At 47.0% G+C, this 72,089-nt stretch overlaps 4 protein-coding genes across 6 annotated transcripts in view; 3 read left to right on the top strand and 1 right to left on the bottom strand.

Annotated features, from left to right (window-relative positions):
• LOC135528668 (lactase-like protein) overlaps positions 1-3,138 on the top strand; it is a 7,906-nt gene extending 4,768 nt beyond the window's left edge. The window contains exon 8 of the mRNA XM_064957781.1: positions 3,023-3,138. Coding sequence (XP_064813853.1) covers positions 3,023-3,138 — 116 coding nt within the window. The remainder of the gene's footprint in view (positions 1-3,022) is intronic.
• A 3,280-nt stretch (positions 3,139-6,418) lies between these two features.
• LOC135528672 (TIMELESS-interacting protein-like) lies at positions 6,419-23,560 on the top strand. 2 transcript variants are annotated; one of them, XM_064957785.1, is made up of 8 exons: positions 6,419-6,489; positions 8,564-8,705; positions 9,633-9,726; positions 13,341-13,416; positions 13,585-13,707; positions 14,200-14,263; positions 18,113-18,379; positions 23,121-23,560. In XM_064957785.1, the coding sequence occupies exons 2-8, from the start codon at positions 8,585-8,587 to the stop codon at positions 23,558-23,560; spliced, it is 1,185 nt and encodes a 394-aa protein (XP_064813857.1). In that variant the 5' UTR covers positions 6,419-6,489; positions 8,564-8,584. The 2 variants fall into 2 exon arrangements, with proteins under 2 accessions (XP_064813857.1, XP_064813858.1); XM_064957786.1 differs by lacking the exon at positions 6,419-6,489 and adding an exon at positions 8,309-8,372.
• A 24-nt stretch (positions 23,561-23,584) lies between these two features.
• On the top strand, positions 23,585-25,058 carry LOC135528670 (proline-rich protein HaeIII subfamily 1-like). Its single transcript, XM_064957784.1, has 2 exons — positions 23,585-24,823; positions 24,912-25,058. The coding sequence occupies exons 1-2, from the start codon at positions 23,585-23,587 to the stop codon at positions 24,960-24,962; spliced, it is 1,290 nt and encodes a 429-aa protein (XP_064813856.1). The 3' UTR covers positions 24,963-25,058.
• A 4,336-nt stretch (positions 25,059-29,394) lies between these two features.
• LOC135528669 (DIS3-like exonuclease 1) lies at positions 29,395-70,769 on the bottom strand. 2 transcript variants are annotated; one of them, XM_064957782.1, is made up of 20 exons: positions 70,535-70,769; positions 69,878-70,034; positions 60,502-60,630; positions 59,415-59,550; positions 55,895-56,062; positions 55,402-55,480; positions 53,116-53,292; positions 52,002-52,171; positions 51,731-51,892; positions 49,337-49,596; positions 47,634-47,726; positions 46,346-46,500; positions 44,512-44,590; positions 43,633-43,762; positions 42,887-43,047; positions 41,927-42,081; positions 41,158-41,336; positions 40,751-40,896; positions 31,566-31,737; positions 29,395-31,338 (listed from the first exon to the last, which is right to left on the bottom strand). In XM_064957782.1, exons 1-20 carry the CDS (start codon positions 70,662-70,664, stop codon positions 30,970-30,972), a joined length of 3,207 nt encoding a protein of 1,068 aa, XP_064813854.1. In that variant the 5' UTR covers positions 70,665-70,769; the 3' UTR covers positions 29,395-30,969. The 2 variants fall into 2 exon arrangements, with proteins under 2 accessions (XP_064813854.1, XP_064813855.1); XM_064957783.1 differs by having other exon boundaries at positions 69,878-70,031.
• Between the last annotated feature and the right edge of the window lie 1,320 nt (positions 70,770-72,089).

The raw sequence follows: 72,089 nt of genomic DNA, 5'->3' as shown, positions 1-72,089 counted from the left end.
AACACCACCAGACCCCAACACCACCAAACCCCAACACCACCAGACCCCAACACAGACAGACCCCAACACCACCAGACCGTAACACCACCAGACCCCAACACCACCAAACCCCAACACCACCAGACCGTAACACCACCAGACCCCCAACACCACCAAACCCCAACACCACCAGACCCCAACACCACCAGACCGTAACACCACCAGACCCCAACACCACCAGACCGTAACACCACCAGACCCCAACACCACCAGACCGTAACACCACTAGACCCCAACACCACTAGACCCCAACACCACCAGACCCCCAACACCACCAGACCGTAACACCACCAGACCGTAACACCACCAGACCCCAACACCACCAGACCCCAACACCACCAGACCGTAACACCACCAGACCCCCAACACCACCAGACCGTAACACCACCAGACCCCAACACCACCAAACCCCAACACCACCAGACCCCAACACAGACAGACCCCAACAGCACCAGACCCCAACACCACCAGACCCCGACACCACCAAACCCCAACACCACCAGACCCCAACACCACCAGACCCCAACACAGACAGACCCCAACAGCACCAGACCCCAACACCACCAGACCCCCACACCACCAGACCGTAACACCACCAGACCCCAACACCACCAGACCGTAACACCACCAGACCCCAACACCACCAAACCCCAACACCACCAGACCCCAACACAGACAGACCCCAACACCACCAGACCGTAACACCACCAGACCTCCAACACCACCAAACCCCAACACCACCAGACCGTAACACCACCAGACCCCAACACCACCAAACCCAAACCACAACACCACCAGACCCCGACACCACCAGACCCCCAACACCACCAGACCCCCAACACCACCAAACCCCAACACCACCAGACCCCAACACCACCAGACCCCAACACCACCAGACCGTAACACCACCAGACCCCAACACCACCAGACCCCAACACCACCAGACTGTAACACCACCAAACCGTAACACCACCAGACCCCAACACCACCAAACCCCAACACCACCAGACCCCAACACAGACAGACCCCAACAGCACCAGACCCCAACACTGACAGACCCCAACACCACCAGACCCCAACACCACCAGACCCCAACACCACCAGACCCCAACACCACTAGACCCCAACACCACCAGACCCCAACACCACCAGACCCCAACACCACCAGACCCCGACACCACCAGACCCCAACACCACTAGACCCCAACACCACCAGACCCCGACACCACCAAACCCCAACACCACCAGACCCCGACACCACTAGACCCCAACACCACCAAACCCCAACACCACCAGACCCCGACACCACTAGACCCCAACACCACCAGACCGTAACACCGCTAGACTCCAACACCACCAGACCCCAACACCACCAGACCCCAACACCACTAGACCCCAACACCACCAGAACCCAACACCACCAGACCCCAACACCACCAGACCGTAACACCGCTAGACCCCAACACTGACAGACCCCAACACTGACAGACCCCAACACCACTACACCCCAACACCACCAGACCGTAACACCACCAGACCCCAACACCACCAAACCCCAACACCACCAAACCCCAACAACACCAAACCCCAACACAACCAGACCCCAACACCACCAAACCCCAACACCACCAGACCCCAACACCACTAGACCCCAACACCACCAGACCCCAACACCACCAGACCCCAACACCACCAGACCCCAACACCACCAGACCGTAACACCACCAGACCGTAACACCACCAGACCGTAACACCACTAGACCCCAACACCACCAGACCCCAACACCACCAAACCCCAACACCACCAGACCCCAACACCACCAAACCCCAACACTGACAGACCCAAACACCACCAAACCCCAACACCACCAGACCCCAACAGCACCAGACCCCAACACTGACAGACCCCAACACCACCAGACCCCAACACCACCAGACCCCAACACAGACAGACCCCAACACCACAAGACCCCAACACCACCAGACCCCAACACAGACAGACCCCAACACCACCGAACCCCAACACCACCAGACACCTGGCTCAAAGACATCATGGCAAAGACTTTCCAATACTTGAGCTGCGATTGACTTGATTTAGTAAGCCCCAGTACAACGGACTCAATAGAATAGTCCCAAAAATGCAAACTCCAACCTAAATCAAGCACATACTTTAAAACTTTAAATATATATTTTTTAATATTTTACACAATGTATGTCAGTCAGCTCCAACAACTTCAGAGTGCAGGGACATCGGGCTGAATCTGGCTGCCAGGGCAAACAAAGGAACATTCTGGCTCTAATTGGCACTTTTCAACAAATAGTTGAACTACAAATAGTTGAACTACAAATAGTTGAACTACAAATAGTTCAGCTACAAATAGTTGAACTACAATTAGTTGAACTACAAATAGTTGAGCTACAAATAGTTGAACTACAAATAGTTGAGCTACAAATAGTTGAACTACAAATAGTTGAACTACAAATAGTTGAACTACAAATAGTTGAACTACAAACAGTTGAACTACAAATAGTTGAACTACAAAACTACATGGGAAGACATTCTCTAACAGGACTCTTCTTTGTTTGCTCCTCCAGCTAGAAGAAAGTCCCAGCAGGACAGTAAGGAACAGGCAGGGATGCCAAAGGTTTGGCCAGTGCATGATGAAGTTTAGGTAGGCCTACGTAGGACTTCCTCACTTCTTTTGTTGACTGACTGGTGTGTAGCAGACCTGGGTAGGAAATACATTCACCAAATACTTTTCAAATCATGTAAAGTGTTGAATTTGAGTTGTGTTTCATTTAGCACTATTCGCTATTTGCCGCTGAGTACATTTCTGCTAGTAGTGCAAAGTGGTGTAGTCATCTATGTGTTATTATAAAAAAAAAATGGAGCCTCTGTTTGCTGTTTAGGGTGTAGACCGGGTTACTGTAAGGGTTTTATAAAAACATTTAATTTATTTATTGTGTTCAATGATTATTTCAGATCCGTTGACCAGCCACATGGAGATGGTAACAGAGATCGTGGTTCCGACAGTGTGTACTCTCTGTATTCTCCTGGCCGCTGTCTTCCTCATGTTCCTGCTGCGTGGACGCTTCTAGAACACCGCTGTCTTCCTCATGTTCCTGCTGCCTGGACGCTTCTAGAACACCGCTGTCTTCCTCATGTTCCTGCTGCGTGGACGCTTCTAGAACACCACTGCCTTCCTCATGTTCCTGCTGCGTGGACGCTTCTAGAACACCACTGCCTTCCTCATGTTCCTGCTGTGTGGACGCTTCTAGAACACTGCTGTCTTCCTCATGTTCCTGCTGCGTAGACGCTTCTAGAACACTGCTGTCTTCCTCATGTTCCTGCTGCGTGGACGCTTCTAGAACACTGCTGTCTTCCTCATGTTCCTGCTGCCTGGACGCTTCTAGAAAACTGCTGTCTTCCTTATGTTACTGCTGCGTGGACGCTTCTAGAACACTGCTGTCTTCCTCATGTTCCTGCTGCCTGGACGCTTCTAGAACACTGCTGTCTTCCTCATGTTCCTGCTGCCTGGACGCTTCTAGAACACTGCTGTCTTCCTCATGTTACTGCTGCGTGGACGCTTCTAGAACACTGCTGTCTTCCTCAGGTTCCTGCTGCGTGGATGCTTCTAGAACACTGCTGTCTTCCTCATGTTACTGCTGCGTGGACGCTTCTAGAACACTGCTGTCTTCCTCAGGTTCCTGCTGCGTGGATGCTTCTAGAACACTGCTGTCTTCCTCATGTTCCTGCTGCATGGACGCTTCTAGAACACTGCTGTCTTCCTTATGTTACTGCTGCCTGGATGCTTCTAGAACACTGCTGTCTTCCTCATGTTCCTGCTGCGTGGATGCTTCTAGAACACTGCTGTCTTCCTCATGTTACTGCTGCGTGGACGCTTCTAGAACACTGCTGTCTTCCTCAGGTTCCTGCTGCGTGGATGCTTCTAGAACACTGCTGTCTTCCTCATGTTCCTGCTGCATGGACGCTTCTAGAACACTGCTGTCTTCCTTATGTTACTGCTGCCTGGATGCTTCTAGAACACTGCTGTCTTCCTCATGTTCCTGCTGCGTGGATGCTTCTAGAACACTGCTGTCTTCCTCATGTTCCTGCTGCGTGGACAATGATAGCTGTATTTTTTATTACACACAGTTCACCTATTTTATATACATATTGCAACAGATACAAACCTGGACACCGGACACATTTTAAAATGGAACGATAGCTATTCCATGTTAATAAAGTGTTAGCATGCATTATTATGTGTATCTTGAAAATCTAATTAAATTGCAATGAAGATTGTACAACCTGTGTTGGAACTGTTTGACTGCTTAAAGGCTGTAGGTGTTGTAGAGAGAATTCAGTAGAAGAGAGTCTTATATAATAGGCTATACAGTATCTACACTATAGTTTGGATTGAAACCTTAAGACGAGGCGTTTTGCTCAGCAGGATAACATAGTCTTCCAGCATAATAATATAAAAGATCTTATTGTAATCTGATTTCCAGATTTCATTAAGCAAGTACATGTGTAAACCTGTAAACAGACAGTATTGATCTGAATTCATTTGCCCACATAACGTTTATGAGGGGACAAAGTTTCAAAACCCCTGTTTTATCGGAAAACATTCATAGTGAAAGTTAGAAAAGAACAAGGCATGGAAAGCAAGAGCAGGTGACACATTTCTGTCGGGTAAAATTGGTCGGCTTCTCTCAGGTATGTTAACTTAACACAAAAAGAAACGTCCCTTTTTCAGGACCCTGTCTTTCAAAGATAATTTGTAAAAATCCAAATAACTTCACAGATGGTCATTGTAAAGGGTTTATGAATTCACCAATTTGTAAGTCGCTCTGGATAAGAGCGTCTGCTAAATGACTTAAATGTAAATGTAAATGTTTAAACACCGTTTCCCAGGCTTGTTCAACGAACCATAAACAATGAATGAACATGCACCTGTGGAACGGTCGTTAAGACACTAAAAGCATACAGACAGTAGGCAATTAAGGTCACAGTTATGAAATCTTAGGACACTAAAGAGGCCTTTCTACTGACTCTGAAAAACACCAAAAGAAAGATGCCCAGAGTCCCTGCTCATGTGTGTGAACGTGCCTTAAGCATGCTGCAAGGATGCATGAGGACTACAGATGTGGCCAGGGCAATAAATTGCAATGTCCGTACTGTGAGACGCCCAAGACAGCACTCTTCACTGACGAGGCGCGGTTTTGTCTCACCAGTGGTGGTAGGATTGGTGTTTATCGTCGAAGGAATGAGCGTTACACCGAGGCCTGTACTCTGGAGCGGGATCGATTTGGAGGTGGAGGGTCCATCATGGTCTGGGGCGGTGTCTCACAGCATCATTGGACTGAGCTTGTTGTCATTGCAGGCAATCTCAATGCTGTGCGTTACAGGGAAGACATCCTCCTCCCTCATGTGGTACCCTTCCTGCAGGCTCATCCTGACATGACCCTCTAGCATGACAATGCCACCAGCCATACAGCTTGTTCTGTGCGTGATTTCCTGCAAGACAGGAATGTCAGTGTTCTGCCATGGCTAGCGAAAATCCCAGATCTCAGTCCCATTGAGCATGCCTGGGACCTGTTGGACCAGAGGGTGAGGGCTAGGGCCATTCCCCCCAGAAATGTCTGGGAACTTGCAGGTGCCTTGGTGGGGTAACATCTCACATCAAAAACGGGTAAATCTGGTGCAGTCCACGAGGAGGAGATGCACAACAGTACTTAATGCGGCTGGTGGCCACACAAGATACCGACTGTTACTTTTGAATACGAAGGAGCGAGGAGGGTAACCTTTGACCATGTGTTATTTGATCTGACTTTATTAAACAACATCATTCACCAGAGTAGCCTGTAATTCTCTGTAGATCAGAGAAGGTGTGTAATGTAGATAATTCTGCACGGCAGAAGCTCAGATATGTTGCTATTGGGACGAGGGTTCCAGAGAATTCGGGAAATGCAGCTTCTCCGTAATTATTATTCTAATTAACAGAATTGAATATAATAGCGTAGTATACCGCTACTCCAAGACAAAAAAAACATCACGTAATTTCAGGTTGATTGTGCGAATGGTCGCATTTCTCTCATGTGGCACGCCACTAGGTAAAATGTATGCTTTGATTGAAACAAAACAGTTAGAATAGGCCAACAGTTTGTTAAAAGCAGTTACTTTGGTAGCTATGTCTAATAAGGTGGAAATCAACAAAACAGTCACTTACATAACATTCCAGACATTTACAGAAGAGGGCAGTGTAACCAAAAAAAAAACGTTTCTATTCCCAACACGAACGGATAGTTTTGACGACACATGATTGGCTCTTGGTACAAGGAAGCAAACAGTTGATTGGTTCATTGTAAAAAACCCGGCAGAAGACAAGAAGTGGACGAACGAAAATAACACAGGAGCCGCTGGAATAGCAACTGTTTATTTGCCAGGTAAAGTGCCCCGGCTACAGTTATTCTCCACATACTAACGACGACACTGTTTTATGATATATTTCCCGCATCACATTGATGGGATTTCGGTTAATTTGTTGAATCTTATCAGTTTCCCCGCAACAAACAACAACAACTAGCTAGCAGGTTAGCATAGCGCGGTAACGAACTACTACACTATATCTACAGTAGGTTACTCATGAAAGCTGGATAAATTAAGTTAGCTGCTAGCCAATCTATCTAGAAGTCTGGGTTTTTATTCGGGTTACGACTGTCTGTTTATATGCGTTGTCAACGTTGATTCCTCACACTTTGATGTGTGTAGCTAATATTGCACCTAGTTAGCTACCTTGGCTAAGTTAGGTCATATAATGTGAGCCAACCAGTCGGTAAGTTATTAGCTAACATTCGCTAGTAAAACTCAAGAATGACACTGGCTGTAAGTCCGGTGCAGAAGACAGTGTTACAACATGTATCTTAGTCCTGTTCCAATACATTACACATAAATCAAAATCAAATTTTATTTGTCACATACACATGGTTAGCAGATGTTAATGCGAGTGTAGCGAAATGCGAGTGTATCGAAATGCTTGTACATAAGTCATTGGACGAAGGCGTTTTCTACAAGGAGGGAGTTTTACGATCCCAACGCTCTGTCTGAACATTTAACACGCGTCGCTGTTTTGGAAGAATATAAAGGACCTTATCTGTCATATCAGCGATAAATATGTGTCACAATGTAGTTGATACGTGCCCTGTTAGTGTTCCCCACACGGCAATTTCTCCATGTTACAGCGCTTGTTTACGGAAGACGAGGCAACAACCTGTGCTAATTAGCCATATACCATGCTCCAACACCTGTGTGTAGGTTAATCGGATAGAGGCACCCATAGCTGTAGAGCTGTTCAAAACTGCTGCAGGAATCCCTGTTTGTTCTTCTATTTGTCCATTTTAAAGCTATGACTCTGGTAGGCAGAGGCTCTCCAGTACAGTAGGTGTCAGTAATACACCATAACGTTGGATGCCGATAAATCCCACAGAAGAAGGAAGCGACGGGGACAACGGTAGCTAACTACAGCTAGTACACACCTGTAGACAGAAGCCCAAAGACGTATCGCAAGTGACGATTATTCAATTTTCTAAACATTAAAACAACGTTGGGATTGTAGGGGGAGGCACAATGGCCGACGACTGTAGAGGGGAGCTACAATGGGCGACGACTGTAGAGGGGAGGCACAATGGGCGACGACTGTAGATGGGAGGCACAATGGGCGACGACTGTAGAGGGGAGGCACAATGGGCGACGACTGTAGAGGGGAGGCACAATGGGCGACGACTGTAGAGGGGAGGCACAATGGGCGACGACTGTAGAGGGGAGGCACGATGGCCTACGACTGTAGAGGGGAGGCACGATGGCCTACGACTGTAGAGGGGAGGCACGATGGCCTACGACTGTAGAGGGGAGGCACGATGGCCTACGACTGTAGAGGGGAGGCACGATGGCCGACGACTGTAGAGGGGAGGCACGATGGCCTACGACTGTAGAGGGGAGGCACGATGGCCTACGACTGTAGGGGGCGGCACGATGGCCGACGACTGTAGAGGGGAGGCACGATGGCCTACGACTGTAGAGGGGAGGCACGATGGCCGACGACTGTAGAGGGGAGGCACGATGGCCGACGACTGTAGAGGGGAGGCACGATGGCCGACGACTGTAGAGGGGAGGCACGATGGCCGACGACTGTAGAGGGGAGGCACGATGGCCGACGACTGTAGAGGGGAGGCACGATGGCCGACGACTGTAGAGGGGAGGCACGATGGCCGACGACTGTAGAGGGGAGCCACGATGGCCGACGACTGTAGAGGGGAGACAGGAGAGCGAGGTGAAGTTATGGTAGCTGTATATATAGCTTACCTTCTTTCCCGTCTTAAATCTTGTGTTTTTATATATTTTATAGTGCTATATATGTATTACTGCATTGTTGCGAAAAGAGTTTGTCAAGAAAGGCATTTCACTGTACTCGTGAAAATGACTATAAAACGTCAAATGTAATCCCACTCTTCTTCCTTGCAGGAGCCCAGTGATATAGAAACCATGGTTGATCCGATGGAGAATGGCTTGTTTGACATTCCTGACTATGACAACACAGATGACGAGACCTTTCCTCCTCTCCCCCCTCCCTTCTCACCAGGAGAGGGAGGAGATCCTTTTACAGGTGAGGACAATGACAACTGGAGCTCACCAGTACCTAGCCTGGTTTCAGATCTGGTTGTGCTATTTTGCCGACTGCCATGGTTGCTGTCATGCTTATGATGATCTGGGACCAGACTAGACACACAATACCCAACACAAACCTGTGTGTCTACAGGTAGACTGATATGACATCATCATCATTATTATTATTATATACACAGCTGGGAGACTTCCTGCTTACTGACATCACAGACAATATAATGGGTAGATATAGATAAGACATCATTATTGTTATTATAAACACAGCTGGGAGACTTCCTGCTTACTGACATCACAGACAATATAATGGGTAGATATTGATAAGACATTATTATTATTATTATTATTATTATTGTTATTATATACACAGCTGGGAGACTTCCTGCTTACTGACATCACAGACAATATAATGGGTAGATATAGATAAGACATCATTATTGTTATTATTATTGTTATTATATACACAGCTGGGAGACTTCCTGCTTATTGACATCAGACAATATAATGGGTAGATATAGATAAGACATCATTATTGTTATTATAATCACAGCTGGGAGACTTCCTGCTTATTGACATCAGACAATATAATGGGTAGATATAGATAAGACATCATTATTGTTATTATTATTGTTATTATATACACAGCTGGGAGACTTCCTGCTTACTGACATCACAGACAATATAATGGGTAGATATAGATAAGACATTATTATTATCATTATTAATATTATAATCACAGCTGGGAGACTTCCTGCTTATTGACATCAGACAATATAATGGGTAGATATAGATAAGACATCATTATTATTATTATTGTTATTATTATTATAATCACAGCTGGGAGACTTCCTGCTTACTGACATCACAGACAATATAATGGGTAGATATTGATGGCTGTTGATGTTGTCAGGGGAGGAGGGAGGAGAGATCTCCAAGCTGGCCGAAGTCCCTGCTGCCAAGAGGAGAGGCGTCAAGAGACCACAGCCCAAACTGGACTCTCAGAGGTACGTGTGTATTAGCCTGGAGACGGTCATAAATGAGCGTTTGGATCAGGAACCTCTACAGGCCAGAATGTTGAATACAGTTATATTGTCACGTACTTTACCGGTTGTCTGTGTGGCTGGTCGATTTGATGGTAGAAATGTGGGACAATATATTTCACAGGAAAGTTAATAATTACATCAACTGATCAAAGCGCTGGTAGTGTGTTCAGATTTCTATCACGTGAAGCATGTAGCAGAGCCATGTGAACAGGCTGGGCCAGTGTGCATGTAGCAGAACCATGTCAACAGGCTAGACCAGTGTGCATGTAGCAGAACCATGTCAACAGGCTGGACCAGTGTGCATGTAGCAGAGCCATGTGAACAGGCTGGGCCAGTGTGCCTGTAGCAGAACCATGTCAACAGGCTGGGCCAGTGTGCATGTAGCAGAACCATGTCAACAGGCTGGGCCAGTGTGCATGTAGCAGAACCATGTCAACAGGCTGGGCCAGTGTGCATGTAGCAGAACCATGTCAACAGGCTGGGCCAGTGTGCATGTAGCAGAACCATGTCAACAGGCTGGGCCAGTGTGCATGTAGCAGAACCATGTCAACAGGCTGGGCCAGTGTGCATGTAGCAGAACCATGTCAACAGGCTGGGCCAGTGTGCATGTAGCAGAACCATGTCAACAGGCTGGGCCAGTGTGCATGTAGCAGAACCATGTCAACAGGCTGGGCCAGTGTGCATGTAGCAGAACCATGTCAACAGGCTGGGCCAGTGTGCATGTAGCAGAACCATGTCAACAGGCTGGGCCAGTGTGCATGTAGCAGAACCATGTCAACAGGCTGGGCCAGTGTGCATGTAGCAGAACCATGTCAACAGGCTGGGCCAGTGTGCATGTAGCAGAACCATGTCAACAGGCTGGGCCAGTGTGCATGTAGCAGAACCATGTCAACAGGCTGGGCCAGTGTGCATGTAGCAGAACCATGTCAACAGGCTGGGCCAGTGTGCATGTAGCAGAATCATGTCAACAGGCTGGGCCAGTGTGCATGTAGCAGAACCATGTCAACGGGCTGGGCCAGTGTGCATGTAGCAGAACCATGTCAACGGGCTGGGCCAGTGTGCATGTAGCAGAACCATGTCAACGGGCTGGGCCAGTGTGCATGTAGCAGAACCATGTCAACGGGCTGGGCCAGTGTGCATGTAGCAGAACCATGTCAACGGGCTGGGCCAGTGTGCATGTAGCAGAACCATGTCAACGGGCTGGGCCAGTGTGCATGTAGCAGAACCATGTCAACGGGCTGGGCCAGTGTGCATGTAGCAGAACCATGTCAACGGGCTGGGCCAGTGTGCATGTAGCAGAACCATGTCAACGGGCTGGACCAGTGTGCATGTAGCAGAACCATGTCAACAGGCTGGACCAGTGTGCATGTAGCAGAACCATGTCAACAGGCTGGGCCAGTGTGCATGTAGCAGAACCATGTCAACAGGCTGGGCCAGTGTGCATGTAGCAGAACCATGTCAACAGGCTGGGCCAGTGTGCATGTAGCAGAACCATGTCAACGGGCTGGGCCAGTGTGCATGTAGCAGAACCATGTCAACGGGCTGGGCCAGTGTGCATGTAGCAGAACCATGTCAACGGGCTGGGCCAGTGTGCATGTAGCAGAACCATGTCAACGGGCTGGGCCAGTGTGCATGTAGCAGAACCATGTCAACGGGCTGGGCCAGTGTGCATGTAGCAGAACCATGTCAACGGGCTGGGCCAGTGTGCATGTAGCAGAACCATGTCAACGGGCTGGGCCAGTGTGCATGTAGCAGAACCATGTCAACGGGCTGGACCAGTGTGCATGTAGCAGAACCATGTCAACGGGCTGGACCAGTGTGCATGTAGCAGAACCATGTCAACGGGCTGGGCCAGTGTGCATGTAGCAGAACCATGTCAACGGGCTGGGCCAGTGTGCATGTAGCAGAACCATGTCAACAGGCTGGGCCAGTGTGCATGTAGCAGAACCATGTCAACAGGCTGGGCCAGTGTGCATGTAGCAGAACCATGTCAACGGGCTGGGCCAGTGTGCATGTAGCAGAACCATGTCAACAGGCTGGGCCAGTGTGCCTGTGTCTCCTGCATGCATCAGGTGAAATATGAACGGCACAACCAGCGATTTGAACAGTTGTGTAATTCTACTTTCTTGTGGATATACTGAGTACGGTTACATGCACACGATAATGTGATTTATTATGGATCGTCAAATTATAATGGTTCAATTTAAAAATGTTTACATGCTTTGTAAAAAAGATTTCTCCTAATAACCCCGTTTCCATGGAGACGTCTGTCAAAGGCTCCCTGACGTCTCTCTGATAAATGCAGAACAGCACCAGTCTAAATTAACATTATACCACAGCAAACATGTTATTTTTTTTGAGAAGCATATTTGATTCTGAGTTGGGACATTATAAAGTTTGTACGTGAGAACTATTTCTAAAAAACCCGTATATTCAGTTGTTCCTAACTCACTTCACTAAAGAGGGGGGCTCTCGGCTGGTGTCAGCACAGGTGCAGATCAAACACACCACTGGAACAAAAGGGAGGCTCTCGGCTGGTGTCAGCACAGGGGCAGATCAAACACACCACTGGAACAAGAGGGAGGCTCTCGGCTGGTGTCAGCACAGGTGCAGATCAAACACACCACTGGAACAAAAGGGAGGCTCTCGGCTGGTGTCAGCACAGGGGCAGATCAAACACACCACTGGAACAAGAGGGAGGCTCTCGGCTGGTGTCAGCACAGGTGCAGATCAAACACACCACTGGAACAAAAGGGAGGCTCTCGGCTGGTGTCAGCACAGGGGCAGATTAAACACACCACTGGAACAAGAGGGAGGCTCTCGGCTGGTGTCAGCACAGGGGCAGATCAAACACACCACTGGAACAAGAGGGAGGCTCTCGGCTGGTGTCAGCACAGGTGCAGATCAAACACACCACTGGGACGCCGGTTTCAGGTGTTTACACGTCCTAATCATTTGAAAGACGGCTCAGAAAGGCAGGTGTTTTAATTGGCATAGGTTTACTTCAATTATGACCTCACGCCGATTTAAGATAAGCGGAGTAAGGTGTTTACATGACTAATGCCGTACTCGACCTTCTGACACAATCAGTTTAATATCAATAAATAATATCAAATATAAAAATAAAAAAATATGACCAACCACACACAAAAAAAGGACCAACCGCACGCAAAAAAAGGACCAACCAAATGTAAAAAAAGGACCAACCGCACGCAAAAAAAGGACCAACCAAATGTAAAAAAATGACCAACCACACGCAAAAAAAGGACCAACCGCACGCAACCGGTAAAGTAAGTTCAAATATAATATTATTCAACATTATAGCTTGTACAGGTCATGAGAGAGAACTTTCCTAATCCAAACGCTCATTTATGCCCGACCATGAAAATCGATGTCTGGTTTTGGCATATTGTCCCAGTTCTGTTACAACCAAAGGACTTAAAAAATAAAACACACACAAAGGTTTTGATGATCAAATCATTGTTGATTCTCTTTGTCTTTGCAGCAACATTGCAGAGCTGTTTGATGTGTGGAAGTTCAATAGCCGGTGTTTTTGTTCACATGTTTTCCTCCAGGCTGACATCAGAAAGAGGACTTCCGGCTCTTCGCTCCCTGTTTGACAACGTTCATTTCAAAGGCAAAGGACACGAGGTAAAGGCTAACAGCAGATTCAAGTGTTGTGTCTCTGTTGGGCAGATGGGTCTGTTTTTGTCTGTTTTTTTTTCACTCAAAGTGAAAGGCATCGATGTTTGGCTAAAGGTTACCCAGTTGACTCCCACAGCAGCCAAAGGGTGTTGATGTGTGTGTGTTTTCCACCAGGCTGAGGACTTGCGGGGGCTGATGCAGAGGATGGAGAACTGGGCTCACAGGCTGTACCCCAAACTGCAGTTTGAAGACTTCATAGACAAACTGGAGACGCTGGGCAGCAAGAAAGAAGTCCAGGTCAGACTGGCAGGCCCTTGTTGTTCTAATCAACAGCCAGGTCAAACTGACAGGCCCTTGTTGTTATAATCAACACCCAGGTCAGACTGACAGGCCCTTGTTGTTCAAACCAACACCCAGGTCAGACTGACAGGCCCTTGTTGTTCAAACCAACACCCAGGTCAGACTGACAGGCCCTTGTTGTTCTAACCAACACCCAGGTCAGACTGACAGGCCCTTGTTGTTATAACCAACACGTAGGTCAGACTGACAGGCCCTTGTTGTTCTAAACAACACCCAGGTCAGACTGACAGGCCCTTGTTGTTATAACCAACATGCAGGTCAGACTGACAGGCCCTTGTTGTTATAACCAACATGCAGGTCAGACTGACAGGCCCTTGTTGTTCTAACCAACACCCAGGTCAGACTGACAGGCCCTTGTTGTTCTAACCAACATCTGGAGGTGTGGTGGTGTCAGTGGAAGCAGTAAGGTCTGAATGTTTTGTTTTCCAGACGTGTCTGAAGAGAATACGGTTGGACATGCCGCTGATACATGAAGACTTCGTAGGAGACGACGGTGAGAGGACAACGCCACCAACTACATTTAGTGTCAGAAAGGATTCAGTACGTGTCAAGTGACTCAGTGGGAGTGCTGATTTTAGGATCAGTTTTGCCTTGTACACAACCTGTGAATAAGATTATACCTACAGGGAGGACCTGATCCGAGATCAGAACTCCTACTCTGAGACACTTAACACACACAGTCCCCGATCAATAGTGGTGTCTAGGGGTAGATATGACACAGTCCCAGATCAATAGTAGTGTCTAGGGGTAGATATGACACAGTCCCAGATCAATAGTAGTGTCTAGAGGTAGATAGGACACAGTCCCAGATCAATAGTGGTGTCTAGAGGTAGATAGGACACAGTCCCAGATCAATAGTAGTGTCTAGGGGTAGATATGACACAGTCCCAGATCAATAGTAGTGTCTAGGGGTAGTTAGGACACAGTCCCAGATCAATAGTGGTGTCTAGAGGTAGTTATAACACAGTCCCAGATCAATAGTAGTGTCTAGAGGTAGATAGGACACAGTCCCAGATCAATAGTAGTGTCTAGGGGTAGATAGGACACAGTCCCAGATCAATAGTAGTGTCTAGAGGTAGATAGGACACAGTCCCAGATCAATAGTAGTGTCTAGAGGTAGATAGGACACAGTCCCAGATCAATAGTAGTGTCTAGGGGTAGATAGGACACAGTCCCAGATCAATAGTAGTGTCTAGAGGTAGATAGGACACAGTCCCAGATCAATAGTAGTGTCTAGAGGTAGATATGACACAGTCCCAGATCAATAGTAGTGTCTAGAGGTAGATATAACACAGTCCCAGATCAATAGTAGTGTCTAGGGGTAGATATAACACAGTCCCAGATCAATAGTAGTAGTAGTAGTGTCTAGAGGTAGATATGACACAGTCCCAGATCAATAGTAGTGTCTAGGGGTAGATAGGACACAGTCCCAGATCAATAGTAGTGTCTAGAGGTTGATAGGACACAGTCCCAGATCAATAGTAGTGTCTAGAGGTAGAGATAACACAGTCCCAGATCAATAGTAGTGTCTAGGGGTAGATATGACACAGTCCCAGATCAATAGTAGTGTCTAGAGGTAGAGATAACACAGTCCCAGATCAATAGTAGTGTCTAGGGGTAGATATGACACAGTCCCAGATCAATAGTAGTGTCTAGGGGTAGATATAACACAGTCCCAGATCAATAGTAGTGTCTAGAGGTAGATAGGACACAGTCCCAGATCAATAGTAGTGTCTAGGGGTAGATAGGACACAGTCCCAGATCAATAGTAGTGTCTAGGGGTAGATAGGACACAGTCCCCGATCAATAGTGGTGTCTAGGGGTAGATATGACACAGTCCCAGATCAATAGTAGTGTCTAGAGGTAGATAGGACACAGTCCCAGATCAATAGTAGTGTCTAGGGGTAGATATAACACAGTCCCAGATCAATAGTAGTAGTAGTGTCTAGAGGTAGATATGACACAGTCCCAGATCAATAGTAGTGTCTAGAGGTAGAGATAACACAGTCCCAGATCAATAGTAGTGTCTAGGGGTAGATATGACACAGTCCCAGATCAATAGTAGTGTCTAGGGGTAGATAGGACACAGTCCCAGATCAATAGTAGTGTCTAGGGGTAGATAGGACACAGTCCCAGATCAATAGTAGTGTCTAGGGGTAGATATGACACAGTCCCAGATCAATAGTAGTGTCTAGAGGTAGATATAACACAGTCCCAGATCAATAGTAGTGTCTAGAGGTAGATATGACACAGTCCCAGATCAATAGTAGTGTCTAGAGGTAGATAGGACACAGTCCCAGATCAATAGTAGTGTCTAGAGGTAGATATGACACAGTCCCAGATCAATAGTAGTAGTAGTGTCTAGGGGTAGATATGACACAGTCCCAGATCAATAGTAGTGTCTAGAGGTAGATAGGACACAGTCCCAGATCAATAGTAGTGTCTAGAGGTAGATAGGACACAGTCCCAGATCAATAGTAGTGTCTAGAGGTAGATATAACACAGTCCCAGATCAATAGTAGTAGTAGTGTCTAGGGGTAGATATGACACAGTCCCAGATCAATAGTAGTGTCTAGAGGTAGATAGGACACAGTCCCAGATCAATAGTAGTGTCTAGAGGTAGATAGGACACAGTCCCAGATCAATAGTAGTGTCTAGAGGTAGATATGACACAGTCCCAGATCAATCGTAGTAGTAATGTCTAGAGGTAGATATGACACAGTCCCAGATCAATAGTAGTGTCTAGAGGTAGATATGACACAGTCCCAGATCAATAGTAGTAGTAGTAGTGTCTAGAGGTAGATATGACACAGTCCCAGATCAATAGTAGTGTCTAGAGGTAGATATGACACAGTCCCAGATCAATAGTAGTGTCTAGAGGTAGATAGGACACAGTCCCAGATCAATAGTAGTGTCTAGGGGTAGATATGACACAGTCCCAGATCAATAGTAGTGTCTAGAGGTAGATAGGACACAGTCCCAGATCAATAGTAGTGTCTAGGGGTAGATATAACACAGTCCCAGATCAATAGTAGTGTCTAGAGGTAGATATGACACAGTCCCAGATCAATAGTAGTGTCTAGGGGTAGATATAACACAGTCCCAGATCAATAGTAGTGTCTAGAGGTAGATATGACACAGTCCCAGATCAATAGTAGTGTCTAGGGGTAGATATAACACAGTCCCAGATCAATAGTAGTGTCTAGAGGTAGATATGACACAGTCCCAGATCAATAGTAGTGTCTAGAGGTAGTTAGGACACAGTCCCAGATCAATAGTAGTGTCTAGAGGTAGTTAGGACACAGTCCCAGATCAATAGTAGTGTCTAGAGGTAGATATGACACAGTCCCAGATCAATAGTAGTGTCTAGGGGTAGATATAACACAGTCCCAGATCAATAGTAGTGTCTAGAGGTAGATATGACACAGTCCCAGATCAATAGTAGTGTCTAGGGGTAGATATAACACAGTCCCAGATCAATAGTAGTGTCTAGAGGTAGATATGACACAGTCCCAGATCAATAGTAGTGTCTAGAGGTAGATAGGACACAGTCCCAGATCAATAGTAGTGTCTAGGGGTAGATATGACACAGTCCCAGATCAATAGTAGTGTCTAGAGGTAGATAGGACACAGTCCCAGATCAATAGTAGTGTCTAGGGGTAGATATAACACAGTCCCAGATCAATAGTAGTGTCTAGAGGTAGATATGACACAGTCCCAGATCAATAGTAGTGTCTAGGGGTAGATATAACACAGTCCCAGATCAATAGTAGTGTCTAGAGGTAGATATGACACAGTCCCAGATCAATAGTAGTGTCTAGGGGTAGATATAACACAGTCCCAGATCAATAGTAGTGTCTAGAGGTAGATATGACACAGTCCCAGATCAATAGTAGTGTCTAGAGGTAGTTAGGACACAGTCCCAGATCAATAGTAGTGTCTAGAGGTAGTTAGGACACAGTCCCAGATCAATAGTAGTGTCTAGAGGTAGATATGACACAGTCCCAGATCAATAGTAGTGTCTAGAGGTAGTTAGGACACAGTCCCAGATCAATAGTAGTGTCTAGAGGTAGTTAGGACACAGTCCCAGATCAATAGTAGTGTCCAGAGGTAGATATGACACAGTCCCAGATCAATAGTAGTGTCTAGGGGTAGATATAACACAGTCCCAGATCAATAGTAGTGTCTAGAGGTAGATATGACACAGTCCCAGATCAATAGTAGTGTCTAGGGGTAGATTTGATGTAGTAGTAGATTTGTATTGGTTTATAGCAGTCATGAACTGATTTTACAAAATGAGATTCGGCATTCAGTATTTTATCTGGCACATCCATTGATCCAGGTGAGGACGACACCGCGGCGTCGAGAGACGGACGTGTCGTCAACCATGACGACCCAGACCCGTTTGGAGACGGAGGTTTCCCTGAAGACCCCCCAGGACGGGTCCCCTCTACCCCTGCCGCTGCTCCCTCCCTGTTCTCGTCCTCCCAGGCTGGCCCGGTCCACTCCACCCCAGCCCCCTCCCTGACAGAAGAGCAGCAGAGACGTATAGAACTCAACAAACGGCTTGCCTTGGAGAGGAGACTGGCCCGCATGCAGCAACACACAGGTCAGACACAACATCACACTCAGAGAGGAGACTGGCCCTCATGCAGCAACACACAGGTCAGACACATCACACTCAGAGAGGAGACTGGCCCTCATGCAGCAACACACAGGTCAGACACAACATCACACTCAGAGAGGAGACTGGCCTTCATGCAGCAACACACAGGTCAGACACAACATCACACTCAGAGAGGAGACTGGCCCTCATGCAGCAACACACAGGTCAGACACAACATCACACTCAGAGAGGAGACTGGCCCTCATGCAGCAACACACAGGTCAGACACATCACACTCAGAGAGGCGACTGGCCCTCATGCAGCAACACACAGGTCAGACACATCACACTCAGAGAGGAGACTGGCCCTCATGCAGCAACACACAGGTCAGACACATCACACTCAGAGAGGAGACTGGTCCTCATGCAGCAACACACAGGTCAGACACGACATCACACTCAGAGAGGAGACTGGTCCTCATGCAGCAACACACAGGTCAGACACGACATCACACTCAGAGAGGAGACTGGCCCTCATGCAGCAACACACAGGTCAGACACAACATCACACTCAGAGAGGAGACTGGCCCTCATGCAGCAACACACAGGTCAGACACATCACACTCAGAGAGGAGACTGGCCCTCATGCAGCAACACACAGGTCAGACACATCACACTCAGAGAGGAGACTGGCCCTCATGCAGCAACACACAGGTGAGACACATCACACTCAGAGAGGAGACTGGCCCTCATGCAGCAACACACAGGTCAGACACATCACACTCAGAGAGGAGACTGGTCCTCATGCAGCAACACACAGGTCAGACACAACATCACACTCAGAGAGGAGACTGGCCCTCATGCAGCAACACACAGGTCAGACACATCACACTCAGAGAGGAGACTGGCCCTCATGCAGCAACACACAGGTGAGACACATCACACTCAGAGAGGAGACTGGCCCTCATGCAGCAACACACAGGTCAGACACATCACACTCAGAGAGGAGACTGGCCCTCATGCAGCAACACACAGGTCAGACACATCACACTCAGAGAGGAGACTGGCCCTCATGCAGCAACACACAGGTGAGACACAACACACTCAGAGAGGAGACTGGCCCTCATGCAGCAACACACAGGTCAGACACAACATCACACTCAGAGAGGAGACTGGCCCTCATGCAGCAACACACAGGTCAGACACATCACACTCAGAGAGGAGACTGGCCCTCATGCAGCAACACACAGGTCAGACACAACATCACACTGAGAGGAGACTGGCCCTCATGCAGCAACACACAGGTCAGACACGACATCACACTCAGAGAGGAGACTGGTCCTCATGCAGCAACACACAGGTCAGACACAACATCACACTCAGAGAGGAGACTGGCCCTCATGCAGCAACACACAGGTCAGACACATCACACTCAGAGAGGAGACTGGTCCTCATGCAGCAACACACAGGTCAGACACGACATCACACTCAGAGAGGAGACTGGTCCTCATGCAGCAACACACAGGTCAGACACATCACACTCAGAGAGGAGACTGGTCCTCATGCAGCAACACACAGGTCAGACACAACATCACACTCAGAGAGGAGACTGGCCCTCATGCAGCAAAACACAGGTCAGACACATCACACTCAGAGAGGAGACTGGCCCTCATGCAGCAACACACAGGTCAGACACAACATCACACTCAGAGAGGAGACTGGCCCTCATGCAGCAACACACAGGTCAGACACATCACACTCAGAGAGGCGACTGGCCCTCATGCAGCAACACACAGGTCAGACACATCACACTCAGAGAGGAGACTGGCCCTCATGCAGCAACACACAGGTCAGACACATCACACTGAGAGGAGACTGGCCCTCATGCAGCAACACACAGGTCAGACACGACATCACACTCAGAGAGGAGACTGGTCCTCATGCAGCAACACACAGGTCAGACACAACATCACACTCAGAGAGGAGACTGGCCCTCATGCAGCAACACACAGGTCAGACACAACATCACACTGAGAGGAGACTGGCCCTCATGCAGCAACACACAGGTCAGACACGACATCACACTCAGAGAGGAGACTGGTCCTCATGCAGCAACACACAGGTCAGACACAACATCACACTCAGAGAGGAGACTGGCCCTCATGCAGCAACACACAGGTCAGACACATCACACTCAGAGAGGAGACTGGTCCTCATGCAGCAACACACAGGTCAGACACGACATCACACTCAGAGAGGAGACTGGTCCTCATGCAGCAACACACAGGTCAGACACATCACACTCAGAGAGGAGACTGGTCCTCATGCAGCAACACACAGGTCAGACACGACATCACACTCAGAGAGGAGACTGGCCCTCATGCAGCAACACACAGGTCAGACACAACATCACACTCAGAGAGGAGACTGGCCCTCATGCAGCAACACACAGGTCAGACACATCACACTCAGAGAGGAGACTGGCCCTCATGCAGCAACACACAGGTCAGACACATCACACTCAGAGAGGAGACTGGTCCTCATGCAGCAACACACAGGTCAGACACAACATCACACTCAGAGAGGAGACTGGCCCTCATGCAGCAACACACAGGTCAGACACATCACACTCAGAGAGGAGACTGGCCCTCATGCAGCAACACACAGGTCAGACACGACATCACACTCAGAGAGGAGACTGGCCCTCATGCAGCAACACACAGGTCAGACACAACATCACACTCAGAGAGGAGACTGGTCCTCATGCAGCAACACACAGGTCAGACACGACATCACACTCAGAGAGGAGACTGGTCCTCATGCAGCAACACACAGGTCAGACACAACATCACACTCAGAGAGGAGACTGGCCCTCATGCAGCAACACACAGGTCAGACACAACATCACACTCAGAGAGGAGACTGGTCCACATGCAGCAACACACAGGTCAGACACATCACACTCAGAGAGGAGACTGGCCCTCATGCAGCAACACACAGGTCAGACACAACATCACACTCAGAGAGGAGACTGGTCCTCATGCAGCAACACACAAGTCAGACACAACATCACACTCAGAGAGGAGACTGGCCCTCATGCAGCAACACACAGGTCAGACACAACATCACACTCAGAGAGGAGACTGGCCCTCATGCAGCAACACACAAGTCAGACACAACATCACACTCAGAGAGGAGACTGGCCCTCATGCAGCAACACACAGGTCAGACACATCACACTCAGAGAGGAGACTGGCCCTCATGCAGCAACACACAGGTCAGACACATCACACTCAGAGAGGAGACTGGCCCTCATGCAGCAACACACAGGTCAGACACAACATCACACTCAGAGAGGAGACTGGCCCTCATGCAGCAACACACAGGTCAGACACATCACACTCAGAGAGGAGACTGGCCCTCATGCAGCAACACACAGGTCAGACACAACATCACACTCAGAGAGGAGACTGGCCCTCATGCAGCAACACACAGGTCAGACACATCACACTCAGAGAGGAGACTGGCCCTCATGCAGCAACACACAGGTCAGACACATCACACTCAGAGAGGAGACTGGCCCTCATGCAGCAACACACAGGTCAGACACAACATCACACTCAGAGAGGAGACTGGCCCTCATGCAGCAACACACAGGTCAGACACGACATCACACTCAGAGAGGAGACTGGCCCACATGCAGCAACACACAGGTGAGACACGACATCACACTCAGAGAGGAGACTGGCCCTCATGCAGCAACACACAGGTGAGACACGACATCACACTCAGAGAGGAGACTGGCCCACATGCAGCAACACACAGGTCAGACACAACATCACACTCAGAGAGGAGACTGGCCCACATGCAGCAACACACAGGTGAGACACGACATCACACTCAGAGAGGAGACTGGCCCTCATGCAGCAACACACAGGTGAGACACGACATCACACTCAGAGAGGAGACTGGTCCTCATGCAGCAACACACAGGTCAGACACAACACACTCAGAGAGGAGACTGGCCCTCATGCAGCAACACACAGGTCAGACACCACATCACACTCAGAGAGGAGACTGGTCCTCATGCAGCAACACACAGGTCAGACACCACATCACACTCAGAGAGGAGACTGGCCCTCATGCAGCAACACACAGGTCAGACACGACATCACACTCAGAGAGGAGACTGGCCCTCATGCAGCAACACACAGGTCAGACACATCACACTCAGAGAGGAGACTGGCCCTCATGCAGCAACACACAGGTCAGACACATCACACTCAGAGGAGACTGGCCCTCATGCAGCAACACACAGGTCAGACACAACATCACACTCAGAGAGGAGACTGGCCCTCATGCAGCAACACACAGGTCAGACACATCACACTCAGAGAGGAGACTGGCCCTCATGCAGCAACACACAGGTCAGACACATCACACTCAGAGAGGAGACTGGCCCTCATGCAGCAACACACAGGTGAGACACGACATCACGCTCAGGCAGACATTTTGTACAGTGCAAAACATCTAAACTACCTGACATTGAGCTTGTTGGTGAGGATCGGCCTGATCAAGGCACAATCACTAATCTATTTGGGATGCGAGATGATTTGTAGATCAGTGATGCGCTGATCCTGTCAATCACACTGACTAACTTCATGTGCTGCATTGTTGACAATCCAATACATACATTTTAATTTTACCCTTGATGGAGGGCAATAAAGTGTCTCCCTCCCTCTCAGATGGCTCCAAGGAGATGGCCAACCAATCAGCACACGGACACTCTGCCTCCCAGTCCCAGGAGATGGCCACCCAATCAGCACACGGACCCTCTCCCTCCCAGTCCCAGGAGATGGCCACCCAGTCAGCAGACGGACCCTCTACCTCCCAGTCCCAGGAGATGGCCACCCAATCAGCAGACGGACCCTCTACCTCCCAGTCCCAGGAGATGGCCACCCAATCAGCAGACGGACCCTCTCCCTCCCAGTCCCAGGAGATGGCCACCCAGTCAGCACACGGACCCTCTCCCTCCCAGTCAGCACACGGACCCTCTCCCTCCCAGTCAGCACACGGACCCTCTCCCTCCCAGTCAGCACACGGACCCTCTCCCTCCCAGTCAGCACACGGACCCTCTCCCTCCCAGTCAGCACACGGACCCTCTCCCTCCCAGTCAGCAGACTGACCCTCTCCCTCCCAGTCCCAGGAGATGGCCAACCAATCAGCAGACGGACCCTCTACCTCCCAGTCCCAGGAGATGGCCACCCAGTCAGCACACGGACCCTCTCCCTCCCAGTCCCAGGAGATGGCCACCCAGTCAGCAGACGGACCCTCTACCTCCCAGTCCCAGGAGATGGCCAACCAATCAGCAGACGGACCCTCTCCCTCCCAGTCCCAGGAGATGGCCAACCAATCAGCAGACGGACCCTCTCCCTCCCAGTCCCAGGAGATGGCCACCCAGTCAGCAGACGGACCCTCTACCTCCCAGTCCCAGGAGATGGCCAGCCAGTCAGCAGACGGCCCCTCCACCAGGTCCTCCTCACACCCCTCCCCCAGCCAGTCAGCAGACGGCCCCTCCACCAGGTCCTCCTCACACCCCTTCCCCAGCCAGTCAGCAGACGGCCCCTCCACCAGGTCCTCCTCACACCCCTCCCCCAGCCAGTCAGCAGACGGCCCCTCCACCAGGTCCTCCTCACACCCCTTCCCCAGCCAGTCAGCAGACGGCCCCTCCACCAGGTCCTCCTCACACCCCTCCCCCAGCCAGTCAGCAGACGGCCCCTCCACCAGGTCCTCCTCACACCCCTTCCCCAGCCAGTCAGCAGACGGCCCCTCCACCAGGTCCTCCTCACACCCCTTCCCCAGCCAGTCAGCAGACTGCCCCTCCACCAGGTCCTCCTCACACCCCTTCCCCAGCCAGTCAGCAGACTGCCCCTCCACCAGGTCCTCCTCACACCCTTCCCCAGCCAGTCAGCAGACGGCCCCTCCACCAGGTCCTCCTCACACCCCTTCCCCAGCCAGTCAGCAGACGGCCCCTCCACCAGGTCCTCCTCACACCCCTCCCCCAGCCAGTCAGCAGACGGCCCCTCCACCAGGTCCTCCTCACACCCCTTCCCCAGCCAGTCAGCAGACGGCCCCTCCACCAGGTCCTCCTCACACCCCTCCCCCAGCCAGTCAGCAGACGGCCCCTCCACCAGGTCCTCCTCACACCCCTCCCCAGCCAGTCAGCAGACTGCCCCTCCACCAGGTCCTCCTCACACCCCTTCCCCAGCCAGTCAGCAGACGGCCCCTCCACCAGGTCCTCCTCACACCCCTTCCCCAGCCAGTCAGCAGACGGCCCCTCCACCAGGTCCTCCTCACACCCCTCCCCCAGCCAGTCAGCAGACGGCCCCTCCACCAGGTCCTCCTCACACCCCTTCCCCAGCCAGTCAGCAGACGGCCCCTCCACCAGGTCCTCCTCACACCCCTCCCCCAGCCAGTCAGCCCCTCCACCAGGTCCTCCTCACACCCCTCCCCCAGCCAGTCAGCCCCTCCACCAGGTCCTCCTCACACCCCTCCCCCAGCCAGCAGCAGCAGGATGGGGACGATGAAGACCCGGACCAGGGAGACCCAGAGGACAAGGGCCAGAGCAGGCCAGACCGCTCCAGGGACAGAGCTCTAAACATGGCTTCCCCTGCTGAGGCTTGACTCCCTGGTGTGTGAGGGAGCTGTAGTCAGCCCTGTCCCTGTGATGAGCAACAACAGCAGGGCCTGAGACACACACAGAACCGCTGACTCCCTGGTGTGTGAGGGAGCTGTAGTCAGCCCTGTTCCAGTGATGAGCAACGACAGCAGGGCCTGAGACACACACAGAACCGCTGACTCCCTGGTGTGTGAGGGAGCTGTAGCCAGCCCTGTCCCTGTGATGAGCAACGACAGCAGGGCCTGAGACACACACAGAACCGCTGACTCCCTGGTGTGTGAGGGAGCTGTAGTCAGCCCTGTTCATGTGATGAGCAACGACAGCAGGGCCTGAGACACACACAGAACCGCTGACTCCCTGGTGTGTGAGGGAGCTGTAGTCAGCCCTGTTCATGTGATGAGCAACGACAGCAGGGCCTGAGACACACACAGAACCGCTGACTCCCTGGTGTGTGAGGGAGCTGTAGTCAGCCCTGTTCATGTGATGAGCAACGACAGCAGGGCCTGAGACACACACAGAACCGCTGACTCCCTGGTGTGTGAGGGAGCTGCAGTCAGCCCTGTTCATGTGATGAGCAACGACAGCAGGGCCTGAGACACACACAGAACCGCTGACTCCCTGGTGTGTGAGGGAGCTGTAGCCAGCCCTGTCCCTGTGATGAGCAACGACAGCAGGGCCTGAGACACACACAGAACCGCTGACTCCCTGGTGTGTGAGGGAGCTGTAGCCAGCCCTGTTCATGTGATGAGCAACGACAGCAGGGCCTGAGACACACACAGAACCGCTGACTCCCTGGTGTGTGAGGGAGCTGTAGCCAGCCCTGTTCATGTGATGAGCAACGACAGCAGGGCCTGAGACACACACAGAACCGCTGACTCCCTGGTGTGTGAGGGAGCTGTAGCCAGCCCTGTTCATGTGATGAGCAACGACAGCAGGGCCTGAGACACACACAGAACCGCTGACTCCCTGGTGTGTGAGGGAGCTGTAGTCAGCCCTGTCCCTGTGATGAGCAACGACAGCAGGGCCTGAGACACACACAGAACCGCTGACTCCCTGGTGTGTGAGGGAGCTGTAGCCAGCCCTGTCCCTGTGATGAGCAACGACAGCAGGGCCTGAGACACACACAGAACCGCTGACTCCCTGGTGTGTGAGGGAGCTGTAGTCAGCCCTGTTCATGTGATGAGCAACGACAGCAGGGCCTGAGACACACACAGAACTCCCTCCACATCCATGGCTCCAACTGTCTGCATACATACTCACCCAGCACCAAGGGACGCTGTCTTCAAGGACTGACAACTCATCTGAGGATGTTTTCTCTCTGTTCAAGTACATTTTCAATTAAGTTTATACAAATCTAAAACATGGTCATGTGTTGTCAACCATTTTTACTCTCTAATAAATGTTGCCATACGGGCCAAACATCTTGTTGTCGTGCTGATGTCCTGTTTCCTTTCATTGTTGCTTTTCTGAGCAAAACGCCTCATCACCAGCCATACAAAACGCCTCATCACCAGCCATACAAAACGCCTCATCACCAGCCATACAAAACGCCTCATCACCAGCCATACAAAACGCCTCATCAACAGCCATACAAAACGCCTCATCACCAGCCATACAAAACGCCTCATCACCAGCCATACAAAACACCTCATCACCAGCCATACAAAACACCTCATCACCAGCCATACAAAACACCTCATCACCAGCCATACAAAACACCTCATCACCAGCCATACAAAACACCTCATCACCAGCCATACAAAACACCTCATCACCAGCTATACAAAACGCCTCATCACCAGCCATACAAAACGCCTCATCACCAGCTATACAAAACGCCTCATCACCAGCTATACAAAACACCTCATCACCAGCCATACAAAACATATCACCAGCCATACAAAACATATCACCAGCCATACAAAACACCTCATCACCAGCTATACAAAACACCTCATCACCAGCCGTACAAAACACATCGCCAGCCGTAGAAAACACATCGCCAGCCGTACAAAACACCTCATCACCAGCCATACAAAACACCTCATCACCAGCCATACAAAACACCTCATCACCAGCCATACAAAACACCTCATCACCAGCCATACAAAACACCTCATCACCAGCTATACAAAACACCTCATCACCAGCCATACAAAACACCTCATCACCAGCCATACAAAACGCCTCATCACCAGCCATACAAAACGCCTCATCACCAGCCATACAAAACGCCTCATCACCAGCCATACAAAACGCCTCATCACCAGCCATACAAAACGCCTCATCACCAGCCATACAAAACACCTCATCACCAGCCATACAAAACACCTCATCACCAGCCATACAAAACACCTCATCACCAGCCATACAAAACACCTCATCACCAGCCATACAAAACACCTCATCACCAGCCATACAAAACACCTCATCACCAGCCATACAAAACACATCGCCAGCCGTAGAAAACACCTCATCATAAGGGCTATTTAAGGTTCCCTGGTCCCTTTGTGTTGGGTAAAGAAAGGTCTATTTAATTAAGATTCCCCTCTGTGTTGGGTAAAGAAAGGTCTATTTAATTAAGATTCCCCTCTGTTGGGTAAAGACAGGTCTATTTAATTAAGATTCCCCTCTGTGTTGGGTAAAGAAAGGTCTATTCAATTAAGGTTCCCTGGCCCCTCTGTGTTGGGTAAAGACAGGTCTATTTAATTAAGATTCCCCTCTGTGTTGGGTAAAGACAGGTCTATTTAATTAAGATTCCCCTCTGTTGGGTAAAGACAGGTCTATTTAATTAAGATTCCCCTCTGTGTTGGGTAAAGACTGGTCTATTTAATTAAGGTTCCCTGGACCCTCTGTGTTGGGTAAGGACTGGTCTATTTAATTAAGATTCCCCTCTGTGTTGGGTAAAGACAGGTCTATTTAATTAAGGTTCCCCTCTGTGTTGGGTAAAGACAGGTCTATTTAATTAAGATTCCCCTCTGTGTTGGGTAAAGACAGGTCTATTTAATTAAGGTTCCCTGGCCCCTCTGTGTTTGGTAAAGACAGGTCTATTTAATTAAGATTCCCCTCTGTGTTGGGTAAAGACAGGTCTATTTAATTAAGATTCCCCTCTGTTGGGTAAAGACAGGTCTATTTAATTAAGATTCCCCTCTGTGTTGGGTAAAGACAGGTCTATTTAATTAAGATTCCCCTCTGTTGGGTAAAGACAGGTCTATTTAATTAAGATTCCCCTCTGTGTTGGGTAAAGACTGGTCTATTTAATTAAGGTTCCCTGGACCCTCTGTGTTGGGTAAGGACTGGTCTATTTAATTAAGATTCCCCTCTGTGTTGGGTAAAGACAGGTCTATTTAATTAAGGTTCCCCTCTGTGTTGGGTAAAGACAGGTCTATTTAATTAAGATTCCCCTCTGTGTTGGGTAAAGACAGGTCTATTTAATTAAGATTCCCCTCTGTGTTGGGTAAAGACAGGTCTTTAATTAAGATTCCCCTCTGTGTTGGGTAAAGACAGGTCTATTTAATTAAGATTCCCCTCTGTTGGGTAAAGACAGGTCTATTTAATTAAGATTCCCCTCTGTGTTGGGTAAAGACTGGTCTATTTAATTAAGGTTCCCTGGACCCTCTGTGTTGGGTAAGGACTGGTCTATTTAATTAAGATTCCCCTCTGTGTTGGGTAAAGACAGGTCTATTTAATTAAGGTTCCCCTCTGTGTTGGGTAAAGACAGGTCTATTTAATTAAGATTCCCCTCTGTGTTGGGTAAAGACAGGTCTATTTAATTAAGATTCCCCTCTGTGTTGGGTAAAGACAGGTCTTTAATTAAGATTCCCCTCTGTGTTGGGTAAAGACAGGTCTATTTAATTAAGATTCCCCTCTGTGTTGGGTAAAGACAGGTCTTTAATTAAGATTCCCCTCTGTGTTGGGTAAAGACTGGTCTTTAATTAAGATTCCCCTCTGTGTTGGGTAAAGACAGGTCTATTTAATTAAGGTTCCCCCTCTGTGTTGGGTAAAGACAGGTCTATTTAATTAAGATTCCCCTCTGTGTTGGGTAAAGACAGGTCTATTTAATTAAGATTCCCCTCTGTGTTGGGTAAAGACAGGTCTATTTAATTAAGATTCCCCTCTGTGTTGGGTAAAGACAGGTCTATTTAATTAAGATTCCCCTCTGTGTTGGGTAAAGACAGGTCTATTTAATTAAGGTTCCCCTCTGTGTTGGGTAAAGACAGGTCTATTTAATTAAGGTTCCCTTACAATGTAAACGTACTTACCTGGAGCCTTGTGGACAGTTGACTGAGCAGCATGATACGATCTTCACCCAGATCAATAAACATTTCACTGTTCAACTGTCAGGTTTGGTAATGCACTTTAATTCATTTAAAACATACAATGGAATAGAGCACTTGAAAATACTTGTTTTTCCACAAGATACCAACTGCCAAAAATATTACAAAAATATATTTAGGTTAAAATACAATACCAGGCTGTACAATGGCATTGTTCTCAGTGCCAGATGTCATTATACAGTTCAGTGTAAAAACGATGGCCTGAGAATCGATTTGTGTGGAATCTATTCTACATCTCCCCAATGTGTTCAATCAAATACAGAAAATGAGAAATGTTTGGTAAAAACTGTAGCTGCTTGTTCCAGGTGTTGTTTCTATGGTAACTGTCCTGTTGAGTTAAGACCAGAGCTGCTGTTTGTTCCAGGTGTTGTTTCCATGGTAACTGTCCTGTTGAGTAAAGACCAGAGCTGATGTTTGTTCCAGGTGTTGTTTCCATGGTAACTGTCCTGTTGAGTTAAGACCAGAGCTGCTGTTTGTTCCAGGTGTTGTTTCCATGGTAACTGTCCTGTTTAGTTAAGACCAGAGCTGCTGCTGCTTGCTCCAGATGTTTCTATGGTAACGGTCCTGTTGAGAGCTGTTCCTGACTCAGTGTGTATATTCATGTATATAATATTACATGCATCTGTCTCATCTCACAACTTCAATCATCTGTTCATTTTTCAAATAAGACTAAAGATGTACCTAAGTAGAGTCTGGTAACCATGGTGATAACACCCAGGATGTATAGTAAGATGGTCCGTCCAGAGGGTCTGTCTGCAAGTCCATGAAAAGCACCACAATCTGATCCTGAGTCAGTGCTAAAAGTTTGATGCTGATGTTGACCTGCTACTTTGCCTCCTGCACGTCCTTACTCTTCAAACGCCCCGCTCCTCCACAATAACCTGACCCACAATCAGAAGTTTTATGGTGTTCTATGCTGATGTACCGCAGACCACAGCAGCTGTTCCCAGACCTGTTGTTCCTCCCTGCTCCTCCACCAGCTCATCCATGTTGGTGTATCACAGGGCTGAGCAGCTGTTCCCAGACCTGTTGTTCCTCCCTGCTCCTCCACCACCACCTCATCCATGTTGATGTATCACAGGGCTGAGCAGCTGTTCCCAGACCTGTTGTTCCTCCCTGCTCCTCCACCACCACCTCATCCATGTTGATGTATCACAGGGCTGAGCAGCTGTTCCCAGACCTGTTGTTCCTCCCTGCTCCACCACCACCTCATCCATGTTGGTGTATCACAGGGCTGAGCAGCTGTTCCCAGACCTGTTCCTTCTCCTACTTCTCCACCTCATCTATGCTGATGTAGCACAAGCCTGGGCGGCTGCTCCCAGACCCCCGCCTCCTGCTCCTCCACCACCACCACCTCATCTATGCTGACGTAGCACAAGCCTGGGCGGCTGCTCCCAGACCCCCGCCTCCTGCTCCTCCACCACCACCTCATCTATGCTGACGTAGCACAAGCCTGGGCGGCTGCTCCCAGACCCCCACCTCCTGCTCCTCCACCACCACCTCATCTATGCTGACGTAGCACAAGCCTGGGCGGCTGCTCCCAGACCCCCACCTCCTGCTCCACCACCACCACCTCATCTATGCTGACGTAGCACAAGCCTGGGCGGCTGCTCCCAGACCCCCACCTCCTGCTCCACAGGCAGCAAGGTCCAGCAAGGCCAGCTCCCTGACCTCCTCCAGGAGAGAGTAGAGGTTGGGACATTTACTCTGTCTGAACTCCCTCTCCTCCTCGGACAGTTTAGAGGCCTGGCCCCTCTTCTCCTCTGCCTGCTGAGAGGCCTCCTCTGCCTGCCGAACCACCTCCTGGACCAGCTGGGACCGGCCCCTCGCCCCCTGGGGCTGGGAGGTCTGGACCTGAGTCTCGGGGGCCTGGTGGGGCCTGTTGCTGACCACTTCCAGACGGATTGTGTCTGAGTGACAACGTGATGGTTGTACTGAGATACGCACCTGAGGGGAAGAGGGGGGACGGGGGGGGGGGGGGGTAGAACTAGCATTAGTTCAACTGTTAAGAACTGAAGCCTGAGGAGCAGCTGGTTAGACGAATCAGAGGTGTTAGAGTAGGGCGGGAACAAAATCCTGCAGGAAGATCGCTCTCCAGGAGGAACGTGGGCCCCCTCGGGGCCTGTATTCACAAAGAGTCTAAAGTAATTGTAAAGTAATTGTGTAGAACTCACGGTGATGTGTTGGAACAGGTTGAAGATTGAGGTGCCAGCAGCGGTAGTGGTAGTGATGTGGTCCAGGTATCTCTGTAGAGAACCAGTCTGCCAGTCACATCCTCCATCTTGTCTCTCACTCACCACCTGGCCCTCTCTGTTCTTCAGGTACACTGCCCCCTTCAGGCCATACCTGGGAACACACACAGTTGTCAGTGTGTTTACTCTACTCTTTTTAAATCAACCTATTTATGGATATTTGTTTGATTAATATCTCAACATAAATCCCTGTAGTGATTTCTACTGTATGTTTTTGCTCAGTTCAATGCTAGCCTGGTCTCAGATCTATTTGTGCTGCCTTGTCAACTCCTATGATTTACTGGTTGGCAATGACCATATGAGTTGGTAAGACAGCACCAACTGATCTGGGACCAGTTCCACTGTTATGACCTTACTGTGATGACCTTACTGTGGTATGAAGACCAGCTCTACTGTGATGACCTTACTGTGGTATGGAGACCAGCTCTACTATGATGACCTTACTGTGATGACCTTACTGAGGTATGGAGACCAGCTCTACTGTGATGACCTTACTGTGGTATGGAGACCAGCTCTACTGTGATGACCTTACTGTGGTATGAAGACCAGCTCTACTGTGATGACCTTACTGTGATGACCTTACTGTGATGACCTTACTGTGATGACCTTACTGTGGTATGGGGACCAGCTCTTCTGTGATGACCTTACTGTGGTATGGAGACCAGCTCTACTGTGATGACCTTACTGTGATGACCTTACTGTGGTATGAAGACCAGCTCTACTGTGATGAATTTACTGTGATATGAAGACCAGCTCTACTGTGATGACCTTACTGTGGTATGGAGACCAGCTCTACTGTGATGACCTTACTGTGATGACCTTACTGAGGTATGGAGACCAGCTCTACTGTGATGACCTTACTGTGGTATGGAGACCAGCTCTACTATGATGACCTTACTGTGATGACCTTACTGAGGTATGGAGACCAGCTCTACTGTGATGACCTCTACTGTGATGACCTTACTGAGGTATGGAGACCAGCTCTACTGTGATGACCTTACTGTGATGACCTTACTGTGGTATGGAGACCAGCTCTACTGTGATGACCTTACTGTGGTATGGAGACCAGCTCTACTGTGATGAATTTACTGTGATATGAAGACCAGCTCTACTGTGATGACCTTACTGTGGTATGGAGACCAGCTCTACTGTGATGACCTTACTGTGATAACCTTACTGTGATATGAAGACCAGCTCTACTGTGATGACCTTACTGAGGTATGGAGACCAGCTCTACTGTGATGACCTTACTGTGGTATGGAGACCAGCTCTACTGTGATGACCTTACTGTGGTATGGAGACCAGCTCTACTGTGATGACCTTACTGTGGTATGGAGACCAGCTCTACTATGATGACCTTACTGTGATGACCTTACTGAGGTATGGAGACCAGCTCTACTGTGATGACCTTACTGTGGTATGGAGACCAGCTCTACTGTGATGACCTTACTGTGATGACCTTACTGAGGTATGGAGACCAGCTCTACTGTGATGACCTTACTGTGGTATGGAGACCAGCTCTACTGTGATGACCTTACTGTGATGACCTTACTGAGGTATGGAGACCAGCTCTACTGTGATGACCTTACTGTGGTATGAAGACCAGCTCTACTGTGATGACCTTACTGTGATGACCTTACTGAGGTATGGAGACCAGCTCTACTGTGATGACCTTACTGTGGTATGGGGACCAGCTCTACTGTGATGACCTTACTGTGGTATGAAGACCAGCTCTACTGTGATGACCTTACTGTGATGACCTTACTGAGGTATGGAGACCAGCTCTACTGTGATGAATTTACTGTGATATGAAGACCAGCTCTACTGTGATGACCTTACTGTGGTATGGAGACCAGCTCTACTGTGATGACCTTACTGTGGTATGGAGACCAGCTCTACTATGATGACCTTACTGTGATGACCTTACTGAGGTATGGAGACCAGCTCTACTGTGATGACCTTACTGTGGTATGGAGACCAGCTCTACTGTGATGACCTTACTGTGATGACCTTACTGAGGTATGGAGACCAGCTCTACTGTGATGAATTTACTGTGATATGAAGACCAGCTCTACTGTGATGACCTTACTGTGGTATGGAGACCAGCTCTACTGTGATGACCTTACTGTGATGACCTTACTGTGGTATGGAGACCAGCTCTACTATGATGACCTTACTGTGATGACCTTACTGTGGTATGGAGACCAGCTCTACTGTGATGACCTTACTGTGGTATGAAGACCAGCTCTACTGTGATGACCTTACTGTGATGACCTTACTGAGGTATGGAGACCAGCTCTACTGTGATGAATTTACTGTGATATGAAGACCAGCTCTACTGTGATGACCTTACTGTGGTATGGAGACCAGCTCTACTGTGATGACCTTACTGTGATGACCTTACTGAGGTATGGAGACCAGCTCTACTGTGATGAATTTACTGTGATATGAAGACCAGCTCTACTGTGATGACCTTACTGTGGTATGAAGACCAGCTCTACTGTGATGACCTTACTGTGATGACCTTACTGAGGTATGGAGACCAGCTCTACTGTGATGAATTTACTGTGATATGAAGACCAGCTCTACTGTGATGACCTTACTGTGGTATGGAGACCAGCTCTACTGTGATGACCTTACTGTGATGACCTTACTGTGGTATGGAGACCAGCTCTACTATGATGACCTTACTGTGATGACCTTACTGTGGTATGGAGACCAGCTCTACTGTGATGACCTTACTGTGGTATGAAGACCAGCTCTACTGTGATGACCTTACTGTGGTATGGAGACCAGCTCTACTATGATGACCTTACTGTGATGACCTTACTGTGGTATGGAGACCAGCTCTACTGTGATGACCTTACTGTGGTATGAAGACCAGCTCTACTGTGATGACCTTACTGTGATGACCTTACTGAGGTATGGAGACCAGCTCTACTGTGATGACCTTACTGTGGTACGTCAGGACCTCCAACACCCGAAGCTAAGTAGTAACATTAACATGATGCCTTCTAATTGCAGTCGCTGTACTCGCCTTACGGCGAGGATAGCTGTGCTACAAGCCCGGCTTCAGACGCAATCGTTAGGCAAGGGTAATTTCAGTGTAGGAAAGGATGAAACAGCGTCTGTGCCACCAGCAAGTACAGATAGTAGTATAAATCCCCTGGCACAGTCCCCGCAGCCGGACAACTTTCTCACGGTTTCTGGAAGGAAATGCTGTAGGAACGCTCAACCGGTGTCGCTCATTCAGCCGACAGAAACTTTCAACCGGTTTTCCCCATTAAGTAGCGAGTCGGAGTCAGAGGCCGAGCCTTCTCTGGTCTATACTCCTCCCGTTACGGGGTCTGAGACGCCGAAGCTTCCCACCATTAGCTCTGACAAATTGAAAACTCTAGTCATTGGCGACTCCATTACCCGCAGTATTAGACTTAAAACGAATCATCCAGCGATCATACACTGTTTACCGGGGGCAGGGCTACCGACGTTAAGGCTAATCTGAAGATGGTGCTGGCTAAAGCTAAAACTGGCGAGTGTAGAGAGTATAGAGATATTGTTATCCACGTCGGCACCAACGATGTTAGGATGAAACAGTCAGAGATCACCAAGCGCAACATAGCTTCTGCGTGTAAATCAGCTAGAAAGATGTGTCGGCATCGAGTAATTGTCTCTGGCCCCCTCCCAGTTAGGGGGAGTGATGAGCTCTACAGCAGAGTCTCACAACTCAATCGCTGGTTGAAAACTGTTTTCTGCCCCTCCGAAAAGTTAGAATTTGTAGATAATTGGCCCTCTTTTTGGGACTCACCCACAAACAGGACCAAGCCTGACCTGCTGAGGAGTGACGGACTCCATCCAAGCTGGAGGGGTGCTCTCATCTTATCTACCAACATAGACAGGGCTCTAACTCCTCTAGCTCCACAATGAAATAGGGTGCAGGCCAGGCAGCAGGCTGTTAGCCAGCCTGCCAGCATAGTGGAGTCTGCCACTAGCATAGTCAGTGTAGTCAGCTCAGCTATTACCATTGAGACCGTGTCTGTGCCTCGACCTAGGTTGCGCAAAACTAAACATGGCGGTGTTCGCCTTAGCAATCTCACTAGGATAAAGACCACCTCCATTCCTGTCATTATTGAAAGAGATCATGATACCTCACATCTCAAAATAGGGCTACTTAATGTTAGATCCCTTACTTCAAAGGCAATTCTAGTCAATGAACTAATCACTGATCATAATCTTGATGTGATTGGCCTGACTGAAACATGGCTTAAGCCTGATGAATTTACTGTGTTAAATGAGGCCTCACCTCCTGGCTACACTAGTGACCATATCCCCCGTGCATCCCGCAAAGGCGGAGGTGTTGCTAACATTTACGATAGCAAATTTCAATTTACAAAAAAAAAAAAATGACGTTTTCGTCTTTTGAGCTTCTAGTCATGAAATCTATGCAGCCTACTCAATCACTTTTTATAGCTACTGTTTACAGGCCTCCTGGGTCATATACAGCGTTCCTCACTGAGTTCCCTGAATTCCTATCGGACCTTGTAGTCATAGCAGATAATATTCTAATCTTTGGTGACTTTAATATTCACATGGAAAAGTCCACAGACCCACTCCAAAAGGCTTTCGGAGCCATCATCGACTCAGTGGGTTTTGTCCAACATGTCTCTGGACCCACTCATTGTCACAGTCATACGCTGGACCTAGTTTTGTCCCATGGAATAAATGTTGTGGATCTTAATGTTTTTCCTCATAATCCAGGACTATCGGACCACCATTTTATTACGTTTGCAATTGCAACAAATAATCTGCTCAGACCCCAACCAAGGAACATCAAAAGTCGTGCTATAAATTCACAGACAACACAAAGATTCCTTGATGTCCTTCCAGATTCCCTCTGTCTACCCAATGACACCAGAGGACAAAAATCAGTTAACCACCTAACTGAGGAACTCAATTTAACCTTGCGCAATACCCTAGATGCAGTTGCACCCCTAAAAACTAAAAACATTTCTCATAAGAAACTAGCTCCCTGGTACACAGAAAATACCCGAGCTCTGAAGCAAGCTTCCAGAAAATTGGAACGGAAATGGCGCCACACCAAACTGGAAGTCTTCCGTCTAGCTTGGAAAGACAGTACCGTGCAGTACCGAAGAGCCCTTACTGCTGCTCGATCATCCTATTTTTCTAACTTAATTGAGGACAATAAGAACAATCCAAAATTCCTTTTTGATACGGTCGCAAAGCTAACTAAAAAGCAGCATTCCCCAAGAGAGGATGACTTTCACTTTAGCAGTGATAAATTCATGAACTTCTTTGAGGAAAAAATTATGATTATTAGAAAGCAAATTACAGACTCCTCTTTAAATCTGCGTATTCCTTCAAAGCTCAGTTGTCCTGAGTCTGCACAACTCTGCGTGGACCTAGGATCAAGAGAGACGCTCAAGTGTTTTAGTACTATATCTCTTGACACAATGATGAAAATAATCATGGCCTCTAAACCTTCAAGCTGCTTACTGGACCCTATTCCAACTAAACTACTGAAAGAGCTGCTTCCTGTGCTTGGCCCTCGTATGTTGAACATAATAAACGGCTCTCTATCCACCGGATGTGTACCAAACTCACTAAAAGTGGCAGTAATAAAGCCTCTCTTGAAAAAGCCAAACCTTGACCCAGAAAATATAAAAAACTATCGGCCTATATCGAATCTTCCATTCCTCTCAAAAATCTTAGAAAAGGCTGTTGCTCAGCAACTCACTGCCTTCCTGAAGACAAACAATGTATATGAAATGCTTCAGTCTGGTTTTAGACCCCATCATAGCACTGAGACGGCACTTGTGAAGGTGGTAAATGACATTTTAATGGCATCGGACCGAGGCTCTGCATCTGTCCTCGTGCTCCTAGACCTTAGTGCTGCTTTTGATACCATCGATCACCACATTCTTTTGGAGAGATTGGAAACCCAAATTGGTCTACACGGACAAGTTCTGGCATGGTTTAGATCTTATCTGTCGGAAAGATATCAGTTTGTCTCTGTGGATGGTTTGTCCTCTGACAAATCAACTGTAAATTTCGGTGTTCCTCAAGGTTCCGTTTTAGGACCGCTGTTGTTTTCACTATATATTTTACCTCTTGGGGATGTTATTCGAAAACATAATGTTAACTTTCACTGCTATGCGGATGATACACAGCTGTACATTTCAATGAAACATGGTGAAGCCCCAAAATTGCCCTCGCTAGAAGCATGTGTTTCAGACATAAGGAAGTGGATGGCAGCAAACTTTCTACTTTTAAACTCGGATAAAACAGAGATGCTTGTTCTAGGTCCCAAGAAACAAAGAGATCTTCTGTTGAATCTGACAATTAATCTTAATGGTTGTACAGTCATCTCAAATAAAACTGTGAAGGACCTCGGCGTTACTCTGGACCCTGATCTCTCTTTTGAAGAACATATCAAGACCATTTCAAGGACAGCTTTTTTCCATCTACGTAACATTGCAAAAATCAGAAACTTTCTGTCCAAAAATGATGCAGAAAAATTAATCCATGCTTTTGTCACTTCTAGGTTAGACTACTGCAATGCTCTACTTTCCGGCTACCCGGATAAAGCACTAAATAAACTTCAGTTAGTGCTAAATACGGCTGCTAGAATCCTGACTAGAACCAAAAAATTTGATCATATTACTCCAGTGCTAGCCTCCCTACACTGGCTTCCTGTCAAAGCAAGGGCTGATTTCAAGGTTTTACTGCTAACCTACAAAGCATTGCATGGGCTTGCTCCTACCTATCTCTCTGATTTGGTCCTGCCGTACATACCTACACGTACGCTACGGTCACAAGACGCAGGCCTCCTAATTGTCCCTAGAATTTCTAAGCAAACAGCTGGAGGCAGGGCTTTCTCCTATAGAGCTCCATTTTTATGGAACGGTCTGCCTACCCATGTCAGAGACGCAAACTCGGTCTCAACCTTTAAGTCTTTACTGAAGACTCATCTCTTCAGTGGGTCATATGATTGAGTGTAGTCTGGCCCAGGAGTGGGAAGGTGAACGGAAAGGCTCTGGAGCAACGAACCACCCTTGCTGTCTCTGCCTGGCCGGTTCCCCTCTTTCCACTGGGATTCTCTGCCTCTAACCCTATTACAGGGGCTGAGTCACTGGCTTGCTGGGGCTCTCTCATGCCGTCCCTGGAGGGGGTGCGTCACCTGAGTGGGTTGATTCACTGATGTGGTCATCCTGTCTGGGTTGGCGCCCCCCCTTGGGTTGTGCCGTGGCGGAGATCTTTGCGGGCTATACTCAGCTTTGTCTCAGGATGGTAAGTTGGTGGTTGAAGATATCCCTCCAGTGGTGTGGGGGCTGTGCTTTGGCAAAGTGGGTGGGGTTATATCCTTCCTGTTTGGCCCTGTCCGGGGGTGTCCTCGGGTGGGGCCACAGTGTCTCCTGACCCCTCCTGTCTCAGCCTCCAGTATTTATGCTGCAGTAGTTTATGTGTCGGGGGCTGGGGTCAGTTTGTTATATCTGGAGTACTTCTCCTGTCCAATTCGGTGTCCTGTGTGAATCTAAGTGTGCGTTCTCTAATTCTCTCCTTCTCTCTCTCGGAGGACCTGAGCCCTAGGACCATGCCCCAGGACTACCTGACATGATGACTCCTTGCTGTCCCCAGTCCACCTGGCCGTGCTGCTGCTCCAGTTTCAACTGACCTGAGCCCTAGGACCATGCCCCAGGACTACTTGACATGATGACTCCTTGCTGTCCCCAGTCCACCTGGCCGTGCTGCTGCTCCAGTTTCAACTGTTCTGCCTTATTATTATTCGACCATGCTGGTCATTTATGAACATTTGAACATCTTGGCCATGTTCTGTTATAATCTCTACCCGGCACAGCCAGAAGAGGACTGGCCACCCCACATAGCCTGGTTCCTCTCTAGGTTTCTTCCTAGGTTTCGGCTTTTCTAGGGAGTTTTTCCTAGCCACCGTGCTTCTACACCTGCATTGCTTGCTGTTTGGGGTTTTAGGCTGGGTTTCTGTACAGCACTTTGAGATATCAGCTGATGTACGAAGGGCTATATAAATAAATTTGATTTGATTTGATTTGTATGAAGACCAGCTCTACTATGATGACCTTACTGTGATGACCTTACTGAGGTATGGAGACCAGCTCTACTGTGATGAATTTACTGTGATATGAAGACCAGCTCTACTGTGATGTCCTTACTGTGGTATGGAGACCAGCTCTACTGTGATGACCTTACTGTGATGACCTTACTGTGGTATGGAGACCAGCTCTACTATGATGACCTTACTGTGATGACCTTACTGAGGTATGGAGACCAGCTCTACTGTGATGACCTTACTGTGATGACCTTACTGTGGTATGAAGACCAGCTCTACTGTGATGACCTTACTGTGGTATGGAGACCAGCTCTACTGTGATGACCTTACTGTGGTATGGAGACCAGCTCTACTGTGATGACCTTACTGTGGTATGAAGACCAGCTCTACTGTGATGACCTTACTGTGGTATGAAGACCAGCTCTACTGTGATGACCTTACTGTGGTATGAAGACCAGCTCTACTGTGATGACCTTACTGTGGTATGAAGACCAGCTCTACTGTGATGACCTTACTGTGATGACCTTACTGTGGTATGAAGACCAGCTCTACTGTGATGACCTTACTGTGATGACCTTACTGTGATGACCTTACTGTGGTATGGAGACTAGCTCTACTGTGATGACCTCTACTGTGATGACCTTACTGTGATGACCTTACTGTGATGACCTTACTGTGGTATGGAGACCAGCTCTACTGTGATGACCTTACTGTGGTATGGAGACCAGCTCTACTATGATGACCTTACTGTGATGACCTTACTGTGGTATGAAGACCAGCTCTACTGTGATGACCTTACTGTTATGACCTCTACTGTGATGACCTTACTGTGGTATGAAGACTAGCTCTACTGTGATGACCTCTACTGTGATGACCTTACTGTGGTATGGAGACTAGCTCTACTGTGATGACCTCTACTGTGATGACCTTACTGTGGTATGAAGACCAGCTCTACTGTGATGACCTTACTGAGGTATGAAGACCAGCTCTACTGTGATGACCTTACTGTGGTATGAAGACCAGCATGCCGTTGGCTCTGATGGTGTAGATGACCGCGTCGGCCACACAGCGCTCGTCTGTCTCTGGGTCTTTGTCTCTGAAGTAGAGGCACTGGAATAGCTCTGTGGACACCTTCTGGGCATGCTGTGCTGCCTATGGGGTCAGAGGGTAGAGGTTGGAGTGCAGGGGTCAATGTCAGCAGATAAGCATCCTCACAGGGTATTTTCTACAGTAAAAGACTCCACACACTGTGCTCTATGCTCCCATGTCATTTATTGAAACAACGTTGACCCTTCGGTCTTCATCACCGCCAAGTCGTCCGTTTGGAGATGAATGATATCTTCTCTTATCTCATTGGATCTTTATTTCGTTTTTAATGCTATTGTGGATGTTTGGTATTGCTACGATACTGACCCTGTTCTTGTTGTTGATTTGCTGAGCCACCTCCTCCAACTCTTTGTTACTGGCTAAGGCCTTGGTTGGCCCCGCCCCTTTCTCCATGGCAATGGCTGCGGTGAGCAGGCGGTGGACGATCATGTCGGCATAGCGACGGATGGGAGAGGTGAAGTGGGTGTATCGGTCCAGAGCCAGACCTGAAGGAAGAGACAACAAATCATCTCTGTCCAGATATAACCTGGGCCCTGAGAATAGATCTGTCCAGATATAACCTGGGCCCTGAGAGTAGATCTCTCCAGATATAACCTGGGCCCTGAGAGTAGATCTGTCCAGATATAACCTGGGCCCTGGGAGTAAACCTGTACAGATATAACCTGGGCCCCTGAGAATAGATCTGTCCAGATATAACCTGGGCCCTGAGAGTAGATCTGTCCAGATATAACCTGGGCCCTGAGAGTAGATCTGTCCAGATATAACCTGGGCCCTGAGAGTAGATCTGTCCAGATATAACCTGGGCCCTGAGAGTAGATCTGTCCAGATATAACCTGGGCCCTGAGAGTAGATCTGTCCAGATATAACCTGGGCCCTGAGAGTAAATCTGTCCAGATATAACCTGGGCCCCTGGGCCCTGAGAGTAGATCTGTCCAGATATAACCTGGGCCCTGAGAGTAGATCTGTCCAAAGTGATAGTACTGGTCCTGAGGACATTAGTTACCATAGTGATAGCAATGGTCCTGAGGACATTAGTTACCATAGTGATAGCCGTGGTCCTGAGGACATTAGTTACCATAGTGATAGTACTGTTCGACAGGGCAGGCTCCGGTAGAGAAGTAGAGGGCATTAGACATGGCCATGGTAGCCATCACCCTCAGCAGCCGGTTCACCAGCGGGTCCCGGGGGTCCACGGCCCGGTCCAGGGAGTCAGCCAGGGCCTTGTTTGACCTGGGACAGGGAGTCAAGGTTATGGGTTGAACTTCACTGCTATTTGTCATTTGATCGAGCCTGTACGTTTGAATTAGTTGTTCTTTTGCTTGACTGGTGCGCAGACATGGGATCAAACACATTTGTCAAATACTTGGGAGTTTTCACTTTTGGGAGTATTCCATTCGTTCCATTGCACAAGGCAAAACTACATGAAGTGCAAGTCAATCATTTGACATATTTAATATGAGACATGTCTGGAATGTTCCACGTCTCTGTTCAAAGATGATAATAATTCCATGCATATCGATGCATATCCATATCCATACATATCCATACATATCCATATCGATAGTTCAACGGCTTATAACACAGTTAATAGAAGTGTTATTAACACAGCTTATAACCTGTACCTGGTGTCTATGTATAGTTAAATGGCTGGTTAGTTAGTGACACCATAGTAACAGTATACCTGGTGTCTATGTATCGTTAAATGGCTGGTTAGTTAGTGACACCATAGTAACAGTATACCTGGTGTCTATGTATCGTTAAATGGCTGGTTAGTTAGTGACACCATAGTAACAGTATACCTGGTGTCTATGTATAGTTAAATGGCTGGTTAGTTAGTGACACCATAGTAACAGTATACCTGGTGTCTATGTATAGTTAAATGGCTGGTTAGTTAGTGACACCATACCAACAGTCTACCTGGTGTCTATGTATCGTTAAATGGCTGGTTAGTTAGTGACACCATAGTAACAGTATACCTGGTGTCTATGTATAGTTAAATGGCTGGTTAGTTAGTGACACCATAGTAACAGTATACCTGGTATCTATGGTGAAGCCGCGTGCCCGGGCACTGTCCTGCAGCTGGTTGAAGAACTCCTGGCGTGGGGGCGGGTGGTGGCGCAGCAAGGCCTGCTGGGGGAAACTCTCCTGGATCTTCCGGGCTACCCAGTGATTGGCATAGATCATGCACTCTGCCACCTGGAAACACACCATTCTCCATCTTGTTAGCTAGGATGTGCATTGGCTAGCTCCTTGATAGGAATGACAAGCAGGATTCGTTGGCGAACATGCTATGGTTTCTACTTCTTCAAATAGTCAGTTACAACAGTCAAACATTACAACAACAAACATTACAACATCAAACATTACAACATCAAACCTTACAACAATAAACATTACAACAGTCAAACATGACAACAGTCAAACATTACAACAGTCAAACATGACAACAAACATTACAACAGTCAAACATTACAACAGTCAAACATTACAACAGTCAAACATGACAACAACAAACATGACAACAGTCAAACATGACAACAGTCAAACATGACAACAGTCAGACATTACAAAAACAAACATTACAACAGTCAAACATGACAACAACAAACATGACAACAGTCAAACATGACAACAACAAACATGACAACAGTCAAACATGACAACAGTCAAACATTACAACAGTCAAACGTGACAACATTCAAACAATTTTTTGTCACACAAGAAAACAGTGAACAGAAATATGAATTAAAACGTCTGTTGCTACAAGGTTTTGTTCCCCACCGTCTCATGGACCTCCAGTGGCTGTCTGGGCACCAGGGCTGTGATGTTCCTGTCCTCATCCAGCTGCGCCCTCACCTCTACCCCCTCCAGCTCCAACGCTCCTCCCTTGTCCCTCTGGGCACGCAGCTGTCTGGTGGACAGAAGTATGGTGCATTTATGGAAGTGTTATCTAATCATTGTTAAAGAACGATGAACAGAAACACTCTAGTACCTACCTGGCCACGTGGGTGAGACAGTGATTAACAGAAACCCTCTAGTAACCACCAGGCCACGTGGGTGAGACAGTGATTAACAGAAACACTCTAGTAACCACCAGGCCACGTGGGTGAGACCGTGATTAACAGAAACCCTCTAGTAACCACCTGGCCACGTGGGTGAGACAATGATTAACAGAAACCCTCTAGTAACCACCAGGCCACGTGGGTGAGACAGTGATTAACAGAAACCCTCTAGTAACCACCTGGCCACGTGGGTGAGACAGTGATTAACAGAAACCCTCTAGTACCCAACAGACCACGTGGGTGAGACAATGATTAACAGAAACCCTCTAGTAACCACCAGGCCACGTGGGTGAGACAGTGATTAACAGAAACCCTCTAGTAACCAATAGGCCACGTGGGTGAGACAATGATTAACAGAAACCCTCTAGTAACCACCAGGCCACGTGGGTGAGACAGTGATTAACAGAAACCCTCTAGTAACCACCAGGCCACGTGGGTGAGACAATGATTAAGAGAAACCCTCGGTGAGACAATGATTAAGAGAAACCCTCTAGTACCCAACAGACCACGTGGGTGAGACAGTGATTAACAGAAACCCTCTAGTACCCACCAGGCCACGTGGGTGAGACAGTGATTAATAGAAACCCTCTGTACCTACCTGGCCACGTGGGTGAGGGTCTCCAGGGCCTGGGTGAGCTGGGCCAGCTTGGCATCCCTCTCCCCAGGTGGTAGCCGGGCTATAGAAGAAGAAGATAACTTTATTGACAACACAATGAAGAAATCACTTTGGCTTCACAATAAGATGAATTAAACCAGAACATAAAAACACATCTGTTCTATTCCCTCTATAGTGCACTACTTTAGACAGCCTGGAGAAGGGTAGTGCACTACTTTAGACAGCCTGGAGAAGGGTAGTGCACTACTTTAGACAGCCTGGAGAAGGGTAGTGCACTACTTCAGACAGCCTGGAGAAGGGTAGTGCACTACTTTAGACAGCCTGGAGAAGGGTAGTGCACTACTTTAGACAGCCTGGAGAAGGGTAGTGCACTACTTCAGACAGCCTGGAGAAGGGTAGTGCACTACTTTAGACAGCCTAGAGAAGGGTAGTGCACTACTTTAGACAGCCTAGAGAAGGGTAGTGCACTACTTTAGACAGCCTAGAGAAGGGTAGTGCACTACTTTAGACAGCCTAGAGAAGGGTAGTGCACTACTTTAGACAGCCTAGAGAAGGGTAGTGCACTACTTTAGACAGCCTAGAGCAGGGTAGTCCACCTCTGTCTCCTCTCCAACAGTATTAAACCATGATGGGACCTAGTTCTGGGACCTCTGCCTCCTCTCCAGCAGTATTAAAACATGATGGGACCTAGTTCTGGGACCTCTGTCTCCTCTCCAACAGTATTAAAACATGATGGGACCTAGTTCTGGGACCTCTGTCTCCTCTCCAGCAGTATTAAAACATGATGGGACCTCTGCCTCCTCTCCAACAGTATTAAAACATGATGGGACCTAGTTCTGGGACCTCTGTCTCCTCTCCAACAGTATTATAACATGATGGGACCTCTGTCTCCTCTCCAACAGTATAAAAACATGATGGGACCTAGTTCTGGGACCTCTGTCTCCTCTCCAGCTGTATTAAAACATGATGGGACCTAGTTCTGGGACCTCTGTCTCCTCTCCAACAGTATTAAAACATGATGGGACCTAGTTCTGGGACCTCTGTCTCCTCTCCAACAGTATAAAAACATGATGGGACCTAGTTCTGGGACCTCTGTCTCCTCTCCAACAGTATTAAAACATGATGGGACCTCTGTCTCCTCTCCAACAGTATTAAAACATGATGGGACCTAGTTCTGGGACCTCTGTCTCCTCTCCAACAGTATTAAAACATGATGGGACCTAGTTCTGGGACCTCTGTCTCCTCTCCATTCAGCAGTATTAAAACATGATGGGACCTCTGCCTCCTCTCCAACAGTATTAAAACATGATGGGACCTAGTTCTGGGACCTCTGTCTCCTCTCCAACAGTATTAAAACATGATGGGACCTCTGTCTCCTCTCCAACAGTATTAAAACATGATGGGACCTAGTTCTGGGACCTCTGTCTCCTCTCCATTCAGCAGTATTAAAACATGATGGGACCTAGTTCTGGGACCTCTGTCTCCTCTCCAACAGTATTAAAACATGATGGTACCTCTGTCTCCTCTCCAACAGTATTAAAACATGATGGGACCTAGTTCTGGGACCTCTGTCTCCTCTCCATTCAGCAGTATTAAAACATGATGGGACCTAGTTCTGGGACCTCTGTCTCCTCTCCAACAGTATTAAAACATGATGGTACCTAGTTCTGGGACCTCTGTCTCCTCTCCATTCAGCAGAATTAAAACATGATGGGACCTCTGTCTCCTCTCCATTCAGCAGTATTATAACATGATGGTACCTAGTTCTGGGACCTCTGTCTCCTCTCCATTCAGCAGTATTATAACATGATGGTACCTAGTTCTGGGACCTCTGCATCCTCTCCGTTGAGCAGAGCCTGGGCCAGTTCATAGTAAAGCTGGTAGGAGGATTGGATTAGTGTACGACCGTACCACACCTTGTTCACCGTCAGGGACTGGGCATCCAGGTCCCACATGACGCTCATGGCATACCTGGACACACGGACACGCACAGAGGGACACACGGACACACACAGAGGGACACACGGACACGCACAGAGGGACACACGGACACGCACAGAGGGACACACGGACACGCACAGAGGGACACACACAGAGGGACACACACAGAGGGACACACGGACACGCACAGAGGGACACACACAGAGGGACACACGGACACACACAGAGGGACACACACAGAGGGACACACACAGAGGGACACACACAGAGGGACACACGGACACGCACAGAGGGACACACACAGAGGGACACACGGACACACACAGAGGGACACACACAGAGGGACACACGGACACACACAGAGGGACACACACAGAGGGACACACACAGAGGGACACACACAGAGAGACACACACAGAGGGACACACGGACACGCACAGAGGGACACACGGACACACACAGAGGGACACGCACAGAGGGACACACACAGAGGGACACACACAGAGGGACACACACAGAGGGACACACACAGAGGGACACACGGACACACACAGAGGGACACACACAGAGGGACACACGGACACACACAGAGGGACACACACAGAGGGACACACGGACACACACAGAGGGACACACGGACAGCTGTTAATGAGGCAGGGACATACGGCCTCAGACTACTGGATAGTTCCAACCAACGTTATGAGACCTAAGACTAAATGAATCATCCTGAGAAACTTCACTGAGGTTGACAGAGCAGAGGTCAGAGGTCAGTGTGTTGTGGTGTAAGTAGGTGTTGTTCCTACACCTGTTCACTCCTCCCAGCAGAGAGCAGATGTCAGTGGTCGGTGTGTTGTGGTGTCAGTAGGTGTTGTTCCTACACCTGTTCACTCCTCCCAGCAGAGAGCAGATGTCAGAGGTCGGTGTGTTGTGGTGTCAGTAGGTGTTGTTCCTACACCTGTTCACTCCTCCCAGCAGAGAGCAGATGTCAGAGGTCGGTGTGTTGTGGTGTAAGTAGGTGTTGTTCCTACACCTGTTCACTCCTCCCAGCAGAGAGCAGATGTCAGAGGTCGGTGTGTTGTGGTGTCAGTAAGTGTTGTTCCTTCACCTGTTCACTCCTCCCAGCAGAGAGCAGAGGTCAGTGTGATGTAGAGTTGGTCTCTCACCTGTCCACCCCTCCCAGCAGAGAGCAGAGGTCAGCACTGAGGACAGCAGGCAGCATGTCATACCTGCGGTCGGCCAGGTAGTACGTGGTGGCCCTGAGAACATGACAGAAGACAGACGTGTCAGAACTGTTGACTTTTGGGGAAGTGGGTATTCCAGGGTCACTTTAAGGGAGGAGATATCCAACAGTGGGTTAACTGCCCCTGAGGGCAGGGTCGCCTAGCGGTTAGAGCGTTGGACTAGTAACCGAAAGGTTGCAAGTTCAAACCCCCGAGCTGACAAGGTACAAATCTGCCGTTCTGCCCCTGATAACACAGTTAACCCCACTGTTCCTAGGCCGTCAATTGAAAATAAGAATTTGTTCTTATTCTTAAGATATATGTCCTTCGAAGAGGGGGAAGATATATGTCCTTCGAAGAGGAGGAAGATATATGTCCTTCGAGGAGGAAGATATATGTCCTTCGACGAGGAGGAAGATATATGTCCTTCGAGGAGGAAGATATATGTCCTTCGAGGAGGAAGATATATGTCCTTCGACGAGGAGGAAGATATATGTCCTTCGTCGAGGGGCAAGATATGTCATTCGAAGAGGAGGAAGATATATGTCCTTCGAGGGGGAAGATATATGTCCGTCGAGGGGGAAGATATATGTCCTTCGACGAGGGGGAAGATATATGTCCTTCGACGAGGGGGAAGATATATGTCCTTCGAAGAGGAGGAAGATATATGTCCTTCGACGAGGGGGAAGATATATGTCCTTCGACAAGGAGGAAGATATATGTCCTTCGACGAGGAGGAAGATATATGTCCTTCGAGGAGGAGGAAGATCTATGTCCTTCGACGAGGAGGAAGATATATGTCCTTCGACGAGGAGGAAGATATATGTCCTTCGACGAGGGGGAAGATATATGTCCTTCGACGAGGGGGAAGATATGTCCTTCGAAGAGGGGGAAGATATATGTCCTTCGATGAGGAGGAAGATATATGTCCTTCGACGAGGGGGAAGATATATGTCCTTCGACGAGGAGGAAGATATATGTCCTTCGACGAGGGGGAAGATATATGTCCTTCGAGGAGGAAGATATATGTCCTTCGACGAGGAGGAAGATATATGTCCTTCGACGAGGGGGAAGATATATGTCCTTCGACGAGGAGGAAGATATATGTCCTTCGTCGAGGGGCAAGATATATGTCCTTCGACGAGGAGGAAGATACATGTCCTTCGACGAGGAGGAAGATACATGTCCTTCGACGAGGAGGAAGATATATGTCCTTCGACGAGGAGGAAGATATATGTCCTTCGACGAGGAGGAAGATACATGTCCTTCGACGAGGAGGAAGATATATGTCCTTCGACGAGGAGGAAGATACATGTCCTTCGACGAGGAGGAAGATACATGTCCTTCGACGAGGAGGAAGATATATGTCCTTCGACGAGGAGGAAGATATATGTCCTTCGACGAGGAGGAAGATACATGTCCTTCGACGAGGAGGAAGATATATGTCCTTCGACGAGGAGGAAGATATATGTCCTTCGACGAGGAGGAAGATATATGTCCTTCGACGAGGAGGAAGATATATGTCCTTCGACGAGGGGGGGGTGGTGGGGGAGTTAATACATGTTTTCCTTATTTAAATAGAGGGAGGACCTGGCACATGCCTCACAGACACTCAAACACATTCACTCCCTCCCTCTCCCTCTCACCTAGCGCGGGCCTCCAGGTCTGTCAGCGACCCCTCTTTAACAAAGTGTGTGACGTCAGCGATGTGAACGCCCAGCTCTAACCTCTCACCCCCCGGGCCGGGGGGGAGGCTGCGTATGGACAGGGTGTCGTCTACGTCCTCACAGCCCCGAGGGTCGATGCTGAACACCAGGTGGGTTTGTCTCAGATCCCGTCTGGTAATCACCTCAGCGGGGTCGACCGACCAGGGGCTCTCAGGGGAGGACACTGGCATCTCACCAAGCTAGAAACACACAAACAGATACGCAGTGACGCATACATCAACATACAGAGACATGTAGACACACACAACAAGAAATATACATTTAAAAAGCCTCATTTCGACATAAGTACTCCGCTGCATCTACAGGGTCTCCCAACAGGACACATTTATGGAAGTAAGGACAACAATTTACATCTTCGTGCAAAGACTGACTTTACTATACCCTAACTGGATACAGATCTCTATGAGGACGGTGTATTATACTATAACTGGATACAGATCTCTATGAGGACGGTGTATTATACTATAACTGGATACAGATCTCTATGAGGACGTTGTATTATACTATACCCTACCTGGATACAGATCTCTATGAGGACGGTGTATTATACTATACCCTACCTGGATACAGATCTCTATGAGGACGGTGTATTATACTATACCCTACCTGGATACAGATCTCTATGAGGACGGTGTATTATACTATAACTGGATACAGATCTCTATGAGGATGGTGTATTATACTATAACTGGATACAGATCTCTATGAGGATGGTGTACTATACTATACCCTACCTGGATACAGATCTCTATGAGGACGGTGTATTATACTATACCCTACCTGGATACAGATCTCTATGAGGACGGTGTATTATACCCTACCTGGATACAGATCTCTATGAGGACGGTGTATTATACTATAACCTACCTGGATACAGATCTCTATGAGGACGGTGTATATTATACTATAACTGGATACAGATCTCTATGAGGACGGTGTACTATACTATAACTGGATACAGATCTCTATGAGGATGGTGTATTATACTATAACTGGATACAGATCTCTATGAGGACGGTGTATTATACTATAACTGGATACAGATCTCTATGAGGACGGTGTATTATACTATAACTGGATACAGATCTCTATGAGGACGGTGTATTATACTATACCCTACCTGGATACAGATCTCTATGAGGACGGTGTATTATACTATAACTGGATACAGATCTCTATGAGGACAGTGTATTATACTATACCCTACCTGGATACAGATCTCTATGAGGATGGTGTATTATACTATAACTGGATACAGATCTCTATGAGGACAGTGTATTATACTATACCCTACCTGGATACAGATCTCTATGAGGACGGTGTATTATACTATAACTGGATACAGATCTCTATGAGGATGGTGTATTATACTATAACTGGATACAGATCTCTATGAGGACGGTGTATTATACTATAACTGGATACAGATCTCTATGAGGACGGTGTATTATACTATAACTGGATACAGATCTCTATGAGGACGGTGTATTATACTATAACTGGATACAGATCTCTATGAGGATGGTGTATATTATACTATAACTGGATACAGATCTCTATGAGGATGGTGTATATTATACTATAACTGGATACAGATCTCTATGAGGACGGTGTATTATACTATAACTGGATACAGATCTCTATGAGGACGGTGTATTATACTATAACTGGATACAGATCTCTATGAGGACGGTGTATTATACTATAACTGGATACAGATCTCTATGAGGACGGTGTATTATACTATAACTGGATACAGATCTCTATGAGGACGGTGTATTATACTATAACTGGATACAGATCTCTATGAGGACGGTGTATATTATACTATAACTGGATACAGATCTCTATGAGGACGGTGTATTATACTATAACCTACCTGGATACAGATCTCTATGAGGACGGTGTACTATACTATAACTGGATACAGATCTCTATGAGGACGGTGTACTATACTATAACTGGATACAGATCTCTATGAGGACGGTGTATTATACTATACCCTACCTGGATACAGATCTCTATGAGGACGGTGTATTATACTATAACTGGATACAGATCTCTATGAGGACGGTGTATTATACTATAACCTACCTGGATACAGATCTCTATGAGGACGGTGTATTATACTATAACTGGATACAGATCTCTATGAGGACGGTGTACTATACTATACCCTACCTGGATACAGATCTCTATGAGGACGGTGTATATTATACTATAACTGGATACAGATCTCTATGAGGACGGTGTATTATACTAGAACTGGATACAGATCTCTATGAGGACGGTGTACTATATTATATATTATACCTGTGCCTCAGAGAAGGGAGGTACGTGGATGCAGTTCTCTATGAGGATGGTTTGGACCTCAGTCTCCAGCTCCCCAGCCCGGCCCAGAACCCTGACACTGTGTCCGTTAGGGTAGAGGGAGGTGCTGTCCCACGAGTCCAGACGAACTATCACCCGGTGATCCTAGAGAGACGGAGGAGATGACAGGCTTCATGTCCTTTCAACAGTCAGAGACTTAAAGCAAGTTCACCTGATTCAACCACTCTACTAATCATCAAGTCCTTAGTCTGACCTGTAGTTTGTCAGCCTGTTGGGTGCTGATTCGGATCTTAGGGATGCGTTGGTCCCAGGGCGTGGCCAGGATACGCTGGGAGTTCCTGCTCTGTGATTGGGTCTCCTCCTTGGGGGGAAAGGTCACAACATAGTCCCTCCAGTTCCTCTGAAGGATCCCTACCACACGACCTGGAGGGAGGAGGGGGGGAGAGAGGGAAAAGAGAGAGAGGAGAGGGAGGGAGACGAGAGAGAGGAGAGGGAGAAGGACGAGAGAGAGGAGGGGAGAGAGAGGGATAAGAGAGAGAGGAGAGGGATGGGAGAGAGAGGAGAGGGAGGAAGAAGGAGGGAGGGGAGAGAGGAGAGGGAGGAAGAAGGAGGGAGGGGAGAGAGGAGAGGGAGGAAGAAGGAGGGAGAAGAGAGAGGAGGTGGAGAGAGAGAAGGAGAAGAGAGAGAGGAGGGGGAGAGAGTAAGAGAGAGAAGGAGAAGATAGAGAGGAGGGGGAGAGAGGAAGAGGAGAGAGAAGGAGAAGATAGAGAGGAGGGGGAGAGAGGGAGAAGAGAGAGAGGAGGGGGAGAAGGTGTGAGAAGAGAGAGAGGAGGGGGAGAAGGAGGGAGAAGGAGGGGGAGAAGGAGGGAGAAGAGAGTGAGGAGGGGGAGAGAGGGAGAAGAGAGAGAGGAGGGGGAGAGAGGGAGAAGAGAGAGAGGAGGGGGAGAGAGGGAGAAGAGAGAGAGGAGGGGGAGGTGTGAGAAGAGAGAGAGGAGGGGGAGAAGGAGGGAGAAGGAGGGAGAAGAGAGTGAGGAGGGGGAGAGAGGGAGAAGAGAGAGAGGAGGGGGAGAGAGGGAGAAGAGAGAGAGGAGGGGGAGAGAGGGAGAAGGGAGAGAGGAGGGGGAGAGAGGGAGAAGAGAGAGAGGAGGGGAGAAGAGAGAGAGGAGTAAATACTGTAATACTGTATACTGTATGTTCTGTCTAGTATCTCATCCATTCAGTCTAGGAAACACAGAGATGAGTAATTGAGACATTAGGTCAGTAGTGTGTGTGTGTGTGTGTGTGTGTGTGTGTGTGTGTGTGTGTGTGTGTGTGTGTGTGTGTGTGTGTGTGTGTGTGTGTGTGTGTGTGTGTGTGCGTGTGTGTACCTGTGGCCATGGGTTGGCTCTGTGTCTCGTCTCCCTTCTCCTCCCCCTGTCCCTCCGTCAGGGCCGTGGTTCTCCCCCTCCACTCCCCCTTCGGCAACAGCTCCACGGCAACCATATCGCCGTGCACCGCCCGGTTACGATTCCTCCCCCCACACACCAGCACATCACTGTTCAGCTCTGGGAGAGGATGTACAGTGACACATGCTGTTGTGTTGTTTTGGCTCTGGTCCTCCAGCACTTTGGATTTGAAATGATATGACGATGATGTGCAGACTGGCAGCTTTCATTTGAGGGCATTTTTCATCGATATATTTGTGTACAGGGGGCGGCAGGGTAGCCTAGTGGTTAGAGTGGAGGGGCGGCAGGGTAGCCTAGTGGTTAGAGTGGAGGGGCGGCAGGGTAGCCTAGTGGTTAGAGCGGAGGGGCGGCAGGGTAGCCTAGTGGTTAGAGCGTTGGACTAGTAACCGGAAGGTTGTAAGTTCAAACCCCCGAGCTGACAAGGTACAAATCTGTCGTTCTGCCCCTGAACAGGCAGTTAACCCACTGTTCCCAGGCCGTCATTGAAAATAAGAATTTGTTCTTAACTGACTTGTCTTGTTAAATAAAGGTAACAACAACAAAAAACATAGTCCCCCCATTTTAGGGGACCAAACGTTTTGGGACAAATTCACTTCTATTTGTATTACAGTTGTAAAAAAAGTGAAGTATTTGGTTCATGGTACTCAATGACGACATCAAGCTTGTGACTCTACACATTTGCCGTTTGTTTTGGTTAATAATGTTTGATTGTAAAATAAGAATAGTCTACATTGATGTGGAACCGACCCTGACTAAGGACAATCCTGAATGTGAATAATGATGAGTGAGAAAGTTACAGACATGCTAACCTCCCCCTAACAATAACAGAGGAGATTAGCATGTTATATCATACCCCCAAGACATGCTAACCTCCCCCCTATTACAATAACAGAGGAGATTAGCATGCTATATCATACCCCCCAAGACATGCTAACCCTCCCCCATATTACAATAACAGAGGAGATTAGCATGTTATATCATACCCCCAAGACATGCTAACCCTCCCCCCTATTACAATAACAGAGGAGATTAGCATGTTATATCATACCCCCCAAGACATGCTAACCTCCCCCTATTACAATAACAGAGGAGATTAGCATGTTATATCATACCCCCAAGACATGCTAACCTCCCCCCTATTACAATAACAGAGGAGATTAGCATGTTATATCATACCCCCCAAGACATGCTAACCTCCCCCTATTACAATAACAGAGGAGATTAGCATGTTATATCATACCCCCAAGACATGCTAACCTCCCCCTATTACAATAACAGAGGAGATTAGCATGTTATATCATACCCCCAAGACATGCTAACCTCCCCCCTATTACAATAACAGAGGAGATTAGCATGTTATATCATACCCCCCAAGACATGCTAACCTCTCACCATTACAATAACAGAGGAGATTAGCATGTTATATCATACCCCCCAAGACATGCTAACCTCCCCCTATTACAATAACAGAGGAGATTAGCATGCTATATCATAGCCCCCAAGACATGCTAACCTCCCACTATTACAATAACAGAGGAGATTAGCATGTTATATCATACCCCCAAGACATGCTAACCTCCCCCTATTACAATAACAGAGGAGATTAGCATGCTATATCATACCCCCAAGACATGCTAACCTCCCCCCTATTACAATAACAGAGGAGATTAGCATGCTATATCATACCCCCAAGACATGCTAACCTCCCCCCTATTACAATAACAGAGGAGATTAGCATGCTATATCATACCCCCAAGACATGCTAACCTCCCCCCTATTACAATAACAGAGGAGATTAGCATGTTATATCATACCCCCCAAGACATGCTAACCTCCCCCCTATTACAATAACAGAGGAGATTAGCATTTTTAAGTGGGTGTGATATTTGTGTGTCTGTAACCTTCTTAATAAACTCAACTGGGTCAGAACGTCTGCAGGTACTCCTGAACATAGAAACAGAATCTCATTATGCCCTGATTGACTTGAATGGGCAGGGCCAGTTCTACTCATTCTAGTTCTGTGCTCCTGAAGACCAAGAGACACGCACAAGGTAATGGTACACTGGCTGATAATATAGGAGATGTTTTATCCTGTGTTTAGTAGGTGTAGGCTATGTGATCCCTGCGGGGGAATTGAACCCACAACCTTACGCTAAAGGTCGAACAGAACAGTTTGAGGTCATAGGTCGGTTTTGTTGTGGAACTCACCTGAGCTCTTGTTAGAAGAGCCCTCAAAGCGGACGAAGGCTTCATGCTGGGCCCTGTGCTTGTTCACATTCAGAGTGCCCTGGAATGGAGGGACAGAGAGAGAGAAGACTTAGTACCCTGGAATGGAAGGGAGAGACAGAAGACTTAGTGCCCTGGAATGGAAGGACAGAAGACTTAGTACCCTGTAATGGAAGGGAGAGACACAGAAGACTTAGTACCCTGGAATGGAAGGACAGAAGACTTAGTACCCTGGAATGGAAGGGCAGAAGACTTAGTACCCTGGAATGGAAGGACAGAAGACTTAGTACCCTGGAATGGAAGGACAGAGAGACAGAAGACTTAGTACCCTGGAATGGAAGGGCAGTAGACTTAGTACCCTGGAATGGAAGGGCAGAGAGACAGAAGTTACAGTGTGCTTCTGAGCACACACACACACACACACACACACACACACACACACACACACACACACAGTCATGCCCCCTCCACCTGCCTGTATGTATCGGCCAGACTTAATGCCAGCCTGCAGGACCTCGGCAGGCAGGTGTTCAGTGTACTCTCTCTCCGTCCCCTCGCTCCCTTTCTCCTGCAGGGACTGAGCGATGGAGCAGTACAGCTCCAGGGCAGCCTGCAGCTCCGGCCAGAACGTCTGCAGGTACTCCTGAACATAGAAACAGAATCTCATTATGCCCTGATTGACTTGAATGGGCAGGGACAGTTCTACTCATTCTAGATCTGTGCTCCTTAAGACCAAGAGACACGCACAAGGTAACGATACACTGGCTGGTAATATTAGGAGATGTTTTATCCTGTGTTTAGTAGGTGTAGGCTATGTGATCCCTGCGGGGGAATTGAACCCACAACCCTGGGTCTCACTCTTACCAACCACACAGGACCGACAACATAGTATACACTATACCAACGGAATGAAAACTGATCTGAACCCAACCTGGCTTCTTGTATGGGTCCTTTTGACTGATGTTCCCTGAGGTTCCATTACCCAGGTATTCACCTATAGAGGAGTATTCAGCAGGGTTCTCATTACCCAGGTATTCACCTATAGAGGACCAGTATTCAGCAGGGTTCTCATTACCCAGGTATTCACCTATAGAGGAGTATTCAGCAGGGTTCTCATTACCCAGGTATTCACCTATAGAGGAGTATTCAGCAGGGTTCTCATTACCCAGGTATTCACCTATAGAGGTTCAGTATTCAGCAGGGTTCTCATTACCCAGGTATTCACCTATAGAGGAGTATTCAGCAGGGTTCTCATTACCCAGGTATTCACCTATAGAGGTTCAGTATTCAGCAGGGTTCTCATTACCCAGGTATTCACCTATAGAGGACCAGTATTCAGCAGGGTTCTCATTACCCAGGTATTCACCTATAGAGGAGTATTCAGCAGGGTTCTCATTACCCAGGTATTCACCTATAGAGGTTCAGTATTCAGCAGGGTTCTCATTACCCAGGTATTCACCTATAGAGGAGTATTCAGCAGGGTTCTCATTACCCAGGTATTCACCTATAGAGGTTCAGTATTCAGCAGGGTTCTCATTACCCAGGTATTCACCTATAGAGGAGTATTCAGCAGGGTTCTCAATACCCAGGTATTCACCTATAGAGGAGTATTCAGCAGGGTTCTCATTACCCAGGTATTCTCCTATAGAGGAGTATTCAGCAGGGTTCTCATTACCCAGGTATTCACCTATAGAGGAGTATTCAGCAGGGTTCTCATTACCCAGGTATTCACCTATAGAGGTTCAGTATTCAGCAGGGTCCTCATTACCCAGGTATTCACCTATAGAGGTTCAGTATTCAGCAGGGTTCTCATTACCCAGGTATTCACCTACAGAGGTTCAGTATTCAGCAGGGTTCTCATTACCCAGGTATTCACCTACAGAGGTTCAGTATTCAGCAGGGTTCTCAATACCCAGGTATTCACCTATAGAGGTCCAGTATTCAGCAGGGTTCTCATTACCCAGGTATTCACCTATAGAGGTTCAGTATTCAGCAGGGTTCTCATTACCCAGGTATTCACCTATAGAGGAGTATTCAGCAGGGTTCTCATTACCCAGGTATTCACCTATAGAGGTCCAGTATTCAGCAGGGTTCTCATTACCCAGGTATTCACCTATAGAGGTTCAGTATTCAGCAGGGTTCTCATTACCCAGGTATTCACCTATAGAGGAGTATTCAGCAGGGTTCTCATTACCCAGGTATTCACCTATAGAGGTTCAGTATTCAGCAGGGTTCTCATTACCCAGGTATTCACCTATAGAGGTTCAGTATTCAGCAGGGTTCTCATTACCCAGGTATTCACCTATAGAGGAGTATTCAGCAGGGTTCTCATTACCCAGGTATTCACCTATAGAGGAGTATTCAGCAGGGTTCTCATTACCCAGGTATTCACCTATAGAGGTTCAGTATTCAGCAGGGTTCTCATTACCCAGGTATTCACCTACAGAGATTCAGTATTCAGCATACCATGGATTCATCTATAGAGGTTCAGTATACCATGGATTTATCTTTAATCATGTTAGCACCATTGAAGGGCAATGGGACAGAACAGGCATTTGGGTACTTGGTGTGTACTATAGTGTTGTACCTGTGTACAGAGGAAGTAGACACCACAGTTGAGGCTGTGTGTACTATAGTGTTTACCTGTGTACAGAGGACATAAACACCACAGTTGAGGCTGCATGTACTATAGTGTTTACCTGTGTACAGAGGAAGTAGTTACCACAGTTGAGGCTGTGTGTACTATAGTGTTTACCTGTGTACAGAGGACATAAACACCACAGTTGAGGCTGTGTGTACTATAGTGTTTATCTGTGTACAGAGGAAGTAGTTACCACAGTTGAGGCTGTGTGTACTATAGTGTTGTACCTGTGTACAGAGGAAGTAGTTACCACAGTTGAGGCTGTGTGTACTATAGTGTTGTACCTGTGTACAGAGGACATAAACACCACAGTTGAGGCTGCGTGTACTATAGTGTTTACCTGTGTACAGAGGACATAAACACCACAGTTGAGGCTGCGTGTACTATAGTGTTTACCTGTGTACAGAGGAAGTAGTTACCACAGTTGAGGCTGTGTGTACTATAGTGTTTACCTGTGTACAGAGGACATAAACACCACAGTTGAGGCTGTGTGTACTATAGTGTTGTACCTGTGTACAGAGGAAGTAGTTACCACAGTTGAGGCTGTGTGTACTATAGTGTTTACCTGTGTACAGAGGACATAAACACCACAGTTGAGGCTGTGTGTACTAGTGTTGTACCTGTGTACAGAGGACATAGACACCACAGTTGAGGCTGTGTGTACTATAGTGTTGTACCTGTGTACAGAGGAAGTAGTTACCACAGTTGAGGCTGTGTGTACTATAGTGTTGTACCTGTGTACAGAGGACATAAACACCACAGTTGAGGCTGCGTGTACTATAGTGTTTACCTGTGTACAGAGGACATAAACACCACAGTTGAGGCTGCGTGTACTATAGTGTTTACCTGTGTACAGAGGAAGTAGTTACCACAGTTGAGGCTGTGTGTACTATAGTGTTTACCTGTGTACAGAGGACATAAACACCACAGTTGAGGCTGTGTGTACTATAGTGTTGTACCTGTGTACAGAGGAAGTAGTTACCACAGTTGAGGCTGTGTGTACTATAGTGTTTACCTGTGTACAGAGGACATAAACACCACAGTTGAGGCTGTGTGTACTATAGTGTTGTACCTGTGTACAGAGGAAGTAGTTACCACAGTTGAGGCTGTGTGTACTATAGTGTTGTACCTGTGTACAGAGGACATAAACACCACAGTTGAGGCTGCGTGTACTATAGTGTTTACCTGTGTACAGAGGAAGTAGTTACCACAGTTGAGGCTGTGTGTACTATAGTGTTGTACCTGTGTACAGAGGACATAAACACCACAGTTGAGGCTGTGTACTATAGTGTTGTACCTGTGTACAGAGGACATAAACACCACAGTTGAGGCTGTGTGTACTATAGTGTTGTACCTGTGTACAGAGGACATAGACACCACAGTTGAGGCTGCTGTACTCTGCCACAGCGGTCTGGTCTTCAGTGATCATCACTACTGGCTTCAGCCCTGCCAGGTGGTCATGGTACCACACCGCAGCTTGATACACACACCTACGGTGGAGGGAGACGAGGACACACCTGCGTTACCATACACATACAGATACACAGAGTGATGCCTGAACACACACAATTCCAATGTACGTATTATGTACCTACAAATGGCAACAAACTTGACTTGCATTAACTGGCTTAATATTGGGTTTTACAGTCAGAGGAGGAGGATGAAGAGGAGGGTGAAGGCAGAGGAGTAGGAGAAGGAGGAAGAAGGCGGAGGAGGATGAAGGTAGAGGAGGATGTAGGTAGAGGAGGATGAAGAGGAGGATGAAGGAGGAGGAGTAGGAGAAGGAGGAAGAAGGTGGAGGAGGATGAAGGTAGAGGAGGATGAAGAGGAGGGTGAAGGCAGAGGAGTAGAAGGAGGAAGAAGGCAGAGGAGGATGAAGAGGATGATGAAGGAGGAGGATGAAGGCAGAGGAGGATGACGGTAGAGGAGGATGAAGGTAGAGGAGGATGAAGGCAGAGGAGGATGAAGGTAGAGGAGGATGAAGGTAGAGGAGGATGAAGGCAGAAGAAGGCGGAGAAAGAAGAAGGCAGAGGAGGATGAAGAGGATGATGAAGGAGGAGGATGAAGGCAGAAGAAGGCGGAGAGAGAAGAAGGCAGAGGAGGATGAAGGCGGAATAGGATAAAGAGGATGAAGGCAGCGAGGATGAAGAAGGAGGAGGATTTTAATTTGATTTATTTTACCAGTCAAGTCAGTTAAGAACAAATTCTTATTGACAATGACGGCCTAGGAACAGTGGGTTAACTGCCTTGTTCAGGGGCAGAACGACAGATTTTTACCTCGTCAGCTCAGGGATTCGATCTAGCAACCTTTCAGTTACTGGCCCAACACTCTAACCACTAGGCTACCTGCCACCCCAGGATGAAGGAGGAGGATGACGATGAAGGAGGAGGATGAAGGCGGAGGATGAAGACGGAGGAGGTGGTGTAGGAAGGCCACTCACCTGGTCTGCCATTTGTCCTGCGGCTCTCCCTTTTCTCTGGGGCAGTAGGAATACTCCTGGAACTCGTTGGCAAACAGGATACAGTGATGACGGGGGTCCTTCAGCAAGCTGCGTAGCCGGTTGTACTGCCTGATAGAAACAATTCATTTTCTACTCAAAGTGCATCATTTTGCTGATATAAAGAGGGATAAAACAAATACCTTAAAATAGTAGACAAGACATAAACAACGTAAAAGATAACAAGAAATCGCAGAGAGGGCAACTCATGAAGTATGGTCTCATGTAGTACCATGAAGTATGGTCTCATGAAGTACCATGAAGTAGGGTCCTAGATTTGACACCAGCTACAGCAGTAGCTTTAAAGTACTTACGTTAAAAAATACTTTAAAGTACTTAGGTAAAAAATACTTTAAAGTACTTAAGTAAAAAATACTTTAAAGTACTTAGGTAAAAATACTTTAAAGTACTTAAGTAAAAATACTTTAAAGTACTTACGTAACAAATACTTAAAAGTACTTAAGTAAAAAATACTTTAAAGTACTTACGTAAAAAATACTTTAAAGTACTTAAGTAAAAATACTTTAAAGTACTGCTTAAGTAGTTTTTTGGGGTTATCTGTACTTTACTATCGTCACGTTCGTTGAATGGAGGATGTGATGTGAATACGTTCTTCTTTTTAACGAAATGAAGAACACTTAAACAAACTTTACAAAACAACAAAACGAACGTGAAACTATATATAAACAAATGCAGACACAGGCACTAACACATAGACAATAACCCACGAAATACTACCCAAGGAATATGGCTGCCTAAATATGGTTCCCAATCAGAGACAATGATAAACAGCTGCCTCTAATTGAGAACCAATCTAGGCAACCATAGACATACATAACACCTTGACTACTAAACCCCAATAGACATACAAAACCCCTAGACAGGGCCAAACACATACATCAGTTACTGTCACACTCTGACTTAACCAAAATAATAAAGAAAACAAAGAATACTAAGGTCAGGGCGTGACAACTATTTATAGTTTTGACAACTTTAACGTCCTTACATTCCTAAAGAAAATGATGTATTTTTTATTCCATGCATTTTCCCTGACACCTAAAAGTACTCGTTCAATTTTTAAATGCTTAGCAGGACAGGAAAATTGTCTAATTCGCACACTTGTCAATAGAACATCCCTGGTCGTCACTACAGCCTCTGATCTGGTGGACTCACTAAACACATGCTTGGTTTGTAAATGATGTCTGGGTGTTGGAGCGTGCCCCTGGCTATTTGTAAATTAAAAACACAAGAAAATGATTCCGTCTGGTTTGCTTTATATAAGGAATTTAAATGATTTATACTTTGACTTTTGATACTTCAGTATATTTTAGCAATTATATTTATTTGTAATACTTTAAGTATATTTAAAACCAAATACTTTCAGACTTTTAAGTAGTAAGTAGTTAAGTAGTATTTTACTTTACCTCTACTCAGGTATGACAGTTGTGTACTTTTTCCACCACTGCTAATAACCTTGTAGCCTAATAACCTTGTAGCCTAATAACCTAGTAACCTACAGTATGTAGCCTAATAACCTGGTAGCCTAATAACCTTGTAGCCTAATAACCTCGTAGCCTACAGTATGTAGCCTAATAACCTTGTAACCTACACTATGTAGCCTAATAACCTCGTAGCCTAATAACCTTGTAGCCTAATAACCGTGTAGCCTACACTATGTAGCCTAATAACCTCGTAGCCTAATAACCTTGTAGCCTACAGTATGTAGCCTAATAACCTCATAGCCTACAGTACGTAGCCTAATAACCTCATAGCCTAATAACCTTGTAGCCTACCGTATGTAGCCTAATATCCTTGTAGCCTACAGTATGTAGCCTAATAACCTCGTAGCCTAAAAACCTCGTAGCCTACAGTAGGTAGCCTAATAACCGTGTAGCCTACAGTATGTAGCCTAATAACCTCGTAGCTTAATAACCTTGTAGCCTAATACCTTGTAGCCTACAGTATGTAGCCTAATAACCTCGTAGCCTAATAACCTTGTAGCCTAATACCTTGTAGCCTACAGTATGTAGCCTAATAACCTCGTAGCCTACAGTATGCAGCCTAATAACCTCGTAGCCTAATAACCTTGTAGCCTAATAACCGTGTAGCCTACAGTATGTAACCTAATAACCTACAGTATGTAACCTACAGTATGTACCCTAGCAACCTGCAGTATGTAGCCTACAGTATGGGACCTTGTTGCCTACAGTATGTAGCCTAATAACCTAGTAACCTACAGTATGTATCCTAATAACCTAGTAACCTACAATATGTATCCTAATAACCTAGTAACCTACAGTATGTAGCCTAATAACCTAGTAACCTACAGTATGTAGCCTAATAACCTAGTAACCTACAGTAATAACCTAGTAACCTACAGTATGTAGCCTAATAACCTTGTAGCCTAATAACCTTGTAGCCTACAGTATGTAGCCTAATAACCTTGTAGCCTAATAACCTTGTAGCCTAATACCTTGTAGCCTACAGTATGTAGCCTAATAACCTAGTAACCTACAGTAATAACCTAGTAACCTACAGTATGTAGCCTAATAACCTCGTAGCCTAATAACCTTGTAACCTAATAACCTTGTAGCCTACAGTATGTAGCCTAATAACCGTGTAGCCTAATAACCTTGTAGCCTAATAACCTCGTAGCCTAATAACCTCGTAGCCTAATAACCTCGTAGCCTACAGTATGTAGCCTAATAACCGTGTAGCCTACAGTATGTAGCCTAATAACCTCGTAGCCTAATACCTTGTAGCCTACAGTATGTAGCCTAATAACCTTGTAGCCTACAGTATGTAGCCTAATAACCTCGTAGCCTAATAACCACGTAGCCTAATAACCTCGTAGCCTAATAACCACGTAGCCTAATAACCTCGTAGCCTACAGTATGTAGCCTAATAACCTTGCAGCCTAATAACCCTTTAGCCTACACTATGGGACCTTGTAGCCTACAGTATGTATCCTAATAACCTAGTAACGTACAGTATGTAGCCTAATAACCTGGTAACCTACAGTATGTAAACTACAGTATGTAACCTAATAACCTACAGTATGTAACCTACAGTATGTACCCCAGCAACCTGCAGTATGTAGCCTACAGTATGTAACCTTGAAGCCTACAGTATGTATCCTAATAACCTAGTAACCCACAGTATGTAACCTAATAACCTACAGTATGTAACCCACAGTATGTAACCTAATAACCTACAGTATGTAACCTACAGTATGTACCCTAGCAACCTGCAGTATGTAGCCTACAGTATGTAACCTTGTAGCATACAGTATGTAGCCTAATAACCTTGTAGCCTACAGTATGTACCCTAGCAACCTGCAGTATGTAGCCTACAGTATGTAACCTTGTAGCCTACAGTATGTAGCCTAATAACCTAGTAACCTACAGTATGTACCCTAGCAACCTGCAGTATGTAGCCTACAGTATGTAACCTTGTAGCCTACAGTATGTAGCCTAATAACCTAGTAACCTACAGTATGTACCCTAGCAACCTGCAGTATGTAGCCTACAGTATGTAACCTTGTAGCCTACAGTATGTAGCCTAATAACCTTGTAGCCTACAGTATGTACCCTAGCAACCTGCAGTATGTAGCCTACAGTATGTAACCTTGTAGCCTACAGTATGTAGCCTAATAACCTAGTAACCTACAGTATGTAGCATAATAACCTTGCAGCCTACAGTATGTAACCTACAGTATGTAGCCTAATAACCTAGTAACCTACAGTATGTAGCCTAATAACCTAGTAACCTACAGTATGTAGCCTAATAACCTTGTAGAATACAGTATGTGATAACCCACAGTATGTGATAACCCACAGTATGTGATAACCCACAGTACGTGATAACCCACAGTATGTAATAACCCACAGTATGTGATAACCCACAGTATGCGATAACCCACAGTATGTGATAACCCACAGTATGTGATAACCCACAGTATGTGATAACCCACAGTATGTGATAACCCACAGTACGCGATAACCCACAGTACGTGATAACCCACAGTACGTGATAACCCACAGTACGTGATAACCCACAGTACGTGATAACCCACAGTATGTGATAACCCACAGTATGTGATAACCCACAGTATGTAATAACCCACAGTATGTGATAACCCACAGTATGTGATAACCCACAGTATGTGATAACCCACAGTATGTGATAACCCACAGTATGTGATAACCCACAGTATGCGATAACCCACAGTATGCGATAACCCACAGTATGTAATAACCCACAGTATGTGATAACCCACAGTACGTGATAACCCACAGTATGTGATAACCCACAGTATGTGATAACCCACAGTATGTGATAACCCACAGTATGTGATAACCCACAGTATGTAATAACCCACAGTATGTGATAACCTACAGTATGCGATAACCCACAGTATGTGATAGCCCACAGTATGTGATAACCTACAGTATGTGATAACCCATAGTATGTGATAACCTACAGTATGTGATAACCCACAGTACGTGATAACCCACAGTACGTGATAACCCACAGTATGTGATAACCCACAGTATGTGATAGCCCACAGTACGTGATAACCCACAGTATGTGATAACCCACAGTATGTAATAACCCACAGTATGTGATAACCCACAGTATGTAATAACCCACAGTATGTAATAACCCACAGTATGTGATAACCCACAGTATGCGATAACCCACAGTATGTAATAACCCACAGTATGTAATAACCCACAGTATGTGATAACCCACAGTATGTAATAACCCACAGTATGTAATAACCCACAGTATGTGATAACCCACAGTATGTAATAACCCACAGTATGTGATAACCCACAGTATGTAATAACTCAACACAGATCTTTCCTACCAACAGGATAGCGTGTCAGTGGGTATAACAGAGTCTCCCTGACTCAGCGGTTCATCCTGGGGTCCCCTGTGTGTTGTAGTGAATAGAGCTCTGCAATTTAACCAACTACACAGCATGACATCAGCACAACACACACACACACACACACACACAAACCGAAGACTCTGAAAAGTGAAGCCTCGTCACGTTAACGATGCAACAGATTTATAAAACGGGAGCTAACGGAAACAAAAGGAGACGAGGACGAGGACTACTGAAAGCCTACCGGGACTGTTATTTACACCAAGTCATCAACTCTGGACAACAACTAACACCAATGTGTGTGTGTATTGTATAAGTAGCGTCTGCTGTACACTGTTAGAAGTGGATACATTATTCATCCACAGGCTACATCCTGTTTAAGCTTGATCAGCATCGCCGTGCTGTAATGAGGTTGTGCTTTTACCCACTCTCGATAGGTGGATTTCTATTGAAGGTAACACGGAGGAAGTTGCCCTCTACGTGTCACTCGATCACCTCCGACGAGGACTTGAGCCTACACCTCACGTCGTCTCAGAGAGGTCGCGGCATGGCCGCCGCTGTGCGGATGCCTAAAGAGCTGTCCCCGAGGCGGTGTTGAGGGTGCGCCATTGGCTATTTAGGTCTACTACACCTGTGTCCTCCACTATGATAGATATGTCACAATGTGTAGGTATAACACACCTGTGTCCTCCACTATGATAGATATGTCACAATGTGTAGGTATAACACACCTGTGTCCTCCGCTATGATAGATATGTCACAATGTGTAGGTTTAACACACCTGTGTCCTCCACTATGATAGATATGTGTCCTCCGCTATGATAGATATGTCATAATGTGTAGGTATAACACACCTGTGTCCTCCGCTATGATAGATATGTCACAATGTGTAGGTTTAACACACCTGTGTCCTCCACTATGATAGATATGTGTCCTCCGCTATGATAGACATGTCATAATGTGTAGGTTTAACACACCTGTGTCCTCCGCTATGATAGATATGTCACAATGTGTAGGTTTAACACACCTGTGTCCTCCACTATGATAGATATGTGTCCTCCTCTATGATAGATATGTCACAATGTGTAGGTTTAATACACCTGTGTCCTCCGCTATGATAGACATGTGTCCTCCACTATGATAGATATGTGTCCTCCTCTATGATAGACATGTGTCCTCCGCTATGATAGATATATCACAATGTGTAGGTATAACACACCTGTGTCCTCCGCTATGATAGATATGTGTCCTCCGCTATGATAGATATGTCACAATGTGTAGGTTTAATACACCTGTGTCCTCCGCTATGATAGATATGTGTCCTCCACTATGATAGATATGTCATAATGTGTAGGTTTAACACACATGTGTCCTCCGCTATGATAGATATGTGTCCTCCGCTATGATAGATATGTGTCCTCCTCTATGATAGATATGTGTCCTCCACTATGATAGATATGTGTCCTCCACTATGATAGATATGTGTCCTCCTCTATGATAGATATGTGTCCTCCACTATGATAGATATGTGTCCTCCACTATGATAGATATGTGTCCTCCTCTATGATAGATATGTGTCCTCCTCTATGATAGATATGTGTCCTCCACTATGATAGATATGTGTCCTCCGCTATGATAGATATGTGTCCTCCTCTATGATAGATATGTGTCCTCCACTATGATAGATATGTGTCCTCCTCTATGATAGATATGTGTCCTCCTCTATGATAGATATGTGTCCTCCTCTATGATAGATATGTGTCCTCCTCTATGATAGATATGTGTCCTCCTCTATGATAGATATGTGTCCGCCACTATGATAGATATGTGTCCTCCACTATGATAGATATGTGTCCTCCTCTATGATAGATATGTGTCCTCCTCTATGATAGATATGTGTCCTCCTCTATGATAGATATGTGTCCTCCACTATGATAGATATGTGTCCTCCTCTATGATAGATATGTGTCCTCCACTATGATAGATATGTGTCCTCCTCTATGATAGATATGTGTCCTCCTCTATGATAGATATGTGTCCTCCTCTATGATAGATATGTCACAATGTGTCGGTTTAATATACATGTGTCCTCCGCTATGATAGATATGCCACAATGTGTCGGTTTAATATACATGTGTCCTCCACTATGATAGATATGTGTCCTCCTCTATGATAGATATGTGTCCTCCTCTATGATAGATATGTGTCCTCCTCTATGATAGATATGTGTCCTCCTCTATGATAGATATGTGTCCTCCTCTATGATAGATATGTGATAGAAACTGCACATTTGGTCAAAAATGAGTTCTGATCCTTGTTCTATACATGAAATACCTGTTTTATCATGTGGACAAATATCCTGCCTCCATTGTGTTGTGTTACGGAGAAAATGGGGGTCAGTTTCTGCAGTAACTGCAAGAAGTTACATTGAAACCAAGGAAAAAGGCCAAAACTGGCATCCCTCACGTCAGCAACTGGCATCACTCACGTCAGCAACTGGCATCACTCACGTCAGCAACTGGCATCACTCACGTCAGCAACTGGCATCACTCACGTCAGCAACTGGCATCCCTCACGTCAGCAACTGGCATCACTCACGTCACTTGGTGTCACTGATCTTTGGGGCTGCAGTGTCTACGGTTTACCTTGGTGTCACTGAGCTATGGGGCTGCAGTCTCTACGGTTTACCTTGGTGTCACTGAGCTATGGGGCTGCAGTCTCTACAGTTTACCTAGGTGTCACTGAGCTATGACCTGCTGTGTCTATGGTTTACCTTGGTGTCACTGAGCTATGACCTGCAGTGTCTATGGTTTACCTTGGTGTCACTGAGCTATGTGGCTGCAGTGTCTATGGTTTACCTTGCTATTATGTATTGTTCTTTGCTGATAAAAGAATCAAACTATTTGTCGTGGAATCGTATTCCAGTGGGTGTACCCAGCAAGAAGGCAGTAACTGCCGTCTAGGGTCAAAGGTCATGTCAGAGGTCAGGGTCAATATGAATAAAAAGTAACCTCGTAGTAAGACAACAGATAAACACATCTGATCTGCCTAAAATTAATTTGGCTGGACCTTGAAGTCATTTTTCTCTGTTTCACTCTATGAGCAGTTACTGTTATTTTGCTTGGTAGGACAGTACTGTTCTGTCCCCATGACAGGGTTATTGGAGAGGTGTAGTTACTCTATTCCCTCTCACTAATGGTAGATGTCTCATTACTACTGTCTGCCCTCCCACTAATGGTAGATGTCTCATTACTACTGTCTGCCCCAACACCAATGGTAGATGTCTCATTTCTACTGTCTGCCCCAACACCAATGGTAGATGTCTCAGTACTACTGTCTGCCCCAACACCAATGGTAGATGTCTCATTACTACTGTCTGCCCTCTCACTAATGTTAGATGTCTCATTACTACTGTCTGCCCTCCCACTAATGGTAGATGTGTCATTACTACTATCTGCCCCAACACCAATGGTAGATGTCTCATTACTACTGTCTGCCCCAACACCAATGGTAGATGTCTCATTACTACTGTCTGCCCTCTCACTAATGGTAGATGTCTCATTACTACTGTCTGCTATCTCAGCAATGGTAGATGTCTCATTACTACTGTCTGCCCTCTCACTAATGGTAGATGTCTCATTACTACTGTCTGCCCCAACACCAATGGTAGATGTCTCATTACTACTGTCTGCCCTCTCACCAATGGTAGATGTGTCATTACTACTGTCTGCCCCAACACCAATGGTAGATGTCTCATTACTACTGTCTGCCCCAACACTAATGGTAGATGTCTCATTACTACTGTCTGCCCTCTCACTAATGGTAGATGTCTCATTACTACTGTCTGCCCTCTCAATAATGGTTCACCAATTTGTAAGTCGCTCTGGATAAGAGCGTCTGCCAAATGACTTAAATGTAAATGTAGATGTCTCATTACTACTGTCTGCCCCAACACCAATGGTAGATGTCTCATTACTACTGTCTGCCCCAACACCAATGGTAGATGTCTCATTACTACTGTCTGCCCCAACACCAATGGTAGATGTCTCATTACTACTGTCTGCCCCAACACCAATGGTAGATGTCTCATTACTACTGTCTGCCCCAACACTAATGGTAGATGTCTCATTACTACTGTCTGCCCCAACACCAATGGTAGATGTCTCATTACTACTGTCTGCCCCAACACCAATGGTAGATGTCTCATTACTACTGTCTGCCCTCTCACTAATGGTAGATGTCTCATTACTACTGTCTGCCCCAAAACCAATGGTAGATGTCTCATTACTACTGTCTGCCCCAACACTAATGGTAGATGTCTCATTACTACTGTCTGCCCCAAAACCAATGGTATGAAGGCCGAGTTACTCAACATGTGTTACAGTAATTATCTATATGTAGGGTGTAGGCATGTAGCTCCTGTACCTGCGTCCTCTGCTGTGTTGGACAGCCTGGCAGGCAGTCTGAGTGAACACTATCCCCTGGATCTCTCTAAACTCCAGAATCTCCATAAAGTCCCTCGCCACGCCTGCATCAGGCATCACATAGTGAGTCACCTCTCCAGACAGCACCTTGCCCTCTGCTGGGACAGAACAGGGAGAGAGAGAGAGGGTTAATCTGTCAACTAATCAATCTAGAAAAGGGATAGTGTATGATGAGGGTGTTTTGAGCAGGTGTACTCTGTCTCTGTTGGTATGAACAGGTTCAGACTCTACCATGTCTTGATGGAGATCATTTTCAAACACAGCAACACTGTTGTCAACAACATCCACGTCTATTCGTAGCTATATGCATTTATGCACAGGTGTCTAAGTCGTCTTATCTACCTTTACTGTAAATACCATCATCATTATTTTATTGCTATTGTACTCGGGAACGAGCTGTTAAAAGGGTGACACGTGTTGTTACGGTGTAACAACTAACATCACGTGACAGTGTGATACAAAGGAGAAACATCATAGTTTACCTTATGCCTTGTTGTAATTTAGCTAGTTAGCATGTTACATTTACGTTTCCCTAAAATGTGACGGACATCAAAAGGAAGACTTATAGAGTATTTTATTTTGTAAAACCTGACTTTACCGTTGGCGCATTGTGCCTGACAGAGAGAGCTGTAGCAGGGAACATGTTCTCTCAAATAATGTTCCCGGACCACACGGACCTTCCGTCCTCGGGAACTCTTCAAATGTAACACCTTCTCGGTCTTAATCATGGTCACCCCGCTTCATAGAAAACGTTTTGGGGACGATTGTTTTTGAAAGATTAGCTGCTGTTGAGAAGACAAGCGGGAACCGATTCCGAAGTTGTAAACAAACCAAGTCCAGGAAGCATACTGCGCAAACGCGGCGGGCTCATCGAGTGACGTCATCAATTCCATAAACACACACACACACACACACACACACACACACACACACACACACACACACACACACACTTTTTCTTACATATTATAAATGCCAGTGTCTTTAGAAAAGCGGAAAACAATATGTTAACATATCCAGTTTAAACCTTTGTTGGATGCAGTGCACTGTCATGAGTGATTTGAATGTGCTTGTATATCCCTGCCCTGACACCAGAAATTAAATTCCCTTTGGAAAAGAAAGTTATTTAAGTCCATTTAAAGCCAAAGCGAATTGCACCGATGATTGATCTCTCAACTGATTCATTGTGACAATATGCAACAGTTTGTTTCTATACCGATGTTAATGTTCTATGCTAATTTTTTTTTTTTTTTAGATATGAGTTAATCAAACTATATAATAATCATATCCAAACCAAGGTGATCTTTTGATGTTATAATTAATTATTATCGTTATATTACGTGATATTGTTTATTTATTTTATTTTATTTTTAATCCCAGGACCCCGTCTCCGTTTTAGGTATCTCTTTATGTAGTGTTGTGTTGTCTCTCGTGTTGTGATGTGCGTTTTCAGGAAGTTACTTTAAATAACAATAACAAATTGAAGAAAAATAAACTGCATCTATTTTCAAACTGACAGCAGAAGCTATTTATGTCAAAAGTGTTTCAATAGTTTTTATTTTGAATAAAAATCCCTATCTGAACTGACTGCTTTCAATCTGAATTGACCCCAGCCCTGGTACTGGAGATGAGAGACGTATCTGAATTGACCCCAGCCCCCTGGTACCGGCGATGAGAGCGTATCTGAATTGACCCCAGCCCTGGTACCGGAGATGAGAGTGTATCTGAATTGACCCCAGCCCTGGTACCGGAGATGAGAGTGTATCTGAATTGACCCCAGCCCTGGTACCGGAGATGAGAGTGTATCTGAATTGACCCCAGCCCTGGTACCGGAGATGAGAGTGTATCTGAATTGACCCCAGCCCCGGTACCAGAGATGATAGCCTTCGTGACGTCACTGGTATTTAAATGATCCGCGCTCGAGCGCCAGTTGCAGTGTGGATAGAAGCGATGCGGGAGAGAAGTGAGGAGCGAAGATCATTGAAGCTTTAGGGTTTGACTGTACAACCTTACGCGACAATTTATCCACAATTTAATCGACTTTCGCCACAGGAAATATATTATCCTTATTTACCAGGTGCGTAAGACACCGTTGAACGACAGGCTACACAGCTAAAGACTGTCTCTGGGAAGGAAGAGATCACAGAACACAG

Source organism: Oncorhynchus masou, unplaced genomic scaffold (genome assembly GCF_036934945.1).
Source record: "Oncorhynchus masou masou isolate Uvic2021 unplaced genomic scaffold, UVic_Omas_1.1 unplaced_scaffold_1007, whole genome shotgun sequence".
NCBI classification, from domain to species: domain Eukaryota; kingdom Metazoa; phylum Chordata; class Actinopteri; order Salmoniformes; family Salmonidae; genus Oncorhynchus; species Oncorhynchus masou.
This window is presented reverse-complemented; position numbering and strand designations above follow the sequence as displayed.

Coding starts and splice junctions, on each gene's coding strand:
- LOC135528672 (XM_064957785.1), top strand. CDS start 8,585: ATGGTTGATCCGATGGAGAATGGCTTGTTTGACATTCCTGACTATGAC. Junction 13,708..14,199: donor GCAGCAAGAAAGAAGTCCAG/GTCAGACTGGCA, acceptor TTTGTTTTCCAG/ACGTGTCTGAAGAGAATACG. Junction 14,264..18,112: donor AGACTTCGTAGGAGACGACG/GTGAGAGGACAA, acceptor CCATTGATCCAG/GTGAGGACGACACCGCGGCG.
- LOC135528670 (XM_064957784.1), top strand. CDS start 23,585: ATGGCCAACCAATCAGCAGACGGACCCTCTACCTCCCAGTCCCAGGAG. Junction 24,824..24,911: donor GCAGACGGCCCCTCCACCAG/GTCCTCCTCACA, acceptor CCCCTCCACCAG/GTCCTCCTCACACCCCTCCC.
- LOC135528669 (XM_064957782.1), bottom strand. CDS start 70,664: ATGATTAAGACCGAGAAGGTGTTACATTTGAAGAGTTCCCGAGGACGG. Junction 55,481..55,894: donor AGTCTGGCCGATACATACAG/GCAGGTGGAGGG, acceptor CCTCCATTCCAG/GGCACTCTGAATGTGAACAA. Junction 31,339..31,565: donor ACCTGTTCCAACACATCACC/GTGAGTTCTACA, acceptor TCTTCCCCTCAG/GTGCGTATCTCAGTACAACC.